At 38.4% G+C, this 72089-nt stretch overlaps 4 protein-coding genes and 1 pseudogene across 4 annotated transcripts in view; all 5 read left to right on the forward strand.

Moving 5' to 3' along the window:
* The first annotated feature begins 9435 nt into the window (after positions 1 to 9435).
* Positions 9436 to 10377, forward strand: LOC122107105 (olfactory receptor 1J4-like). Its single transcript, XM_042678703.1, has one exon. The coding sequence runs from the start codon at positions 9436 to 9438 to the stop codon at positions 10375 to 10377; it is 942 nt and encodes a 313-aa protein (XP_042534637.1).
* Positions 10378 to 23749: 13372 nt separating this feature from the next.
* Positions 23750 to 24641, forward strand: LOC122107068 (annotated as a pseudogene).
* Positions 24642 to 34898: 10257 nt separating this feature from the next.
* On the forward strand, positions 34899 to 35831 carry LOC122107090 (olfactory receptor 50-like). The gene has a single exon (XM_042678677.1). The coding sequence runs from the start codon at positions 34899 to 34901 to the stop codon at positions 35829 to 35831; it is 933 nt and encodes a 310-aa protein (XP_042534611.1).
* A 17517-nt stretch (positions 35832 to 53348) lies between these two features.
* On the forward strand, positions 53349 to 54098 carry LOC122107069 (olfactory receptor 50-like). The gene has a single exon (XM_042678655.1). The coding sequence runs from the start codon at positions 53349 to 53351 to the stop codon at positions 54096 to 54098; it is 750 nt and encodes a 249-aa protein (XP_042534589.1).
* Positions 54099 to 64272: 10174 nt separating this feature from the next.
* The window catches only part of LOC122107086 (olfactory receptor 50-like), a 9570-nt gene continuing 1753 nt past the window's right edge, over positions 64273 to 72089 (forward strand). Inside the window, exon 1 of the mRNA XM_042678673.1 lies at positions 64273 to 64793. Coding sequence (XP_042534607.1) covers positions 64273 to 64793 — 521 coding nt within the window. The remainder of the gene's footprint in view (positions 64794 to 72089) is intronic.

The raw sequence follows: 72089 nt of genomic DNA on the forward strand, positions 1-72089 counted from the left end.
TCAAATAATTATCATTTATTTGAAGCAAGGATATTTACAACATTTGTCTTTCAGGTATTTTGGAATATAGAATGTATGATTATTAAGTAGATCATGTCTTTCTACAACTATGTACCCTTTGACTAACATCTCCCCTTTCCCTGCCCTTTTCCTTCATTTCCAGCCCCAGCCTCTGGTATCCATTATTGTACTCTGTAGCTCTGAGGGAGTAGCAGTGAATATTGTGCTATCATTCATCTTGCCAGGTGCCCCAGTTTAGGCTGGCTGAAGCTGTTTGTACATGTGCCTCTTCTATGTGAGCCTGCAGCACAACCAGCCATTGACGTTTAAAGATATCAGATGCTGTTAATATCATCACAGCACTTGTTCCTTCCTTGGTAGGCCTATGTGTTCCTTCTCTAAGTTACTGGCAAGTAAGATGCTGAGTCAGTTTAGTAGAGTGTATAATCTACCCAAATACTGTTTCATCATATTTCTGGGACAAGTGCCAAGTTCAGATAGTTTGCTGAAAGAGAACTCCCCCTAATGACCATTTAGATCCCAAGGGTGAGTCTCTGGGAACCACAATCGTGTTCCCAACCCCCGTGTTAGTACAATGGACTGATGCTGAATTTGGGATTATGAGTTTTGCTTGGTATGCGATTTGTGGCACAAATCTGATTCAAGTGAATTATGTGCACCATAAATGGACTGTGTTCCTTAAGAGACTATAAAGAGAAGCATATTCAGTTCCCCAGCATCATTTGGTCAAGTATCCTAAAGGCTTCCCATGACGAAAATTTTGAAGCTCTAGAGGGAGTGATCACCGACCTGTCACAACCATGTCATGGCAACGCTTCATTTTTTGACATCATTGTGATTCTTCTGAACACTGGTCTATCATTTTCTAATCCTAAGTGATATCTACTATAGTTAAAACTAAATTCTAATACCTTTCCCCTCAAACCTCTAAATTCCCAGGAAGACAACAGGTACCAGCTTTGATATCAGCTAGAAGCTGATGTATCTTTTTTCCTTTCCTCTTCCCTTTTTTTTTCTCCCATTTGCCCCCCCCTCTCAGCCCTCCTTTTCTCTCTTCTCTTTCTCCTTCCCTCCTTTAAAGTCTTCCTTCCTCCTCCTTCCTTCCTTCCTTCTTCTCTTCCTCCCTTCCTCTCTCTCTTCCTTCCTTCCTTCTTTCTTTCTCTCTTTCTTTCTCTCTCTTTCTTTCTCTCTCTTTCTTTCTCTCTCTTTCTTTCTTTCTTTCTCTCTCTCTCTCTTTCTTTCTTTTTTCCCTACCCTCCTTCCTCCTTTATTTACTTATTTATTGATTTATTTGTTATTATAAAGGTGATGTACAGAACAATTACAATTACATAAGTCAGATAAAGAGTACATTTCTTTTTGGACAATGTCATCCCTCCCCTCCTTCTCTCCACTTTCCCTCCTGTCCCTACTCACAAGGTCTATAGTTCATTTTCAAGTGTCTAGTAATTACCACTGCTGCATCTGTTCACCCTTTTCCCCTTACTTTCTGTGCTCCTCTTACCCTCCCAAAGATAGATAAATGAACAAATAAGATGAAAAGAAAAGAAAACAAAAACAACAAAAAGGAATAAAATCTGTTTCTGTTTCTTGGAATTCATTTTGATAAACATTATTTCATATGATCAGAAGCTTATAGTCGTTGGTTCTTTTTTTTTGTTGAGAGAAGGTTATGAACTCCATGTCAGCTTTGAATTCAATACATAGTTCAGGTTTGTCTGGAACTCATTCTGTAGTCCAGGCTGTCCTCAAACTCATGGTTTCCCTGTCTCTGCCTCCCAAGTGCTGTGATTACAGACATGCACCACCATGCCTGGTCAGGAATTCAGTACTACAGAGAATCAGCATGATAAACACAACATCAGAATGTGACTAAAACAATAATCTCAATCTACTTCACTTTTACAATTCATCCAGAAACTCTGATAACCTTCTCTCCAAGTCTCATGTAATTATAGTGTAGTTTCAGTCTAATTCTCTCCTCAGGAAAAGAATACTGAAATATCTTCTTATATTACCTATGACTCAATACCATACATGAGACAAATAGCCAAGAATGTTATTCTTTTGCTCTTGCTTTAAAGTTTGCCTCAACTGCCCCACCTTTCCTACTTATTATCTGTCCTAATCCAGGCTGCATATCTCTGTGTAAACATCATTTGTTCATTTTATTGTCTCCCTGGAGAACTATGGGCAGGTGGTAAGATTAGGCTTTCCAGAACCAAAGTATAGCATGAAAAAGACAATGGCTAATAGGATTTTCTCTATATGTGAGAGCAAAGTTCCACCTATGATCAATCATAATTTAGTCTTTCAAAGTGAGGTCATTATTCAGTTCATTATTCATTAAACACACACACACACACCATTGCTGGGCACTGGTAGCTCATGCTTATAATCCTAGATACTCAGGAGGCTGAGATCTGAGGATCAGGGTTTGAAGCCAGTCTGGACAGGAAAGTTCATAAGACTCTTATCTCCAATTAATCACCAGAAAGCTGAAAGTGGAGGTGTGACTCAACTGGTAGAGTGTCATCCTTGAACAAGAAAGCGAAGGGATAACACTCAGACCCTGAGTTCCTGACCCAGGATTGGCACACATGTAGATGCATGTGCATGTACATGTGTACACAGACATACACACACATACACATGATAATAGCAAGTATGATCAATGAAATTAAAGAATATATGAAAAATACAAGTGAATAGCTGAATAAAATAGACAATGCAATATATGAAAGAGGAATTAAGTAAATGACATTGAAATCCTGAAAAAGCACAAATGGGATTCTGAAAATAAAAAAACTTACTAACTAAAATAAAAGCACCAGTTTAAAGCCTCCTCAATGGACTAGGTCAAGCTAAGAGAAGGCTTACAGATAAGGATCAAAATAAAGGGATGGGGATAAGGTATTCCCCATCTGAACTGGAGCATTCAGATAAATATGCAGAAAGAAATAAGAAAGCAGTCATGGAAATGTACAATTTGTGGGGGGGGGGGAAGGGAAAAAAACAAATCGTTTAAATAGGGATACAGGTGGGCCCATTGCAACAATGAGATGTACAAGACGTTATATGGAAAAACGAACTTTACAACTTTTCCAGAGAGGGGAGAAGAGGGGGAGGTGGGGAGGGGGCGGGAATGGGAGGGCAAGGATGGTAAGGGGAAACAAAGGAGGAGGCTTGATAAGAAATGTACTCATTACCTTGCTCATGTAATTGTTACCCCTCTGTACGGTATTTTCACAATAAAGAAATTAATTAAAAAAAGTGAATAGGCTGAAACAAAGATACAGGTTGAGCCATTGTAAAAATGAGATGTACAAGACAGTACGTTGAAAATGAACTTTATAACTTGGGGGAAAGGGAGTTAGGAAGATGGGGAGGGAAGGGATGGTAGGGGGAAAACGAAGGAGGAGGTAACAATGCTCAATAGGAAATGTACTCATTACCTAACTCATGTAACTGTAACCCCTCTGTACAGTATTTTTACAATTAAAAATAAATATAATAGGAAAAAAACCTTTTTGGATATCTTAAAAGACCAAACTTTCAAAATATGGGCATAAATGAAGAGAAAAAGTTGCTAGCTAATGTATTAGAAAACATAATCAATAAAATAACAGTAAAATTCCCAAATCTTGAGGAACAGATGGTTATTTAGGCAGAGGGGTCTTTTAGGACACAAAGCATGCAAGACAAGGGAAAAAACTCCTAACAGTGTATTATACTGAAAACACTGAGCACCCAGAAAAAAGAAAGAAGGCGGAATGCTACAGGAGAGAAAGAAGCACCAAGTAACCTATAAAGGCAAACCACAGAATGACAACAAATTCCTTGAGCATTTAATAATGTATTCCAAGTCAAAAGGAAATAACTATCAACCTAGATTGTTACATTATAATTAGTAAAATTGGCAATAAGTTAAGGGACAGAATGATAGATGGAAATGAAATCTTGAGTATCATTATAGAATATTTTAGCTACTGATTTTTGTTGTTGACATTGTATTTTGCTACTTTGCCAAAAGTGCTTATTAGATCTAAGTATAGGGTTTTTTTTGGTAGTGTCTTTATGGTCTTGAATAACATTTATATCATTGGCAAATAGGGATGACTTGACTTTTTCCTTTCCAAGTTGAATCACTATTATTCCTGGGTTGTTTGCCTTATTCTGTGGCTAAGAATTCTAGTATATGTCTGGATGTAGTATGAAGAGTTGAAATGCCAACTAGTACACCTAATAATGTTACGCCTGATGTACACCTAATAATGTTTAAAAAAGAGAATTTAGGATACTTATAGGATAAACTAGGAGTTTAAAACTGTTAAAACTAAGATACTAACAACTAAGCAATAATAAGAAGGTGTGGGAAAAGGGAAAAAGTAGAAGCAAGATAAGAAAGAGAAGAAACATATGAAATGAAGGAATAATGATGAAAACATGTCAAATATTACACAAAAAAACCACCACCAACAAAACCCTCCACAATCCGCTTGTAAATATTTATGCTCCATTTTGTTCTCCTGGCTGGTCAGGTGGGGTTCCCTGTCTACACTTCTCAAACCATGTGGTGCTAGGTGAATTCAGCTTTGAAACATAGGTTTTGTTATTGGATAATGTGGCAGCTATCACTTGTAGTCTCATAGATCTACAGACTGGGCTCTCTGATCAAGCTTGCTCTTGAGCAGGTCTTGTGGTTGGACAGAGTCAATGATTGTGTTGCTTGTTTTGTCACTTCACTGGATTTTCTCTGTTAGAAAGAAAAGAAAGAAAGAAATGTATGTTCTGCAGAAATGGGTCATGGATTTTCCCTGTTCATAGGGAGGGGCCTAAGTCTGGCTACTGAGTCTACAAAAGGTTGTTGTTTGTGCTTCCTGGTCAGGTAGACGCTACGCTTCATAAGAGTACATGGTCTGCCTTTCAGTGTATAGGCCTGGGTTCTGAGACTGTGAAGGCTCCCAGATCAGGCAGAGCCACTATCTGTGCCCTGAAGGTATGTGTGGTCTTTGGAGAAACCTCAGGCTGGGTGGAGCAACTGTTTAGGAACTCCACCCAAGCAGCATTGCACCTGTGCTATGCAAAGTGACCAGCACAGTTTGACACTGGGCAATGCTCTTGACCCTTCTGTGGTCAGGTATTGCTGCTGGCAGGAACACAGGGCTACTGCCTAGAACCAAGCTTTGACCACTGGGAACTCCTGTTCCCCTTCTTTGTTCTTAGATACCCCCAAGTCATTTAGCCCTAAAGATTTCCCTTGTATTATCTGTGTGGCAAAACAGCAGTGGATTCTGTGGGATGTGCTTGTGAGGGTTGAGGAAACAGCCTATCTATCTCAGGCCCTCTTCTCCCCACTAGGTGAAAGGGAATCTTCTTGGTATAGCACTATGCTGGATTGTTCAATGCTATTAAGTGTTGGGTTGGTGTGCTACATGATAATAGTACTTAGAAAAGTAATTAAGAACTGGGCACCAGTGGCTCATGCCTATAATACTCAGGAGGCTGAGATCTGAGATTGGATGTTCAAAGCTATCCTGAACAGGAATTAACCACTCAAAAAAAAACACACACTACCAAAATCATAAAAACCAGAAGTGACTCTATGGCTCAAAGTAGTAGAGCACTAGCCTTGAGCAAAAAGCTCAGGGACAGCACCCAGGCTCTGAGTTCAAGCCCCACAATGAACAAAAAAGCAGAAAGAAAAGAAAAGAGAAATAACTAAGGTGAATACTTCATTTGATAAGTTGGTTATGTTGAGAGTCTCCTCATAGTGTGCATTGTTTTTTCTAACTGTCCAAATTTAGTGGTTAAAACAAATTCCCTTTAATTCCCACAACAACTTCATGAGCAAGGCACTATTACCCACAATGCAGCAGAGGTGACAGAACCTCACAGACCTTCAGCCCTCATTTAGGGCACTCAATCAAGAGCACAGCAGACCTCAAGTCAGTCTGTGTTTAAGGACTTTGGGTTCACTTTTACCCATCTGCCAGCTCCTAAATAAGCTCCAGCAGAACATCTCAGAGGAATGGGGAGACTTGAAAACTCTCAGATGGAGATGGTCTATGTGGTCAGATCAGTGGTGTGGGAGTCTACAGGGCCAGGCCTCACTCTGGGCCGGTGGGTGATTTGGAGGGGTCAATCCCATGCTGTCCTGACTTCAGAAGACCAGGTGACTATGGCCAATGATGCTTTTCGTGACCTCAACATCAAGGTCAAGCACTCCTCACTTTTGCATCTCTGGTAGCTTTGCCACCTCGTCCCTTCACAACTCCCTTCCCCAAGGGAGGGCAGGAAATCAGGCAATTAGCCCATCCTGGCTCCTCTAAACCAGAAGCTTGGGATTATTTTCCTTTGGGACTTCATCCTGTTGGTGGATGCTGACCTTCTTGCCCATTTTTCTCTGCTGCTTGAAAACTAACATGCAGCATTCAAAAAAAATCCTCGGGGCTGGGGAATGTCTTGTTTTTTGGATACTGGTTTTCATGAACAGAAAGTGAGGGCTCAGGAAACAGTCTTGATCAGAAGGGATCTGATTCACCAAGAATTGTCACAGGTCAGAGAAAGAGGGGACTCAGCACCTGTACTATCTGTGTGCATGACTATGTAAGAATATGTATGTATATGGGAATATTATGTGTTGTTTCTTTTATACGGTATGCTGAGTAGATAATGGACTGAGTTATTTACCTATTGTCTTCATATTAAGATGGCATGCATAGATTATAGATGGCTGAAGACTATCTCTTCTAGGTCAAGAGTGTGGGTATGTGAATGTGTATGTGCCATTTTATATTTGACTATGTGGCTGCGTGTGTAATGCAGTGTGCTTTTATTTTGTGTGTGGATGACTGTGTTTACTGTTGATACGCTGTAATGTATATGAGTGTTTTATTTATCAATTGTGTGTAGCTATGAAAGTGACACAACCCCTTCTTTTCCTTATAGGTTTATAGAGGGAGGTTTATAGGCCAAAGATTGATCTTGAGTTGTGTGCATGCATCTGTGACTTCACATACCTGTTTGTATGTAACACAGTCATATTAGACTTAATCTAGCATGGGTGTAGGAGAGGGGCAATGGAAGTTATGGCAATGTGGTGTATGTGTGTGTGTCTGTGTATTGAATAAACAGATCCATAGTCATAATCTCTACTTGTGTCTTAGTTGAGACACAACAGGCAGTTCCCAGCAGGATCCTCCACATCTCAGCTGGAAGCTATATGCTCATGAAACTTGAACATCCCAAATGCTATGTGGGTACTTTTCATCACTGGCTTTCAACAACACCATGTTTCTACTCTTAGGAAGAGAGATTAGGCTCTGTTGCTACCTATGTCTCAACTCAAGTCTCTTAACTCTTCATAGATTTATGACCTTGGGTTTGCAGTCTATGAAGTTTAGTAGCCTAAAGTGTACCATGGGTTGAGAATCAGGATTTAACTAATATGGGATGTATTAAAAACATCCAGTAAATGTGAACTTGAGATTTTCAGTTTGTTTGTCAGTTCTTGGCTGCCTGAGGAGTCATATTTAGGCAGGAAAGAAGAACAGGCTTATTCAAAGAGCTTTTGCCAAACTTACTGCCTAGCTTCTCTTCATTCTTTTGTTTTATTTTTATTTTATAGTGGTACTTAGGGCTTTGTACTTGCCAGACAGGTATTCTTCTGCTGAGCCCGAATTCTAGCTTTATCTTTCACTATTTTTTTTTTTTATTGTGAAAATACCGTACGGAGGGGTTACAATTACATGGGCAAGGTAGTGAGTACATTTCTTATTAAGCATTGTTGCCTTCTCCTTTGTTTCCCCTTCCCATCCCTTCCCATTTTCCCCACCCCCCGCCAAAGTTATAAAGTTTGTTTTTCGACATGTCTTGTATATCTCATTGTTGCAATGGGTCCACCTGTATCCCTATTTAAATGACTTGTTTTTTTCCCTTCCTCTCCACAAATTATACCAACACCAAATACAGTGAAAGCAGGGGTTATACCGTGGGGGAGGGACATACAAAGCAACAAAGAAATCATCTTATAAATATGTTAGAAACAATCACAAGAAAGCAAAAACATTTGAGTCCTTATCTTGGGATTCGTTTCACCTTCACTATTTTTTTTTAAGATAAAGCCTTGCTTCCTGCCTACATGTGTTCCTTGATCTTAGTCTGCCTATTTTAAGTTTCTGGTCATTTCTAGAACGAAAGACACGTGTCAGCTTCCTTTCACTGAGATGGAGACTCACAGGCTTTTCTGCCTGGGCTGGCATGGAGCCTTGATGCCGCTAATCTGGGCCTCCCCCATAATTTAGGATGACAGGCATGTGCCGCCGTCCCCACCTATGGGTTGTTAAAGTGTTTCACACACTTTTTGTCCAGGCTGGCCTGGAGCTACGCTCCACTATGATCCCTGCTTCCTAAGTAGGATTACAGGCATGTGCTACTGGTGCCTGGCCCTTTTTTATTCTTAAGTGTGTGTCTAGTTGTGTTTCTCTCTTAGACAGTGGCTTGAATCAAGGTCATCTTTTTATTTATCCAGCTCTTCAGTGTGAGGATTTATTTGTTATATAGTTCTTCCAGAGGTGTTTGAGTTATAAGAAGTTTGAATCAGGAAACACGATTTAAGTCATACTCTACCTCCTTTTCTTCCCCCTTGATCAAGATGACCTGCTTGCCTGAGCTTCTCTCTGCTCTTTGAAGAGATTCTTCTACCAGGAACCTGTGCCTTAGACTGATAATGTCTTCCTGGATTCCTTTCCCAGGGCTGCCGTATGTGATCACTAAAACTGATTTAACTGTCAGTGGAAGTATTGCAAAGACACTTAGAAGTCTGATGTGGAGGGTCAGGAGCCACTATTTCAGCAGGTGGCTTCATACCTCTGTGTTCACACTTGGTACCTGAAATAACTTACTGGAATGCTTAATAATATTCAAGGAATGCTCAATATTTCCATAACTGGCTAATAATAGTCACCCCTTTGCAGAAGAGGGAACTTAGGCATGCATAAAGGAAGTTTGCCAAGGCTGGTTGGGTAGTAACTATGGAGGTAGCATCCAGGTCAAGCTTTTGGTAAATCACAGCTCTTGCTCAGTTCTTTATCAGGTGCTTGTAGAATGTGGGCCCAAAAGGGAAAAGACTTGGGAATTTTATTGTCTGCTGTATTACCAGTGTCCAAACAGTGTCTGCGACATGGCTGGACAAGTGAATAAATTTACAGACTCCAGTGAAGGAAATCTTGTTTAAACTGGAAATATTCGGCTTTTGGCATCTCAAATGAGAACAGGTGTAGAGTCAGATAGAAAAAAATACGCCGTCCTCCAGAGAAATGCATGTACGTATGGTGTGGATCTGCTGGGGATGATTACAACTTACCAGTCTCTTTGATTTCCTACTCCACCTCCAGCAGTAAGAAGAGGAACATGAGGAGAGAGAACGGAAGCAGTGCATCCGAGTTTCTCCTCCTGGGACTCCCCATCCAGCCAGAGCAACAGGGCTTTTTCTTCTTCTTGTTCCTGGCCATGTACCTGACCACTGTGCTGGGGAACCTGCTCATCATCCTGCTTATCAGTCTGGACCACCGCCTCCACACCCCCATGTACTTCTTCCTCAGCCACTTGGCATTTTCTGATGTTTCCTTATCATCTGTCACCGTTCCAAAGATGCTCAGAAATATGCACACTCAGCGTTTAGCCATCTCCTATGAAGGGTGCATTTCTCAGATGTATTTTTTCTTACTTTTTGTATGTGTTGACAATTTCCTGCTTGCAGTAATGGCCTATGACAGGTACGTAGCCATTTGCCACCCACTCCACTACACCATCATTATGAGGGGGGAGCTGTGTGTCATATTGGTGGCTTGTTCCTGGTTCTTCTCTGGTGTGCACGCTCTCCTGCACACCCTCCTTCTGTCTTGTTTGTCTTTCTGTGCTGACCACACCATCCCTCATTTCTTCTGTGATCTCAATGAGCTCCTAAGGCTGACCTGTTCAGATACTTCTCTCAATGAGCTAGTTATCTTCACTGAGGGGGGTGTGTTAACACTCCTGCCACTGAGTGCTATTCTGGGATCCTACGTATGTATTGGGGCAACCGTCCTAAAGGTCCCCTCCATGAAGAAGATTGGCAAGGTTCTCTCCACCTGTGGTTCCCACCTCTTCTTAGTGTTTCTGTACTACGGGACTCTTGCCATCATTTATTTCTTTCCTTCCTCAGGCAATTCCACAGTGAAGGATGCAATTGCTTCAGTGATGTATGTGGTAGTGACCCCCATGTTGAACCCTTTTATTTATAGTCTGAGGAACAGAGACATGCAGCTGGCTCTGCAGGTACTGTGTAGAAAAGTGATGATATTTGCGGAGTGAGAGTGTTTTACTTACAGTGACAATTTTCCTAGTAATGCTCCCAGAGATACTTGCTTGAAAAGTGGTGCAGGTGGCCAGAGAAGATTGCAAAAATGATCACATATTTGGCATTCTTTCATTTCCATGGTGGAATTTACTGTTCTTTCCCTTGAATCTGGACAGATATTTCCCCTACCCCCTTGTACACCCAGTACTCATATTTTCACACTTGGTAGGCAGGTGCTTTATCACTGATAAATAACGTTTCCAGTGCTTTTTTTTTTTGCTCAGTTTTTTTTTTGTTTATTTTGTTTTGAGATAAGGTCTTACTACCTGCCCAGGTGTGCACTGAGAACACAATCTGCCAAGTTTAGGCTTCTCATCATTACAGGGATGACGGTCACATGCTACTCTATCTAGCTTCCCCTCACTGAGATGGAGTCCTACAGACTTTTCTGAAGATCAGACTGGGGCTGGGAAGGTGGCTCAGTGGTAGAGTGCTTGCCTTGCATGCATGAGGCCCTGGGTTCAATTCCTCAGCACCACATAAGCAAAAAGAAAAAAGCTGGAAGTGGCGCTGTGGCTCAAGTGGTAGAGCACTAGTCTTGAGCTGAAGAGCTGAGGGACAGGGTCCAGACCCAGAGTTCACAACCAGACCAAAAAAAGAGAAGATCAGACTGTTCTAGAGCCATCCTCTCTGTCTCAGCCTCCCATGTGGCTTAGGACAGTAGTTGTACACCACTGCATTCAGCCATGGGTTAAGAAAGATTCTCATTAACTTCCCTACCTGGGCTGGCCTCCAACCATGAACCATTCATTCTCAACTTCCCATTGTGACTTGTTTTGATCAGTGGGTTTGGTGGAATTGATATTGTAAGAGCTCTAAGCCTATGCAAGCTCTGTGTTTACTGTACTTAGAAGTATTCAATAATCATGGAAGTAAGTCTAGGATAGGCTGCCCAAAGACAGAAGGGTACAAAGATACTCTGGTTAACTTCTAGCCAGTGTCCAGTAAGGGGTTATGGAGACACAAATGAGTTCAGTCCAACCCTCAGCCAAATTGCCAGTCTATAGAATTATCATGAAAAATGTTTTTCTTTTGGGTTTTTGTGCAGCAATAGTTACTTGATGTGACTGCTTTTATTACTGGGATGTTCCAGACTTTCCTTAATTTCAACAGTCCTTCTCTTTTCCTTAATTTCTCGATTGAACTGACTTCTTTCCCCATTTCCCAGATCTCATGAACCTCAAAACTTGAAGGTTCATAGACACTCCAGGATGATCTCTATAATCTTAGTTTTGCCATTACCTTAGTTTTTTTGTCAAGCATAAAAACAATATTTATAGATATACTGCTTTGTCTGTCTGAAGATATTTGAATATCTTGTTATGATATCCAAAGGCATAAACCTATTGCTGGAGAGGTATTAGATTAGCAATGCATTAAAATAGATTAGAATTAGATATTGGATATTAGATTAGAAATTATGATCATGAGTAAGATTAGAGATATTAGATTAGAAATATTAGGGCATGCTTTCCTTTTTAAGAAAAAAAGCACTTGGACTAAGGCTAAAGAGCTAGAATAATATTGCATTTTGTGTAAGTTTGTTCTTCTTATGGTAGGTGCTAATATTAATTGAAAAAATAAAATTCTCAATTGTGATAAAACAGTTGTCCTTATTTACAATAAAATTCAGATCTAGAACCTTATACTTGGGCTATTATCAAGGTTTGTAGAATGAGATATTGTTTTAGATAAAGAAAAGGCATTTGCCAGTTGCTGATGGCTCACACCTATAATCCTAACTACCCAGGAGGCTGAGATCTGAGGATTACAGTTTGAATCTAACCCCGGGCAGAAGAGTCAGCCTTGAAAAAGAAGCTCAGGGACAGTGTCCAGGCTGTGAGTTCAAGCTCCAGGACTGGCAGAAAAGAAAAGAAATGAGTATTATGAAATTTAATGATAATTTACAGTTAGAATTTATTATTTGGCCTTCTAGTTTCTCCATCTTTTTGTCTGTGATTTCCAACATTCTAGAAGTAGATGTTGCTTTAAAGTAATGAAGTTGAGATTACTTACATGTTTTTCTACATTTTTTGGCCAGTTACAAGGTTTGAAAACAGGATTTTCAAAGCTTGCTTGCTTGGCTGGTGTCCTATCCTTGAACCAAACCTCTAGCTTGGCTTTTTGCTTACCAATTGGACATGGAGTCTCATGGTCTTCTCTGCTTGGGCTGGCTTATAACTATGATTCTCTAGATTTCAGCCTCTTGAGTAGTTAATATAACAGTTTGCAGCCAGTGCTGTTTCTTTTTTATTAGCATCAGTTAGTTGTACATGTTCATATATGCATATGATACACCTTGATCAGACCGACTCATATCACTTTTTCTTCCATATCCCTTGGGGTCTTATACCTGTATAGGTACCACTGTCCTGAAGGTTCTCTCCACTAAGAAATTCTTTCTTTTTTTTCCTTTGGTCGGTCGTGGGGCTTGAACTCTGGGCTTGGGCGCTGTCCCTCAGCTCATCAGCTCAAGGTGAGTGCTCTACCACTTGAGCCCCAGCACCACTTCTGGTTTTCTAGTGGTTTATTAGAGATAAGAGTCTCATGGACTTTCCTGCCCAGGCTGGCTTTGAACCATGATCCTCAGATCTCAGCCTTCTGAGTAGCTAGGATTACAAGTGTGAGCCACCAGCACCCGGCTCACTAAGAAATTCTTGAAAACATTTTCTACCTGTGGCTACCATCTTTTTGTTGTGTCTTTATACTATGGGACACTTGTAGGGGATTACCTTTACTCTTCATCATGGAACTCCCATGACAAGGGCATAACTGCTTCTGTCATTTATCCTGTAGTTACCCCCATGCTGAACCCTTTCATCTATAGTCTGAGGAACAGACTTTAGACAAGCTTTATACAAACTTGTCAATAGAGCTAACTTCTTTATGTGATAGTCATTATATCCACTTATTTCAGTCATTTACACAGTCAGGCACATTTCCTGAAATTATTGTTTATTTGACAATTCTTGACCTATTTCTGATTGATTCCACTTGTAGTTTTTATATTTAATGTAATGGTGGCAACACATTTGAAATTTTATTTTCTTTAAATAATTATTATTGTAATTTTGAATTGATATACATTTGTATATGAGGGGTTTGTATGCCACTTCTATACATGCACACAGTGCATTTTGAACAAATTCACCTCTTCCACCACTGACTTTACATTTTATGTATTACTATTTTCTAATTAAGATATTTGTATGCTTTTTTCTGATATTTTGATTAGCATATATTTTTGTTCACCATGCTGCTGCTCATCATACATTATATGTATGTTTAGAAATACATGCATATAATGTACTTTGATCACATTTACCCTTTGTATTACTCTCCTCATTTTCCCTCCTTTTTTATTGCTGGTTGTGGGCCTGAACTCTGGGTCTGGGCTCTGTCCCTCAGTTCTTCAGCTCAAGGCTAGCGCTCTACCACTTGAGCCACAGCGCCACTTCTGGCTTTTTCTGCTTTGTGGTGCTAGAGGAATTGAACCCAGGGCCTCAGGCATGCAAGGTAAGCACTCTACCACTGAGCCACCTTCCCAGCCCATCATTTCCCCTCTTTTCTACAACTTTTCCTTATTTCCCTCTTCTTTATACAACTTTTAATGGGATTATTATACTATTTTCATATATTTTGATCTTATCTACTGTCCCCATAACTCTTTCTTTTGTCTTCTGTACAGCTGGTTTAGCCAAATTGTCCCTTTTTACATTTGCTTTTTCTCTGTCTCTCTCTATTACATACAAACCAAATGCACCCCATATCTAGAATTTTCATGTGAAAGGAAACATCAGATATTAATCTTTTTAATGTCTTCCAGAGCTATCAATTTTTCTGAAAATGACATAATTTCATGTTTCTTTGTGGCTTAATAATAGTCCATTGTGTATATGCGCCATATTTTCTTTATCCAATCATTATTTGATGAGTAGCTAGGCTGGTACAGATACTTAACTATTGTAAGTAGCTCTTCAATAAGCATGAAAGAATCTCTATTGTATGTTGACAACATCCATTTTGAACTATGCCCAGAAGTGGTAAAGCAGGATGGAATAGAAGTGCTACTTGTAGTTTTTTGAGGAACCTCCATACTGATTTCCATAGTGGTTAGACTGATTTACACTTCCACCAAAACTTCATATTCCTTGAAACATTATCTGTTATTTGTTTTCTTGATGACAGCCATTGTGAGAGAAGATAGAATCTCAGTGTCATTTTGATATGTACCTTTTGATTTGCCATTTGTACTTTATCCCAGAATTCTGAGTTCATTGATTGTGACCTTTGAAAATATTAGTAAAATTAAGTTCATGAGTGACTAAAATAATTTAGATAATGAACTTCTAAGGACAGAAACCATTTTATGTTGCTGGAAATTATTGAAGGCATAAATACTATGTGTAAAATGATATTTTTGAAAATAAAATACTCAGTAATAATATAGGATTCTTACATCTGCCTATGTTCAGCTGTTAATTCTGTCTGCCAAAAAAGTACAAAGAATATACAACCTTATATACATTGAGACCCCCCCAGGAGACATCAAGACACAGTCAAATTCTTTTTTTTTTTTTGCCAATCCTGGGCCTTCAACTCTGGGCCTGGGCACTGTCCCTAAGATACTTTTGCTCAAGGCTAGCACTCTACCATCTGAGGCTACAGTACCACTTCAGGCTTATTCTGTGGTTAATTGGAGATAAGAGTTTCATGGACTTTCTTGTCTGAGATGGCTTCAAACCATGATCCTCAGATCTCAGCCTCTTGAGTAGCGGGATTACTGATGTGAACCACCAGTGCCCAGCTTACAGTTGTAATAATATAGAGAACCATCAATTCAATTCAATTGCCTTTTTAGCAATTGAATTACATATTTTGATTTTTAATTTTTGAGTTCTTTATATATTTAGATACTAGTCCATTAAAAGGTGAACATATGGCAAAGATTATTTTCAATTCCATGGACTATCTTTTCTTTCTGTTAAATGTTTCCTTTGCCAGTTTTTGCACTTGTCTCCTGAGCAATTGGAGTCCTAGTTAGAAGTTGTTGCTTATATCTTTTTTCTTTAAAATTATTTTTGATTATTATATACATATTAACTGTATTCTCATTAAACTTCTTAAACTTGAATTAATTTATTTAAATTTAAACAAGATGATAATGCTTGAACCTATCACCTATTTTAAGAAACACATTAAAATTATGAAAAATGGAGAAAGTATGGATAAGAAAGAATAATAAAGGGAATAAATCTGGTCAAAGTACATTATATGCATGTATGGAGATATAATTAGACCTGCTATGCAATTAAAAAATAAAATACAGTATTGTGTTTCTTACGTGGTTTTCATTTATTTCCTCTAGTAATTCCAAAGCTGTTATGAGACTTTGGAAGAATCATATAGTACCTTCTTCTTTCATGTTATCTGTGTTCCTGAAAATGATAAAACTTTGAAGAAGACACCAGGAGTTAGAAAAATTTCTCATGTTCATAGATTGCCAGAATTGATGTCATGAAAATGGCCATACTGCCAAGGCAATCTATAAATCCAATGCAATACCAATCAGAATCTCAATGTCATTCTTTTCAGAGATAGAGAAAAGCATCCCCCAAATTCATATGAAGCTCTCAAAGGCCCTAAACAGGCAAAGCAATCCTAAGTAAAAACAGCAGTGCTAGAGATATCACAATTCCAGATTTTAAGCTACTACAGAGTCATAATAATAAACAACTTTGTTCTCGCACATACACTATCCAGTAGACCAATGGAACAGATCAGAAAACTCAGAAGGAAACACACATACCTAGAGCTATCTTAGTTTTGACAAAGTAGCCAAAATATATGTTGGAAAAAGACTATCTCTTGAAATAGTGTTGGGGAAACCAGATGCCTACATGCAAAAGACTGGAGTTGGATTCCAGTTACCTTGTACTATCAGTTCAAGGTAGAACAAAGCCCTCAATGTAAGACATAGGCAGGAAGTTGCTGAGTAGAATTCCAGAGGCTCAGAAAATAGGTGTACAAATGTACAAATATACAAATGGATTGCATCAAGCTCACAAGGTGGTTTTATTTTTGCCAGTTTTGGGGTTTGGACTCAGGGCCTGGGTACTGTCCCTGAGCTTCTTTTGCTCAAGTTTAGGACTCTATCACTTAAGCAACAGCACCACTTTTGGCATTTTCTGATTACATGGTACTGAGAAATTGAACCCAGAGCTTCATGCATGCTAGACAAGCACATTACCACTAAGCCACATTCACAGCTCTAAAAAGGCTTTGTATACTGAAAGATAGTAACTATAATAAAGTCACTTGCACATTCATATTCATTGCTGCACTTTTTACTGTAGTCAATTTATGGAAACAGCCTAGATTTCCTGCAAACCATAAAAAGATAGCCCAGGGGAGATTTTTTTTGAATCTGTATGCAAGGGTCTAATAACCAGAATACACAGTTCCCCAAAGACTCAGTTAATAATTAATAAATGAACAAAGGAACTAAATAGACATGCCTGAAAAGAACAAGTAAAAATAGATAATAAATAAATGAAGAAATCTTCACCATCAATGGACATAAAGGAAATGTAAATCAAACCAGCATTGAGATTTCATTCCACTCCAGTCAGAATGGCCATTATGAAGAATATGAACAAGAACGGTTGGGAGGAGCCAGGATTCAGTGGCTCATGCCTGTAACCCTAGCTACTCAGGAGGCTGAGATCTAAGGATAGCAATTTGAAGCCAGCCCCAGCAGAAAAGTCCAGGTAAGACTTTTATCTCCAATTAACTACTCAAAAATCGGAAGTAGAGCTGTGGCTCTAAGTTGTAGCCTGCTAACCTTGAGCAAAGGAGCTCAGGAGCAGCAACCAGGCCCTAGATTTAAGCCCCACAGCCGACAAAAAAGAAAGAAATGGTGGGGAGGATGTGGAGAAAAAGAAATCCTATTTCATGGGAAGGGATGGGAAGGGGAAACAAAGGAGGAGGCAACAATTCTTTTTTTTTTTTTTTAAGTTTTTTTTAAATTTAATTAATTAATTTATTTGTTTAGGGTCCGGTCGTGGGGCCTGAACTCTGGGCCTGGGCGCTCTCCCTCAGCTCTTCAGCTCAAGGCCAGCGCTCTACCACTTGAGCCACAGCGCCACTTCCGGCTTTTTTCTTTTTTTTGCTTATGTGGTGCTGAGGAATTGAACCCAGGGCCTCAGGCATGCAAGGCAAGCATTCTACCACTGAGCCACCTTCCCAGCCCAACAATTCTTGATAAGAAATGTACTCATTATCTTGCGCATGTAATTGTAACCCCTCTGTACGGTATTTTCACAATAAAAAAAAAAGAAACTCTATTACACTGTTGGTGGGAATGTAAATTAGCATAACCATTATGGAAGGCACTATGGAGATTCCTCAAAACTATTAATAGAATCACTCTCTGGGCTGGGAATGTGGCTTAGTGGTAGAATGTTTGCCTAGCATGCATGAAACCCTGGGTTTGATTCCTCAGTACCACATAAACAGTAAAAGCCAGAAGTAGCACTGTGGCTCAAGTGGTAGAGTGCTAGCCCTGGGCAAAAAAAGCTTAGGGTGAGTGCCCAGGCTCTGAGTTCAAGCCCCAGGACTGGCAAAAAATAGAATTACTCTCTGATCCAGTGATACTGTTGTTGGGCATTTATCAAAAAAACCCCATAAATCAGAATATAATAAAGTTACTTGCGTATTCATAGCCATTGCTTCACTCTTCACCTTAGCCAAGTCATAGAAACAGCCTAAATTTCCATGCAAACCATGAGAGAAATGTGTGTGTGTGTGTGTGTGTGTCTGAGTCTGTGTGTGTATGTGTATGTATAATGGAATTGTATTCATTCATCAGGAAGAATAATATTATGATATTTGCAGGGAAATGGATAGACCTTGAAAAAATTATGGTCACTGAAGTAAGTTAGGCTCAGAGAGATAAAGGATACATGTTTTCTTTCATATGTGGAAATGACATAAAAATGTAAACATATATGCATATGTGCATGATCAAACTGCCTACAGTATGGTATACATAGGAATGGATTTCCATGGTGTAATCCCTTTACACTTAATAGTAGTTTAACAAAATAAATACCAGCATGCTGAAATATGTCTTGTCTGAGAGGGTAGGTATTAAGGGGAATGGGATGGACAAATTGAGAGAGGAATAGTGGTGAATGCAGCCATAATACTCAATATACATATGTGAAACTGGAACTCAAGGGCAGGTTGGGTTGGGATAAATAGGGTGGAGAATGATGAATGACCAAGATACATTGTCCACATGAATTGACATGTTGAATGGAAACCCCTTCATACAACTACTTAGATCAAGTGATTAGAAAGGGCAATAATCCTAGTAGAGCAGGGTCCCATTTTATGTTAATTAATCCATGAATGTTGCAGCCTCCCAATGCAGTCATTATTGTGGGTTATGGCTTCAACCTATAAATTTTCTTTAGGAGATGGGAGAGAACAGAAACATTCAGGCCATAAAAATGCATATACATGTAAATCCCAGCTAATATTTATTCTTTTAAATTCTATTATGTTGGCATGTGAGTATTGTTTACTAATAAATTATTACAGAGGAAAGTATAAATAAGAGGCAGAACTATAGGATACATTTAGTTTACAAGAGGGATATATGAAGGATCTAACAGGTATGCAGGACCTGGAGAAATAGTAATGTAATCTGTTAATGTAAAAGAGACCTTCCCTGATATTGTTAAATCTAATGGAAGTCATGCAGAGTCAATTGTAGAGTTGTCTTAAGAACAGCTAACCAGTCCTGTTCTATAGAATTTAGAAACTATTTCTTAAGTCTAAGTATATTACAAGATTTCCTTAGTCAAGTATCAAATACACTTTTTAATCATAAATGGAACCATTTAATAACATAAATAACCACACATCTCCAACTTAATCTATGACTATATATTTATTTTCTCGTAGGCATCAAAGAACAGGAGATGATGTAATGAGTGGATTCAGGGGTAATTTTCTAGTGGATTAATTAGAAAATGTGCATTACATTGTTAATTTTTCTGTAGCACTGTGGGATTCTTAACGCCAGTAGAATATTGTATCTGCTGGTTTGGGGAGAGAGATTAAGATTTACAGAAGCCATGCTTCATTTCCTAGAGTCCAGTGGACACCAGGAGATAGAACTTCTCTTACTCTTTTGGTGAGAAAATAAAAATGTTAGAATATTTCTAGTGTTTTCAAAATAATACAGGGTTCAGAAGTAAGAGACTTGTTTATCAGACTCAATCTCTAGTTTGATTTCATCATGTGCTCCTTATTTAACCTTATTTAACCCCAAAAGACAAGGAATTTATGAACTACCAAGCTCCTAATGACTACCCTGTGGGTTTGTTTTCTTTAATCATCATTCCTCCAAGCGTAAACTCTCTTTCAACTTGGTGAACCCTTAGTTCTTCCCTTGTGAATAGCTAGTTCTTCCCCAAGGAAGTCAAAGATAATGAAGCAATTATACCATGTGTCTCTGATTTCAAATTGGAGATGGTAGAATTGTCCCATGGGTCTTCTCCCATCATTTTTCCAATTACAGTTCACTTGATTTATTGGGGACGGTGAAGAAGAGTGTGTTGATACATGTATATTGCTTGACCTAATGACTCTTCTGTCTGTTGCAGTGGAACTTTGAGCTCCATCTGTGCCATTATATTCATTGTCTTCTAGAAAGAAATAGAACAATCTCCCCACGCCATGTCCCTAAAGGTATCTGGGCCCATCTTCTGTGGTTCTATCAGAGCAGGAATATAATTTATATTAAGTAGCATGATTTTATTTCCGTGGGTATGTGTCATTGTTCAGTCTATGCTATTAATTCCTAGACTATAATAAAAACACAGACTGATAGTTTCTTGCAAAGTAGTTTATCTTGAATTGTTTATATACAGTTTTTGAAAGAGTAAGATCCAACAAAAAGATAGAATTTTGTACCTAAACTACTGCAGCCATCTATTTGGATCCTAGCTGGTTCTCTTGACTTGTTTCAATGTGATCTCTACCCAGTAGACAACAGATATTTGATATGTTTAATTACTTCATTTAAATCTTCACTGTACTTCTACAATCAAACTAAATAAAACCTTTTATTATAACAGATATTATAATATTTAATATAATGTTATAGTTTATAATAGTTTCCTAACACCATATATTTCCCAGACTAACCACTCTCTTAATTTTTTCCTATTTCTCAATTTTCTTCTCTACATACTTATTTAGAATGCCTATTTTTGAAAACATAATATGACAAGCTCTTTTTTTATTGTGAAAATACCGTACAGAGGGGTTACAATTACAAGAGTAAGATAATGAGTACATTTCTTATCAAGCATTGTTGCCTCCTCCTTTGTTTCCCCTTCCCCTTTGTTTCCCATCCACCCCTGCCGTCCCCCCATCCTTCTCCCCCCCCCCACCAAAGTTGTGAAGTTCGTTTTCGACATAACAACTTGTACATCTCATTGTTGCAATGGGTCCACCTGTATCCCTATTTAAACAATTTGTTTTTTCCCTTCCCCTCCACAAATTATACCAACATCAAATACAGTGAAAGCAGGGGTTATACCGTGGGGGAGGGACATAAAAAGCAACAAAGAAATAATCTTATAAATGTGTTAGAAACAATCCCATGAAAGAAAAAAGACATTTGAATACATATCTTAGGGTTCATTTCCCTAACATCAACTTATCTGACCTTTTCTGCTTTACTCAGAAACACATTAGTTACTGCAAATAAGGGAAACCATGGGACCTGTGTTTCTTTGGGCCTGGGTTACTTCACTTAATATAATTTTTTTCCAAGTCTTTCCATTTCCTAACAAATGGGGCAATGTCATTCTTTCTGATGGAGGCATAGAATTCCATTGTGTATATATACCACATTTTCTTGATCCATTCATCTACTGAGGGGCATCCGGGTTGGTTTCATATCTTAGCTATGGTAAATAAGGCTGCAATAAACATAGTTGTGCTGGTAGCTTTGGTGTGGTCTTGTTTGTGAACATTTGGGTAAATGCCCAAAAGTGGGACTGCTGGGTCATAGGGGAGCTCTATGTGGAGTCTTTTGAGGAACCTCCATACTACTTTCCAAAGTGATTGAACAAGTTTACACTCCCACCAACAATGCAGTAAGGTTCCCTTCTGTCCACATCCCCTCCAGCATCTGTTGTTATTACAGTTCTTGATTATAGCCATTCTAACTGGGGTGAGGTGATATCTCAATGTTGTTTTGATTTGCATTTCCTTATGGCTAGAGAGGTTGAGCATTTCTTCATGTGTCTATTGGCCATCCTTCTTTCCTCTTCAGAGAAGTTTCTCTTTAAGTCTTTAGCCCACTTATTTATTGGGCAGTTGTTTCTTTGAGGATTTGTTGTTGGGGGATTTAATTTTTTGAGTTCCAGGTATATTTTAGATATGAGACCCTTGTCCATTGTATGGCTAGTGAAGATCTTCTCCCAATCCGTGGGCTTTCTATTGATCTTGCTAGCTATGTCCTTTGCCATGCAGAAGCTCTGCAACTTCATGCAATCCCTTTCTTTGATTTGTTGTGTTTCGGGGTCTCTATTCAGAAAATTTCGACCTGCGCCAAGGAGACCTAGGGTTTCTCCTATTCCATCCTGTAATGTTTTCAGAGTGTCTGCTTTGACTTCGAGGTCTTTGATCCATTTGGAGTTGATTCTGGTGCAGGGTGTTATATAAGGATCTAGCTTTAGTTTTCTACAAGTAGTTAACCAATTTTGCCAGCACCATTTACTGAGAGGCTATCTTTCTTCCATTCTATTTTTTTTAGCTCTCTTATCGAAGATTAGATGGTTATAGGTCTGTTGGTTCATTTCTGGGTTTTTCAATTCTATTCCATTGGTCCTGAGGTCTGTTCTTGTGTCAGTACCAAACTGTTTTGATTACTATGGCTTTGTAGTAGAGTTTGAAATTTGGTATTGATATTCCTCCAGTACTGTTCTTTCTTTTTTTATTTTATCTATTTTTTTATTGTGAAAATACTGTACAGATTACATGGGCAAGACAATGAGTACATTTCTCATCAAGCATTGTAGCCTCCTCCTTTGTTTCCCCTTCCCATCCCATCCTCCCCCCACTCCCCCACTCAACCCTCCCCCCACCACCAAAGTTGTAAAGTTCGTTTTCGACATACAACTTGTACATCTCATTGTTGCAATGGGTCCACCTGTATCCCTATTTAAACGATTTGTTTTTTCCCTTCACCTCTACAAATTATAACCACATCAAATACAGTGAAAACAGTGGTTATACCGTGGGGGAGGGACATACAAAGCAACAAAGAAATAATCTTATAATTGTGTTAGAAACAATCCCATGAAGAAAAAACATTTGAATACATCATTTTTGGTATTCGGTGTCTTTTATTGTTCCATATGAATTTTTGGTTTACCTCTTCTATTTCTTTGAAGAATGAGGTTGGAATATTGATAGGTATCACATTGAATTTATAGATAGCCTTGGGAAGTATTGCCATTTTCATGATGTTGATCTTTCCAATCCAGGAGCATGGGAGTTTTTGCCACTTTCTAAGTTCTGTTTTGATTTCCTTTTTCAAGTTTCTAAACTTTTCCTCAGAGAGGTCCTTCAAGGTCCTTCACTTCTTTGGTTAAGTTAATTCTTAGGTATTTTATTTTTTGTGGGGCTATTACGAATGGAGTTGCTTTTCTAATTTCAGCCACACTTTTCTCATTGTTGGCATACAGAAAAGCCATTGATTTTTGAGGGTTAATTTTATACCTTGCTACTTTGGCAAAGTTTTGAATCAGCTTGAGTAATTTGGGATTCTTTAGATATGGGATTCTTTAGATCCAAGATCATATGACAAGCTCTTATACTCAGGTTTTTTTAAAAACCCACTTAGAAAACTGCTTCCTCGTCGCTTTACACTCTTATCAAATATCAGTGTATTAAAATGATGAGCACACATTTCCTATCTCCCAAATATCCAATGTTCATCGTCAATTCCTAGTCTCTGAAAGATTGAACTCTTTCTGCTCTGATTGTCATGCAGAGGGTCCATGGTTTCTCCAAAAGATGTTTGCGTGTGTTTCTCACATGGATGAATGGCATTCTTTGTCAGGCCACTGCTAAACCATTAGTGTAGGCAAAAAGCTTGAGCTGTTCAAGGCAAATGCACAAAGTGACTAATTCAATGCCATGGTTTTACAAGGTACTAATCACAGCAGTACTCCATCCCCCACCCCACACGTCTATCTCTTTTATCATCCTCAGCAGCGGCAAAAGAAGAGGAGCATGGGGTGGGACAATCACAGCAGTGAGTCAGAATTCATCCTCCTGGGGCTCCCTATCCAGCCAGAAGAACAAGGCCTGTACTATGCCCTGTTCCTGACCACCGTGCTGGGGAGCCTGCTCATCATCCTGCTCATCAGGCTGGACTCCCGCCTCCCCTCCCCCATGTACTTCTTGCGATGTCTCATTGTCATCTGTCACTGTACCAAAAATGCTCACAAGTATGCAGACACAAGCCAATCCATCTCATATACTGGGTGTATTATTCAGGATTTTTTTCTTGATATTTGGGGGGCTCGACAGCTTCCTTCTGACCTCCATGGCCTATGACAGGTATGTGGCCATCTGTCACCCCCTGCACTACACCGCCATCATGAGTCAGAGCCTGTGTTTTCCGCTAGTGATTGTGTCCTGGACTTTATCCATTGTGATTGCTCTTGTGCGCACCTTTCTCTTAGTCCGTCTCTCATTCCTTAGAGACAACACTCTGCCCCATTTCTTCTGTGACCTCTCTGCCTTACTTAAGTTGTCCAGCTCAGACACCACAGTCAATGAGCTGGTTATCCTCACGGTGGGAACAGTGGGCATTACCGTGCCATTCCTATGCATTCTGGTCTCTTATGGCCGCATTGGGGCCACCATCCTGAGAGCTCCCTCCTTGAAGGGAATCTGCAAAGCCCCGTTCACATGTGGCTCTCACCTCTCTGTGGTTTCTCTGTACTATGGCGCGATTATTGGGCTCTACTTTTTCTCCTCACCCAGTAACACTAATGGCAAGGATGTCATTGTGGCAGTGCTGTACAGTCTGGTGATACCCATGCTAAATCCCTTTATCTACAGCCTGAGGAAAGGGGCTCTGGGAAACATCCTAGGTGGAAGAATCTTTTCATTATGATGTGTGTTGTGTTTCCTATAAAAGGAGTACAAGACCTCTGCACTCTCCACACATATTCATTGTTTGAATTGCTGCTTCTTAGTGCATACTGGCATGCCAGTGTTAGATTGATAGTATCTAGACATACACCTTATTTATTCCCTCATAAATGGAGTAATCTGGGTTGCAAATTAAAATGTCTTGGTTTTTCTATAAATGAACAGGACAATGCATGCAGATCCACATTGAGGACAGAAAAATTGGTGGATACCCTCTGTGTCCTAGAAAGATCAAGTGTGTGTAAGATATACCATCAGGGTAGACATTCTAAAATGATCTTCCAGGTGCTGTGCGATCACATACTTGCAGTCCATTCTGAATACAAGATTCAGCCTCCACTGGACTGGATTGGAGAATAACTAGGTAGGGAGTCAAGAGGTTAACCTGGACAGAGTTCAAGCAGGACTTCACCATGGTTTCATCCAACTAAATTTTATTTTAAAATAAAAAAGTGGATCTCTCTCCCAAATGCACAAATCAACTGTGCATGTTTCCCTCTGAAATGGCAAAGTTCTTATTTTCAGTCCTTGAAAAAAATGGCTTCAGCTCAAGGCAAAGATGGTGAGTTTCCTTCTACATGCTCATTAGGGTGGTAGGCATTCCCATCCCGTTGCCTCATGGTATGCTAGTAATTGGTATGAAGAAAGAAATTCAAATTAAGAGGACTGGGTAATTACTCCTGTGTTGCTGACCTAGCGATATTTAGTAAAAATAGTTTTTCAGGCGATTGTTTTTGTGAGGTCAAGTCCTGTGACCTATAAGTCACTTGGACTTTTCTAATCTGAATGAGCATATTTTAGTTGCACCAAGAAGATGAAATGTATTTTAATCTCTTTCACGTCTCCTTTAATTCACTATCATCTTCCCTTCTTTAAAATATAATTTTAATGGACTTCATTCTGCTATTTTCACATATGTATCTGATGAGATTCCATCACATGCACCCTCATTACTTTCTCCTTTCCCCCTTCTCCTCCTGCCTGTTCCATCCTTTTAGATATAGACCTGAAGTCTGCCTCAGAGAAGAAGTATGTAATGTTTGTTTATATGTATCTGGGTTAACATGAATATCTCTAGTTGCATCCACATTCCTACCAATTTATAATTCTATTCTTCTTTACAACTAAGTAATAGCTACTCTGTATGTTGATATATAGATATCTGTACCTACATGTATAAAGAAAATATGAGATATCTATATATCCACACACTTATATCTTACATTTTCTTTTTCTATTCATTGGTTGACTGGTACCAAAACTCATTCCATCGTCTATTGTTAATAGTGCTTTAACAAGCATGTGTATGCAGGTATTTTACTACAGGTTGACGATGTTCCTCAGATACATGTCCTAGGAATGGTGTAGAAAGACCCTATGGTAGCTCTACTGTTAGTATTTTGAGAACCTCTGGGCTGGTTTCCACAGCATTTGCATGGTTTTACGTTCTCACCTATAGTGTATAAGGGTTCCTTTTTCTTTTGTGTGTTCTTTTTTCTTGTTCCTTTTGTGAAAGAACAGGATTATAGGCATTTTTATGTTCCCCAAACAAAAATTCAGGCCAGTCAAAAACATATTGTTATCTCAAGAAGTGATAACATTTTCATTATCCTGTGTTCTTCATTACTGAGCCCAACCCCTTTTTAAATATCCTTAGTTTTTGAATAGGGTTTTGCTTTTTGTCTCTGCCAGACTGGATCCCTATCATCCAATTTATGCTTTACATATAACTGGAAGGACAGGCACAAACCACTATATCCAGTGTTTTGTTTTATTTTCATTTACAAAATTAGTATATAGCTGGGTACTGGTGGCTCACGCCTATAATCCTAGTTACTCAGGAGGCTGAGAGCTAAGGATCATGATTCAAAGCCAGCCTAGGAAGGAAAGTCCAGGAGATTTATCTCCTGGAAACTAGAAGTAAGCACTGTGGTTCAAAGTAGTAGAGTGCTGGCCTTGAGCAAAAAAGCTTAGGTACAGTCTCCAGGCCCTGAGTTAAAGCCCCGCAATCAACCAAAAAAATTAGGATATATTAGTTATATAGAAGAGTTTCATTGTGATATATTCATACATGGATACAATGTACCCTCTCTAATTTACTCCCCTATCGATCTTTTTTTATCCCAATTTCTCCTTCTTAAAATGATTTTGACAGGTTTTATTGCTCTGTTTTATAGATGTACACAAATTACTTGACCCAATTCATACTACCCCCATACTCTCTCCCGTTTTCCCTCTCTCTTTGTACTGGAACCTACTCTCCAGAACCTGCTTTATATTCCTATCATTCATGTTTTATTTATATATTGTGTACAAAGGGTACTAAAATGATATATATTTCAATGTCAGTCATTATTTTGTGTACACCAATGAAGAATTTCAAAAAGATAGATTTAAACTTATGTGCAAAAGCATTCATAACTTTCCCTGAATAAAAATAATCAAGAAATCTGCCATCAAGTTATAAGCCTATATTTAAGAGGCTTTCCAGGAAGGAAGCAGAATGCATTTTAAAATTTGTTTGGATAATAAGTGATATCAGGCTAGAGGAGATTAAGTTTGACCTCTACACTGTTAGGGGTATTTGGCTAGTCTGAGAATCACACTGACAGGAGACAGATCAAACTGTATAGACCAAGTGGGCTTAGCAAACATGAACACAACATTCTACTCAATAAATAAGGTACATTTTTCTTTCACCAACACATGAAATAAACTCCAGAATGGACCATGGTAGTGTATACAACAAATCTTTACAAATCTAAAGAAAATGTAGTAACAATGAGAAGAGCTAGAAACAATTACACAAACAAATGGAAATTAAACAACATTCTCTGAGATGCCCAATGGGTCAAAGATAGTGAGTAATCTCAAAGCTATAGGATGAGTTACCAATCAGTTCTCAAAAGATAAAAAGAATAGACTGTATTTATTGCTTCATCCCTCCAATATTAATAAAGTACTCTACTGCTTAATTGTATTCTGCAAGGAACAGGCAGACCCAATCCTCCTTTGTTTACACAGAGCTTATGTTCGGAAGAAGAGGGACCAAGAGGAAACAAGAACTCACATCAATATTACCCAAGTAAAGACAACAGAGATACTTTGCCAGTCCATCTCAGTGGCAAGGAGAACCAGCATCAGGGCAATCGTAAGTGGTAGAACAGCAAAGCAAGTCTCTGGATGAGCTCAGGGAGGCACAGTGGCCCAGGGCTCAGTAGAGGTGTTTATAGCAATACCTGGCCCCTAAAGCTGTTGCTCTTTGGGTTCTTCTAGTGGTGTTGTCTCTCCTCCATCCTGGGCACCTTGTTAGATTAGCCGCCAGAGGATTTCTATGAGTTCATAATAGAAGACATGAGCCCTGTCATGTCTTCGTGTCTCTTAACTGCTGGTGGTCTCTTTGCTCATTTGATGAATATAATGGTACTTTGTAATATTAGACATTATCTTCGATGAATTATAGAAGGAGGATTCATTCTGAACATGTCCACGTATGTATGCAGTGCATCATCCTCCTCTTCTGACAATACGTTTACATTAACTTTCCCTGTTTCACTTTTTATACATGCATTGAGTACATTTACCCTACTTCCCTCTCTTCACCTGTCTCTTCCCCTCACTAGTACTTACTCCAGTCAAATACGGTACTTTCAAGTTATAGGAAAGCTTCAGCCACAGTTCAGCTTACAGGGTCTTAGAAGGGTTGACAGTTAGCAACCTATCTCTGAACTGGGCCAAAGGCTTTCTATCTCAAGTTCTTTCCTGAGTCCATGTGCTCATGGGGACATCTGGTTAGCTATCACCTCTTCGGGGTAAGCATAGAGACTCTTCACACAGTCACTGAATTTTTGTTTCTGGAGTTTTAAGGTAGAGTCCATTGGTCTGAGAAGGCAGAAGCCTTGGAGCATGAAGCAGACGATGGGAAAGTGGCAGCAGTGTTTTCCCTCTGCTCTTTGCTATTCTAAAGCACTCATTCACAGAAGAACTAAGAGTATGGTGCTTGGCTGTCTTGGATCAGAGAGGAAACAAGTCCAGGAGCATGAAGCAGAATAAGGAAAGATCTGCCGCAGCCCTAACCCATTTTCTGATAGGTAGAACGCATTCCCCCACTGCACTACAAAGTACTCAGCAAATGAGGGATTTGGTTTATTTTAAGCATATGATTTAGCTCTTCCCTAGGAGCCCTGAATTTAGGGAGTTTAGGTCTTTTTTATTTGCTGGAGTGTTGTAGCATTCATAGTGGTTTCTGCCACAGCTCCTATTTTGGTTGTGTCCTTGTAGTTCTGCCAGTATTTTATGGCTGAGTGTGAGACAAAGCATCACTGGTTCTAAAAACAAACAAACAAACAATCAAAAAACAAAAGGAAAAGGAAGAAAAAGGAAAGAAGGCAACTTCCATGTCTACTATGAATAACTTTCCTTGCTGGAATCTCCTTCTGGATGAAGATTCTTCTCTTCTTTCTCTTAGAGATTTTAATATTTTCTATTTTTGATTTCCAATAGTGTCTAGCTCTGTCTGCTTATACTTTTTCTGATGACTTCACCTAAGCTATCCTTTGTCTTAAGCCATATACTTGCTGCTAATCCAAGGGACAATAGAAAGGTACCTGGAGTTAGAGATCTTCATATAATGTAAAACAACCCAACTGAAAAAGTCAAATATCACATTTTCTTTCATTTCCTTCCTTCCTTCCTTCCTTCCTTCCTTCCTTCCTTCCTTCCTTCCTTCCTTCCTTCCTTCCTTCCTTCCTTCCCTCCCTCCCTCCCCCTCTCTTTCTTTCTCTCTCTCTCTTTCTTTCTTTCCTTCTTTCTCTTTATCTTTTTCCCTCTCTCTCTCTCTCTCTTTCTTTCTTTCATTCTTTCCTTCTTTCTTTCTTTTTCCTTTGTAAGGCTTGAACTCAGGGCCTGGGCACTATCCTTAAGCTCTTTCACTCAAGATTAGTGCTCTACCACTTTGAGCCACAGCTCCACTTTCAGTTTTCTGATGATTACTTGGAGAGTAATCATCAAGAGTCTCACAGGATTTCCTGCCTGGGCTGGGTTTTATGATCATCAGATCTCAGCCTCCTGAGTAGCTAGGATTATAGCCACTGGTGCCTGCCACATATTCTTTCTTACATGTATAATCTATATCTAAAAAAATGGTCATGAACAGAAAAGGGGTACTATTTTGTGGGGAGATCAGTTGGAGATGAAAAGAGAAAATGAAATGGTGGGTGGGTATGGGAATACTTTGATGGAAATACATTGTATGCATATATGAAATGGCCAAAATTAAATCTTTTGAAAAAATTGTAGCAAATTTTAAGAAGTGGTTTAGGTGATAAGAAAAAGTAATGTAAAGGCAAATAACATTGAAATATACTATATATAGGTATATAGATTTCTATGAACACATTATTTTTATATCATTAAAATATACTAATAAAAAATTGAAAATGGATTAAATGAATATTCCTTATTTAATTATAAAATCACACATTGAAAGATAATTCAAAATTCACACGAAAATAAAATTTGTCATTGAACTTTGTTTTTGCTATTATGAACAGTGCTGTTATTAACTATATTATCTTTTCCCAATTGTACAATATATCATTGGGATACAAATCTGACATTTTAATGTGTGGTCAGTTTAAATCATTAAGGCAAAATGAAAAGAGTAGATCTTTTTGTGGGAGATGATACACAGTGGAATTTCCCAGGAAAGGTATTGGGTCTTAAAAAGCAATAATGTTAATTGTCAATAGAAAGAGGCATCTTTTTCTCAAACTAACTAAATGAGAAATCTTGCTGAACCAAAAACTAGTTTTAAATGTCCACAAGTGGAGAAAAATATATGTGTGAATGATGCTACTATAATCTTAGGAGGAAAGAAACTTTGACAAACTCATGGAACAGGAAGGTCAATTAACATCTTACTTCACAGAATAGATCATCAGCCATGACCTACATGACTCAGAGACCATGACTGAAATACAAACTTGTGTCGGTTTCTTCATTCAAATAGCAGTTCTAAGTACAATTGAGTTTAATGTAAGCAGCACCTAAAGTTAGCCTTTGTAAGTTATTATAGTATCACTTTGGAAGATGATCAGACAGTATTTATTTTCTACCAGGCTTCGAATAATGAACATTGAGATAGATTCAGGATCAATTTTGTAACAAACTGAAAAGATATATTATAAGATCATGTTATGGTATTGTGAGAAACTTACAGACAGGCAGGAGCCTGGAATTTAGGGACATATATTCCAGTCCTCCAGTTCAGGGCTGATGAGTTATGCATGCTCACACTTTTGTTTATGGTGCTCATGAAACAGCATGGGATCAGTAGAAAGAGTCTTGGGTTATCACACTGAGTCTCCAGCTTGGTTTTGGTGGAGTCACCTTTCCCTAGTGTAAGGTGAGAAGAATGGAAATGTTTTGAACTACCAAGTTCCTAATGGCTGCCTTGTGGTTATTATAATTCCTCAAAGGGTCAACTCAAATGCCTTTTTCAACAAGTCTTTTTCCCCCCCAGAGGAACATAAGACAATGAAGCAATTATATCCTGTTTGTCTCCAATTTGGAACTGGGAATGAGGCCCTGCCTTTCAGATACTCTCCATGGTTTGTAAAAGTAGGACTCACAGAGATTGCCCAGAGATTGTGAATAACTCCATGTTGCTATATCTGTCTTCTTTGGTTCTAGACTCTTCTTTTTGTTGACATTAGAAGATTGGGCCACTTAGAGATTTAATTGGTTTGGCTGTATTTTGTGACTTCTAAGTGAAATAGAAGAACTTTCCCACATCTTACAGTTAAAGGTATTTGTGCTTATCATCTAAGAGGTTCTATTAGGATAGAGTAAATATTAAGTAGTATGGTAGTACTCATGTGTGTGTTTCCAGCATGTTACTGATTTCTAGGTCTCACCCCTTTTCACATCATAGCAAGTGCCATTAATTTTATGTCTCATTCTCAGCAGATTCAGGTACTATTTGTACCTAAAAGGATACAACAACCCACCCATTCTCATCTAATATCTATCTAGCTGCCAGCAAGACATTTGCTATTTTATGTGTGTGTGTGTGTGTGTGTGTGTGTACCAGTACTGGGGTTTGAACTGAGGGTCTCACACTCATGCTCAGCTTCTTCACTCAAGCCTGGTGCTTTACTACTTGATAGGTCATGGGGCTTTGAACTCTGGGCCTGGGCGCTGTCCCTGAACTCTTCAGCTTAAGGCAAATGCTCTACCACTTGAGCCACAGCACCACTTGTACTCTGCCACTTGAGAACCTTACTTTGAGTTCTGGATTTTTGAAAGTTAATTGGAGATAAGACTCTCTTGGATTTGTCTTCCCAGGTTGACTTTGAACTGGAATCTTCAGATCTCAGATTTTTGAGGAGCTAGGATTATAGGTGTGAGCTTCTGGCATATAGCTCACTTGATATTTTTTAATCACTACTTTTTCTTGAGTTTACTATTTTTCTAGAATAGATGAAAACTTCCAATTTTGGCAGACAATATGCTTCTTGCATATTCTTCAACCTATTGTTTCCCTAACATGATTCTCTTGAAATTTTCTCACCCCCCTCCTTGCTCTGTCCTCTCCCCCTAAGAATCACAAGCATGTTTATATTTTTGGGGGGGTGTCCAGTTGTGGGGCCTGAACTCTGGGCCTGGGCACTGTCCCTCAGCTCTTCAGCTCAAGGCTAGTGCTCTACCAGTTGAGCCATAGCACCACTTCTGGCTTTTTTTCCCTGCTTATGTGGTGCTGAGGAATCGAACCCAGGGCCTCATGCATGCAAGCCAAGCGCTCTACCACTGAGCCACCTTCCCAGCCCAAGCATGTCTATTTTTGCAGGACTTTGCTGCAGATTCATTTATGGATTTATGGAACACCTAAGAATTGTCTTTTTCATTACCTCAGCTCTTGTGATTAAAAAAAAATCACAATCATGAAGAAAAATTCTCAATTGTTCTACTTTTGAAAATTTATTTCATAGGTATATATACATATATTATCCTACAGAAATATATAATCTATACTAAAAATTAATTTAAAACAATGATTATTGAAATACTGCTGGAAATAGTAAAAATATTAGGAACAATTATTGTGCCCAGAGGTAATTATCACCACTTTCTTTGTGATAAATCAATTTTCAAGTCAATGATTGAGTAACATAATTGCATTATGATCAATCTTAGGAAAAAATTTATACTAACAAGATTTTTAATGCGGTGTCTCAAAAATGGGGACATTTTCTTGATAATTTTGATTACTTTGGGTGATTTTGAACATTAAAATAAGCTTCAGTTAACTACCAAATGACTGGCATACTAGATAATGATACCTCTCAGCTGAAAAATAAACCCCAACAGCAACCCATAGTTTAAACAAATCTTGTTATTAACATGCATTAGTTGTGCAAAGTATTTCATTAAAAAATTTCCATACATGCATGTATTATATTACTATTTCTTATTCCTCTCCCATTTTGAAACAGTTTTAATGAGTTTCATGATTCTGTTTTTTTATAGATGTGTTTGAAGTCCTTAGATATTATAGCTCTCTTCATCTTTCCCTACTGATTACCACCTACCCAAAGTCCCCATTTTATGCTCATATCATTAAATTTTTACTCAATACTATATGAGACAGAATATATGACATTTGTCTTTCTCAGTCTGTCTTATTTAGTTTAATGCGAAGATCTTCCATACTAACACATTTCATGGAAAAAAGCTACTATACAGAAAATGTTTTTAATCTTTTGGGGAGATAGATAATCATTTTCTCATTCTTTAATAATCATTTCCATGGATAGAATTCTTTTAACAGACCTGAAGGGGAATAGAGAGGAATTATGGTGTAGCAGTGTAGAAGGAATAGTAGAAATACATAAAAAAGTCAATGAACAGCTTTTGCATAAGACCTCATTGAGGAATTACAGAAGAGAAGATTTCATTTGTTATGGCTAGCCAGACAGAACGAAGTTTGATGGCATGTATAAGCTGGGTCTAGAAAAGACATATCTCTAATGTTCTAATAATGAATAAAAGGATTTTGTTTGAATTGAGAGAGCAATGTGTTAGTGTGAAAAGGAAGATATTTGATAAATATTTCATGATCATTCCTTTAGAAAGAGTTTTGACAAACCCAAAATATTATATGGAAATGATTTTAATTTATTTTATTAATTTAAAAATTACCTTTAGTTACACAAACGAGTTGCCATTTAACAAAGAAGATTATGAATACAATACAATATATCTTGATCAATGGTACCCCTTTCATTGGATAGATTTTTTTTTCCAGTCCTGGGGCTTGAACCCTGGGCTTGGGCGCTGTCGTTGAGCTCTTGTGCTCAAGGCTAACGCTCTACCACCTGAGCCACAGCTCCACTTTGGGCTTTTTGTGGTAAATCGAAGATAAGAGTCTCATGGACTTTCTTGACCATGCTGGCTTCAAGCTGTGATCCTCAGATCCTTAGCCCCCTGAATAGCTAGGTTTAAAGGCATGATCCACTGGTACCAGGAAAGATTTTAAAAAAGGAAAAACCGATGCGTATATTACAATATCGGCCATTAGATTCTGTTGTTATTAATCATGATGCCTTAAAAATGTGCCCTGATATGATAGCTATGAAATATATACCAAGTATCCAGTTCCTGATAATTTTCACCAATTCCAAAGCAACTCACTCAGTTCTCATCTTGATTCAATCCATGGAAGTAAAGCACTAAACAAAGTGTGTTCAAGAGACACTGGAAATTTAAGAGGTCCACAAACCACAGAGATGACCTGCTTTTCTGTTAGCAAGTTACTCACCTGTCCTTGCACAATAATTCCCTAATTTCAAATTCCACCAAGAATTCATGGACACCATAAGCTGGAACCTAGCATGACTTGATTAATCACATTGGTGTTTCAGAGTTTCTCCAGTTTTTTTCTAGGTGTGCAAACTTCATCTTTTTCCACCACAGCACAGCCTATTACAATGTCAGAAGAGGTTAATTCAGGTTAAATTGCACAAATGTTTCTTTTTCTGCTGTGCTTTCCATCCCTCTCTCTCTCCCTCATATCTTCCTTTGCTATCTCTTCCCCCACCTCTCTTGTTGAACATGGGGATTGATAAAAATGATACTTAAAAAAAAAAGTAGCAACCATAAAGACTTTTTACTTTTACACTTTGATTTGCATTTTAATTTGCAACAAGAGAAGAAACACATGAGGAAAGAAAATCAGAGCAGTGCATCAGAGTTCATCCTCCTGGGGCTCCCCATCAGGCCAGAGGAGCAAGGCCAGTTCTATGCCCTTTTCCTGGCCATCTACCTGACCACCGTGCTGGGGAACCTGCTCATCATCCTGCTCATCAGGCTGGACTCCCGCCTCCACACCCCCATGTACTTCTTCCTCAGCCACTTGGCTTTCACTGACGTCTCTTTCTCCTCCGTCATAGCCCCGAAGATGCTCACGAACATGCTGACACAGAGCCGGTCCATCCCCTATGCTGGATACATTTCCCAGGTGTATTTTTTCTTATTTTTTGCAGTTCTTGACAGCTTCCTCCTCACCTCCATGGCTTATGACAGATATGTGGCCATCTGTCACCCCCTGCACTACACCGCCATCATGAGTCAGAGGCTGTGTTTCCTGCTGGTTATTGTGTCCTGGGCCTTGTCCTCTGCAGTTGCTCTTGTGCACACTCTCCTCCTAGCTCGTCTCTCTTTCTATGGAGACAATACTCTGCCCCATTTCTTCTGTGACCTCTCTGCCTTACTTAAGCTGTCCAGCTCAGACACCACAGTCAATGAGCTGGTTATCCTCACGGTGGGAACAGTGGTCATTACCGTGCCATTCCTATGCATTCTGGTCTCTTATGGCCGCATTGGGGCCACCATCCTGAGAGCTCCCTCCTTGAAGGGAATCTGCAAAGCCCTGTCCACATGTGGCTCTCACCTCACTGTGGTTTCTCTGTACTATGGGCCAATTATTGGAATCTACTTTGTGAGCTCATCCACTGACACCAATGACAAGGACGTCATCGTGGCTGTCTTGTACACGCTGCTCACACCCATGTTAAATCCCTTTATCTACAGTCTGAGGAATCGAGATATGAAAGGAGCTCTGAAAAAGTTGTTCAGTAGAGGAAACTTCTGAGTGTGATCTGCATTGTATTTTGTATTTTCTGTTAACTGGATATGAGATTCTCTGTATGCCACCTCTTCCCTCTGACTTGTAGTTTCTTTTTTTTTTTTGGGTCCGGTTGTGGGGCCTGAACTCTGGGCCTGGGTGCTGTCCCTCAGCTCTTCAGCTCAAGGCTAGCGCTCTACCACTTGAGCCACAGCGCCACTTCTGGCTTTTTTTTTTTCTGCTTATGTGGTGCTGAGGAATCGTACTCAGGGCCTCAGGCATGCAAGGCAAGCTCTCTACCACTGAGCCACCTTCCCAGCCCTTGTAGTTTCTTTTGAAACTTGATACAGCATACTTTTTGGTCTTTATATCTCCTGTAATGAATTCGGTATATGTTTTAGCTATCTTCTTACTCTTGAGAGTTTTGGAAATGGATTTGAAAAAACATAAACACATTGCTATTTTCCTCTTTGCATACTGTCTTTATCCCTCATCGCTTTTAATATTTATATAAACACAGCTTTTCATCTTTAAAAAAATTAGCTCTGGACTCTGGTTGGAATGTTTTCCCTATCTCAATGTAGTAATAATTTTCTTGGTGTGTTCACTAGTGTTTCCATATTTAATTGTATAATATACTTCAAATATTTAATGGAATATTTGTTAGACATTGAGTTTTAGGTATTAAAATTATTTTTTTATTATTTATATTTATGTTGATATATAAAATGATAGATTTTATGAAGTACCTTTTGATGTTCCTGTATATGTGTATGGTGTACAATGTTAAAGTAAAAAAAATCTATTTTTTTCAAATATTTATTGCTTATTTCTGATCAAATATTCAGAACACTTTCTTTGTATTATTTCTGAAAGATACAGTATTTGTCACTTTCTGCAGACATGCTACTGTGCAGGTAAACCCTAGAACTGCTTTCTCCCTTTTAAGTGTGAACCCAAGATGAGCCCATCTTCTTGTGTCTTTGCCTCTATATTCTACTCAATTGTGTAATTTCTTTTGCATTGTCCAAAAATGTTTTAATTTTCTTTCAAAAAGATGGTCATTAGCATATGAAGACATGATTAATATCTCTGGCTATAAAGAAATTGCAAATCAAAACAACTAGATTCCACTAGGAAGGTGGCTCAGTGGTAGAGTGCTTGCCTTGCATGCATGAGGCCCTGGGTTTGATTCCTCAGCATCACATAAGCAGAAAAAGCCAGAAGTGGTACAGCGCTAGCCTTGAGCTGAATTGCTGAGGGACAGAGCCCAAGCCCAGAGTTCAGGCCCCACAACCCACAAAAAACAAAACAAAACAAAACCAAAACCAAAAACAACTAGATTCCATCGTTCTCCAGTTAGAATGGCCATCATAAGAATAACAACAATTACTAGCCCTGATGTAGGTGAAACTAATACACTGTTGATGGGAATGTAAACTTGTTCAGCCACTCTGGAAAGCAATTTGGAGTTTTCTTAAAAAGCTTAACATTGATCTACCCTATGATCAGCAATCCCAGTCTTGGACATTTATGCAAGAGATTATGAATAATACACTGTAAAGCCACTTGCACAACCATGATTTATTACTGTATAATTCACCATAGAAAAGGTATGGAAACAGTTCAGATGACACTCAATGGATGAGTGGATCAAGAAAACAGGGTATATGTTACACAATGGAATCTTATCCATTAGAAAGAAGCATAGTACATCATTTGGAAAAAAACGGATGAACTTGGAAAAATTTATGTTAAACCAAGGCCTAGAGAGACAAAGGGCACATATTCTCTCTTATATATGGAAGCCAGAACTAATGTATAAATGTATTAACTAATAAATTTATTAATCAAAGTATAGTATCTGCAGGGTATTTTTCAAACAGTGTAATTCCTTAGAAGAACTGGCAGCTTAATAAAATGAATACCAGGAAACTGGCACTTGAAAGGTATAGGGGGCCAGGCACCAGTGGCTCATGCCTATAATCCCAGCTACTCAGGAGGCTGAGATCTGAGGATCATGGTTCAAAGCCAGCCTGGGCAAGGAAAGTCCATGAGACTCTTATCTCCAATTAACCACCAGAAAACTGGAAGTGGCCCTGTGGCTCAAGTTGTAGAGCACTCGATTTAAGCTGAAGAGCTGAGGGATAGACCCCAGGCCCAGAGTTCAAGTCTCATGACCAGCAAAACAAAAAAATCCAGAGGAAAAAATTAATAAGGAACAGAATGCCATGAAATAGAAAGAAGGGAGATGCTCCATGAGACCAAAAGTTACTTCTTGAGAAAAAAGTTAGCAAATTGAGATACATAGAGCTACAAGAATGCAAATAACTTAAATGAATCTCTAATGATGAATGAGGTTGAAACAACAATAAAGGGTCACATATATTTAAAAGGGGGCAGGTGAAGTAGCTCACACCTATAATGTAAGTTAATTGTGAAGTAGAGATTGAGAGGATCACAGTTCAAGGGCAGCCTGGGGAAAAAAGTTAGTTAAAGTCCCATCTCAACCAAATCTGGGAATGCTAGCATATGCCTGTCATTCCAGGTATGCAGAAAACTTATATAGGAAGATCATAGTCCAGGGCAGCCCAGGCAAAATATGTAAGATCCTACCTAAAAACAGACTGAAGCACAAGGGCTGAGCACATGGCATGAATGGTAGAGTGCCTTTCTAGCAAATACAAGGTCCTGAGTTCAAACCAGGCATTTATTTATTTTTTATATTAATGATCTCTAAGTAGTTGTACAAAGGAGTTGCCACTTAACAAAGCAGTTTATGGAAGCAGTGCACTTTGATCTGTGTCACCCCTTTCAACCTTCTCATTCTCCCATTCATCCCTTCTCTGACTACATTCTTCCCTTCCTTCTGCTCTTTTCCTCTTTGATCCCTCTTCCCTGGGCCCCACCTTCCCCTCCGGCAAGTACCTGGGGCTTACTTTGTTGGGCGTTGACTTTGCCTTTCTAAGGAATTACACTATTTGAATTCTCCCTTGAATCTACCATATTTCAGTTTGTACATTTGCAATCAGTCGCCTATCACCTAGCGTGTTTACTTACAGGTTTATAGGCAAATTCTAGCTTCCATGAGGGAAAACATGTAACCATTCTCTCTCTGGGTCTGACATACTTCACTTAATATGGTTTTTTTCCCCCAAGTCTTTCCATTTCTCCACAATGGATACAATATTGTTATTTCTAATGGATGAGTAAAATTCTATTGTGTATATATGCCACATTTTCTTTTTTTCCCCATCACTGTTAATATTCTTTTTTTTTTAAATTGTGAAAATGCCGTACAGAGGGGTTACAATTACATGAGCAAAGTAATGAGTACATTTCTTATCAAGCATTGTTGCCTCCTCCTTTGTTTCCTCTTCCCATCCCTTCCCATCTCCCCCCTCCTACCTCTACCCCGCCCCTCGTGGCTCCCCCCCTGCCAAAGTTTAAAGTTCGTTTACATCTCATTGTTTCAATGGGTCCACCTGTATCCCTATTTTTTTATTTTATTTTATTTTTTTATGGTAAAGATACTATACAGAGGGTTACAGTTACATGAGTAAGGTAATGAGTACACTTCCTATTGAGCATTGTTACCCCCTCCATTGTTTTCCCCCTACCAGCCCTTCCCTCCCTACCTTCCCCGAGGTTCTTTTTTTTTTTTTTTGATTGTGATTAAGTGATTACATAATTTCCCAAATTTCACAGTATTGTGGAATAATGATGCTCATTTAAAGTCAGAAGTTCATTCTAATTTTCCTGGAGCAAATTGTCTATCACAGTCTGTAACATATAACGGTGTTCACATGTTATACACCATACATGTGATCAGCAGCATGGGGATATTTAGTAGTGGTTTGACCAGATGAGTGGGAGTTCTTTGTTTCTTAAGTCCTGTTAGTTTTGTCATATCACCTAACATTTTGGATTTAGCATCCACTTATCAGGGAGACCATGTACCGTTTGTCTCTTTGCTCTTGGCTTACCTCGCTCAACATGATTCCTTCTAGCTCCATCCATTTCCCTGCAAATGCCATTATTTTGTCATTTCTAATGGCTGCATAATATTCCATTGTGTATAGATACCACAATTTTTGGATCCATTCATCTATGGTGGGGCATCTGGGTTGTTTCCATAACCTACCTATTGTGAACAGTGCTGCAATAAACATGGAGGTGCACATGTCCTTGTATATTGGTTCCTGTTGTTCAGGGTAGATGCCTAGAAGTGGTATGACTGGGTCGTAAGGGAGGTCAATCTTTAGCTTTCTAAGGACCCTCCAGACTGCTTTCCAAAGTGGTTGTATAAGTGTACATTCCTACCAGCAGTGTAATAGGGTTCCTCTTTCTCCACATCCCCTCCAGCATTTGTCATTGGCTGACTTGAGGATGTGGGACATTTTGAGTGGGGTAAGGTGGTATCTCAAGGGTTGTCTTTATTTGCATTTCCTTCACCACCAGGGATGATGAACATTTCCTCATGTGTTTCTTTGCCATTTTTATTTCTTCATTTGAGAAGTCCCTCTTTAGTTCCCTTGCCCATTTAGTAATTTGTTTGTTAGGTTTGGGAGGAATTAGTTTCTTGAGTTCCCTGTATATACGGGATGTTAACCCCTTGTCTGATATATTGCTGGTAAATATTTTTTCCCAATTAGTTGGTTGTCTTTCTAGCTTGGTTGCAATAGATTTAGCTGTGCAGAAGCTTTTTATTTTAAGGTAGTCCCATTTGTCGAGTCTCTCTCCAACTTGTTGTGACCCTGGGACTCTGTTCAGGAAGTTCCTTCCTGTGCCTATTAGTTCAAGTGTCTCTCCTACTCTGTCCTGCAGTAGTTTCAGAGATTCAGGTTTAATGTTAAGGTCTTTAATCCATTTTGAGTTGATATTGGTGCATGGTGACAGGCTGGGGTCCACTTTTAGTTTTCCGCATGTGGCTGCCCAGTTTTCCCAGCACCAGTGGTTGAAGAGGCTGTGTTTCTTCCATTGTTTGTCTTTGGCTCCTTTGTCGAATATCAGCTGGCTGTAGGCCTGTGGATTTATTTCTGGATCTTTTATTCTGTTCCATTGGTCTTCGGGTCTGTTTTTGTGCCAGTACCATGCTGTCTTTGTTATTATAGCTCTGTAGTAGAGTTTGAAGTTCGGCATGGATAGCCCTCCCATATTGTCTTTATCCCCTAGAATTGTTTTGGCTATTCTAGGTCTTTTGTTGTTCCATATGAATTTTTGGACTGTTTTCTGTATTTCAGTGATGTACGTCATTGGGATTTTAATAAGAATTGCATTGAATTTGTACATTAATTTTGGAAGTATTACCATCTTTACTATATTAAGTCGGCCTATCCAAGAGCATGGGAGGTCTTTCCATTTCCTAGTGTCTTCTGCAATTTCTTTCTTTAACTTTTTATAGTTTTCATTAAATAGTTCTTTAACATCTTTGGTTAGGTTAATTCCTAAATATTTTATTTTTTGGGAGGCTATTGAGAATGGGGTTGCTCCCTTTATTTCCCTCTCTTCTTGTACATTGTCAGTGTACAGGAAGGCAACTGATTTTTGTGGGTTTATTTTGTATCCTGCTACTTTGCTGAAGTGATTTATGATTTCTAAGAGTTTGGGGATGGAGTTTTTGGGATCATGAAAGTATAGTATCAACTTTAATGTCTTTTTTTGCCTTATTGCCCTGGCTAAGGGTTCCAAGACTATATTGAAGAGGAGTGGAGACAGTGGGCATCCTTGCTTTGTTCCTGATTTTAGGAGAATTGGTTGTAGCTTTTCCCCATTAAGTACAATATTGGCTATTGGTCTGTCATAAATGGCTTTTATTGTTTTTAGAAATGTTCCTTCTATTCCTATTTTCTCCAGAGCTTTTAGCATGAATGAATGTTGAATTTTATCAAAGGCCTTTTCTTCATCTGTGGCGATAACCATGTGATTCTTGACCTTGGCTCTGTTGATGTGTTGGATTACATTTATTGACTTACGTATGTTAAACCATCCCTGCGTCTCTGGGATGAAGCCTACCTGGTTATAGTGTATTTTTTTTTTTTAAATGTGTTTCTGGATTCTGTTAGCTAGAATCTTGTTAAGGATCTTTGCATCTGTGTTCATCAAGGAAATTGGCCTGTAATTCTCCTTTTTGGTTGGGTCTTTGCCTGGTTTGGGGATGAGTGTGATATTGGCTTCGTAGAATGAGTTTGGGATAGCTCCCTCCTTCTCTGTTTCTCTGAAGAGCTTGAGGAGTATGGGTATTAGCTCTTCTTTAAAGGTCTTATAGAATTCTGCTGTGAATCCATCTGGTCCTGGGCTTTTTTTTGTTGGAAGACTTTTGATAGCTTCCTGTATCTCATTGTAGGATATTGGCTTATTTAATTGGTTTACTTCTTCTTTGCTCAGTTTGAGCAACTAGTATTTCTCTAAAAATGCATCCATTTCTGCCAGATTTTCTTCCTTTAGAGAGTATAACTTTTGAAAGTAGTCCGTTAGAATTGTTTGGATATCTTGGGTATGTGTTGTGATTTTTCCTGTGGCATCCCTAATCCTGTTAATATGGGTTTCCTCTCTTCTTTTTTAAATTAATCTTGCCAACGGGCCATCAATTTTGTTTATTTTTTTCAAAGAATCAGCTTTTGTTTGGTTTATTTTGGCTATAATTTTCTGATTTTCTAATTGGTTAATCTCTGCTCTTAATTTGGTTATCTGGCTTCGTCTAGTAACTTCAGGTTCCATTTTTCCTTGTTTTTCTAGCTGGTTTAATTGCAACATGAGATTATTTACTTGGTCAGTCTCCATTCTCTTGATGTGGGCACTGAGGGCAATAAATTTAACCTTCAGGACTGCTTTTGCTGTGTCCCACAAGTTTCTTTGTGAGGTGTTTTCATTTTCATTGAGTTGTAGGAAATGTTTTATTTCTTCTCTGATCTCTTTCATTACCCAGGCATTGCTAAGGAGTGTGCTGTTCAATTTCCATGTATTAGAGAAATTTATGCGGTATGCTTTGTTATTGAGAGCTAGCTTGATTCCACTGTGGTCAGATAGGATATAGGGGATTATGTCGATCTCTTTGTATTTGCTTAAGTTCCTTGCATGAACTATGATATGGTCTATTTTGGAGAAAGTTCCATGAACTGCTGAGAAGAATGTGTACTGTGTTATTTTAGGGTGAAATACTCAGTAGATGTCAGTTAATTCTGCTTGAAGTATGGCCTCACTTAATTCGGTAGCTTCTTTGCCAATCCTCTGGTTGGTAGACCTGTCCTTTGGTGAGAGTTGTGTGTTAAAGTCTCCTAGTATTATCGTATTGGGATCTATTTTATTCTGTAAGTTTGAGAGCATTTGTTTAACATATCTGGGTGCACCAATATTTAAGCATATAAGTTGATGATGGTAATATCCTCCTCTTGGATTGTTCTCTGTATTAATATGTAGTGTCCGTCCTTGTCTTTCTGTACTGATTTTAATGAAAAGTTTATTTTGTCAGATATCAGGATAGCTACACCTGCTTTCTTACTGGGGGCATTTGATTGGTAGATCCTTTTCCAACCCTTTACTCTGAATTTGTTTGTATGTTTGGCTGAGAGGTGGGTCTCCTGAAGGCAACAGATGGATGGGTCTTGTTTTCTGATCCAGTCTGCAGTTTGTTTTCTTTTGATTGGCGAATTAAGCCCATTAATATTAAGAGAAAGTATAGAGAGATGCATTGTTGTCCCTGTCATTCTGTTTTCCTAAGTTTTTCTTCTTTCCTTTCCTCCTGTGCTTGCTCAGTTAGACTTTGAGTAATGCCTGTCTGGGGCAGGTCCCAGTTCCTGGTTGCTTTCTTCAGGTTGTGTCCCCCCTCTTAGAATTCTTTGTAATGCTGGCTTAATATTTATGTATTCATTTAGTTTTTCCTTGCTATTAAAAATTTTCAGTTCTCCATCGAATGTGAATGCTAGCTTTGCCAGGTATATCAGTCTGGGTTGGCAGTTATTGGCTCTCAGGGCTCGTATGGTGCTTTCCCAGGCCTTTCTTGCATTCATTGTTTGTGTGGAGAGATCTGCAGTGATTCTAATTTTTTCCCATTGTAGTATAGCTCTTTCTTCATTTTTGCTGCATGCAAGATTGTTTCCTTATTATTCAGATCTATCATTTTTATTATAATGTGTCTAGAAGTGTTTCTCTTGGGATCTTGCTTGTTGGGTGTTCTATATGCTTCTGTTATGTAGGTAAGATGTTCTTTTTTCAGGTGGGGAAAATTTTCACCGATTATCTTGTTGAATAGGTGTTGCATTCCCTTGCTCTGAAATTTCTCACCTTCGTCCACTCCAATTATACAAAGGTTAAATTTCTTGGCATTATCTGCTTGCTCTTGAATTTCCCTTTGGTTTAATTTGAATGTTTTTTCCATATCTGTCACTTTTTGGTCCAGTTGGTGTATTCTGTCTTCTGTATCTGACATTCTACCTTCCATTTCATTCACTCTGTTGACCATGGCTTCTATTGTGGTTTGCATGGAGGAAATGGATTCCTTTATGGATACGATGTTGGTTCTCAAAGTACTGATCTCACCTCATTAATCTCACCTCTTAATGAGATGAGATCAGTATGCATTATCTCTAATTTGACATTTATCTCACTTCTTACTGAGGTTTGTGCCGCTTCTATTTTTGCATGCATCTCTTGTTTGATATCCTGTATCTCTTTTGATAGTTCATCCTTGTGCTCTTTCAATTTCTGATCTATTTCTCGCTTATTTCTTGAGTCATTGCCTCCAGCAACCCTTGGATGTAGCTTTTGTCTTCCATTCCTGCTTTGCTCCCACTGGGGTTCTCCCCTGCGTGGCTGCTGGCTATTGAGGATAGCTTGCTATCCTGGGTGTTGATAAATCTTGTAATTTTTCTCTGTGATTTTCGCATGGGGGTTCAGGAGACTAATCTGCAATTTTGTTTTGGTGTGTCTGTCTTTGCTTGCTTGCTGATTCTATATTGGTAGAGAGAGTCGGTGCCTGATCTGGGTTCTGTTGGGAGCCTCCTTCCAGCTGCTAGTCTGACCTACTTAGGATTCTCGGCTCTCTGCTGTAGATCGCTGTCAATTCCAGCCTTTGGAAGGGTTGACAGCCTAGACTGCTTGTGTTTGCTCCTACGGGTGCTCTTGGCAAGATCAGATGCTCTGGATGCACTCCCAGATGCTGGAGTCTGCTATGGGCTCCTGATGTTTTTTTTTTGTTTGTTTGTTTGTTTTGGGCTGGTTGTGGGCTTGAACTCTAGGTTTGGGTGCTGTCTCTCAGCTCTTCAGCTCAAGGCTGGCACCCTACCATTTGAGCCACAGCACCACTTCTGACCCTTTTTGCTTTTGTGACGCTGAGGAATCAGATCCAGGACCTCATGCATCCAAGACTATCACACTACTGCTGAGCCGCCTTATCAGCCTGAGCTCCTGCTTACTATCAGGTGCTGGCAGCCTGTGTTGCCCAATTCCCAGCCTAGAGTATATGGGTGGAGTTTTGGTGGGGTTTGGGCTTCTCTTGTCCTGAGCCTCTACGTATTTTATTGTCACAGGTGTGCTTCCCAGGTGGTGCAGTTCCCTGTTTTTCTCCCCTCTGTTGATGCGTATGTTCAGCTTTTGACTTCAGTTGGGAGGAGTTGGTTGTGTTGTTCAGGCACCAGATCCCCAGGCCTGGTTCTGGCCTCTGCCTGGAGCTTGCTCGTTGGGCCTGTGCTGCTGTGTATACCACCTAGGTTATGCAGCCTGGGGTACACAGTTCAAATTTCTTCTACTGTTGATTGTCTTGACCCAGGGGTGCTGTTCCTGGCTTGGGCGTTTAAGTTCCCTTCCAGGGGCGCTCTTGCTCTAGCCTGGCCAGTGGAGTGTGCTCCATGGGCTGGTGGAGCTCTCAAACAGTTCCCAGTTTTAGTGGGTCCTGTGGTCCGGGTGTTGGGGTAGGGAGTCTGGGTCAGGGTCTGGGGATTCCCTCCAGCTCTGGTCTCCCTTGAGGGATACACTGTCCCCTGTGGGGTACTCACCCTAGAGCTAGTTGTTTCTGTGTGGTATAGGTCGTCAGTTACTGTTGCAATCTGAGTTCAGTTGGAGTGGTTGCGGGCTGGGCTGGGCGGTGGTGGCTCTGTGTGATTCTTTTCTGTCTCTGCCTCTGTTGAAGCTGTTGGGTCCACAGTGTCCACGCTCAGGCGGCTTCTGCGCGGGTGATTTGCAGGCAGCCCCCTGTGCTACTGGGATCCCGGCGGCCCCCGCTGGGTCGTCGCAATCAGCGGGTCTGACACTGGTAGCTCAGGCGGCTTCTGCGAGGGTTGTCTGCAGACAGCTCCCTTTGTCGCGCTGCCGGTGCCTGGCGGCTTTGGCAGGATGGAGCCTCTCTGCTCGGATGGAGAGTGAAGGGTGGGGAGGGGATCCTCTTGGAGACTCCCGGCTGGTAGATTTCTCTGTTTGTGGCCATCAGCTGGTCTGCAAACTGGTACCTCAGGAGGCTTCTGTGCGGGTGATCTGCAGGCGGCCCCCTGTGTCTCTGGGACTCCGGCAGCCCCCCGCCGGGCCGGCTGGCCATGGCTTGGTGCATTGCCGCGCAGCCAGTGAAGATTGGGGGCGGGGTCTTCGCTCTTCTCTGTTCTGAAATTCTTCTTTTCCTCTCTTTCTTTTTTATTTTCCACCTCCTGTTTTTCTCTGAGTGTTTGTCTTTTTGTTGTTGTCGGTCTCTTGGGGAGATTAAGTGTTGGAACTCGAACTCTCCTTTTGGTTGTGGAGAGCTGTGGCGTTTCCCTACTGCCCCGTCGCCATCTTGGTCCCCCCTCCCCTGTATCTCTATTTAAACAATTTGTTTTTTCCTTCCCCTCCACAAATTATACCAACATCAAATACAGTGAAAGCAGGGTTATACTTTGGGGGAGGGACATACAAAGCAACAAAAAAAAAATCATCTTATAAATATGTTAGAGACAAGCACAAAAAAGAAAAAAAACATTTGAATATTTATCTTGGAGCTTATTTTGGCTAATATCAACTTATCTGACCATTTCTGCTTGCCTCAGACAAATACTGGTTATTGCAAAGAAGGGAAACCATGGGACCTATGTTTCTTTGGGCCTGGTTTACTTCACTTAATATAATTTTTTTTCCAAGTCTTTCCATTTCCTAACAAATGGGGCAATGTCATTCTTTCTGATGGAGGCATAGAATTTCATTGTGTATATATACCACATTTTCTTGATCCACTCATCTACTGAGGGGCATCTGGGTTGGTTCCATATCTTAGCTATGGTATATAATACTGCAATAAACATAGTTGTGCTGGTAGCTTTAGTATGGTCTGTTTGTGATCATTTGGGTAAATGCCCAAAAATGGGATTGCTGGGTCATAGGGGAGCTGTATATGGAGTCTTTTGAGGAACTTCCATACTCCTTTCCAAAGTGGTTGAACAAGTTTACACTCCCACCAACAATGAAGTAAGGTTCCCTTCTGTCCACATCCCATCCAGCATCTGTTGTTATTAGAGGTCTTGATTATAGCCATTCTAACTGGGGTAAGGTGGTATCTCAATGTTGTTTTGATTTGCATTTCTTTTATGGCTAAGGATGTTGAACATTTCTTCATGTGTCTATTGGCCATCCTTCTTTCTTCTTCAGAGAAGTTTCTCTTTGAGGATTTGTTGTTGGGGGATTTAAGTTTTTGAGTTCCAGGTATATTTTAGATATGAGACACTTGTCCATTGTATGGCTAGTAAAGATCTTCTCCCAATCTATGCCACATTTTCTTGATCCATTCATCCATTGAAGGTCATTTGGGCTGATTTCATACCTTGTTTATGATGAATAGTGCTTCAGTGAACATGATTGTGCTGGTGGCTTAACTGTAGCCTAGTTTCTGATCTTTTGGATAAGTGCCCAGGAATGAAATAGGTTAGAGGTATATTTAGTTATTCAAGGAACCTCTACCCTGCTTTCCAGAGTGTTTGAACAAGCTTACATACCCACCAATGGTGTAATAGAGTTTCTTTTTAGCTGCATCCTTGCCAGCATCTGTTATAGTTTTCTTGATAATGGCCATCTTAACTGGGATGGGTTGGAATCTCAGTGTTGTTTTGATTTGCATTTCCTTTACGGCCAAAGATTCTGAGCATTTTTAGTGTGGCTATTGGCCATTTTCACTTCTTCTGAGAAGACTTTCTTTAAGTCATTAGTCCATTTACTAATTAGGTTGTTGATTCTTTGATGGTTCAAATTTTAGAGTTCTGTGTGGATTCTGGATATTAGATGCGGAGCTGGCAAAAGTCTTCCCCCATTCTATAGGCTTTCTTTTTAGCTTATTGGCTATGTCATTTGCCATAAAGAAACAAGTTCAAAACAAATCCATTTATCAAGTCTTGGATTTGTGGTGCTTTTGGATCTTTACTTAGAAAGTTTCTTTCTGTGCCAGTGAACCCTAGTATTTTCTCTACTCCTTCTTGTAATAGTTTCATGGTTTCAGGTCTCACACTGAGGTCTTTGATCAATCCAGTTATTTCTAATAAATAAAAATATTTAAAAATACTCTCTGGACAGATTCACTGTTGAATTCTTCTGTAGGACTTATAAGAAATAACCAACACCAATGCTCCCCAAGCTGTCTTCTAAAATAGAAATGGAAAAAGCATGACCAAATTGATTCTGTGATACTGGTATCAAACAGATGCCAAAAACATAAGAAGACAATAAAAAGAGAAAGAAAATTGTAAGCCAATTTCCATGATGAATTAATGCTTTTCAACATAAAGTTTACAACTAGAAACTAGCAAAACAGAAGCATCAAACTAGCAAAACAAGTTAAACTATACTAAAGGCTAGATTTACCAGACGACAGCAAAATATTCAGAGAGAGAGAGAGAGAGAGGGAGGGAGAGAGAGAGAGAGAGAGAGAGAGAGAGAGAGAGAGAGAGAGAGAGAGAGAGAGAGAGGGAGGACATTCTGGAACTTTCTTTAGAAGGGAACATATTGGCTGGGTTGGAGGGATGAGACAAGATCCTGGATGTATTGAGCAGGTACAGGAGTCCAGCATCAAGAATAGGAGAGCAATGGAGAAGGAAATTCCAGGCCTATGACTGTGCAGGCCTCCTCATTATCTCTGGTACTCTCTGGAATCAACCAGACATACAAAGGATTTCTGCACACCTCAGAACTTTGCTGCCTTCAAGCAGATAGCGTTCTACATGCAGCTCAGTTTTCCTATTTCTGACCTTCTGCATCATGTTCATCTTCTCTGGCTCACCTGGAGCCCACTTAAACAAAGCCAGATGCTGAGGAGGACTGAGCTTGTGACTGTGGATATGTATGGAGAGAACAGGCTGGGTGGTTGTAGGAAGAGGTTGCCTGAGACCAGTCACTAGTGAGATGGACTTCTTGACTGGTAGTTCTTCAAAATGCAGCACAGTGTACATTGTTCACTCTGCAGCCAGCTCCATACGTAATATTGCTCCAGTTAGAGCTCTAAGACAAGCAGCCTTGCCACAGGCCCCTCCAGAGCTAGGACCAGGTCTAGTTTAGTTCTTTCACCGCCTCCCCCAGCTAAATCTAGATATAGTGCTGCTAGCTGTAGTGTCATCTGTATTTGGAGCTCTTTCTCATTTCTAGAAGAGCCAATCTCAACACCATACCTAGCACTAGCTTTGGTGATAATATCTGGTCCATTACAAGTTCCAACACCTGGCCAGAACTCTACCCTTCTCCAGAACTGAAAGAATATATTGCTAAGGCAAAAGATGAATGGTTTCTTCTGAACAATACCATCAATAAAATCATGCTTGAAACTCTCTGAGTTGTTAGCCTCTCCTCTCTCTCTCTCTCTCTCTCTCTCTCTCTCTCTGTGCCCCCGCACCCCTCCCTGTGTGTGTATACTGGTCCTGAACTTAGGGACTGAGCACTGTCCCTGAAGTTTTGCTCAAGGCTAACACTCTACCACTTGAGCCACAGCTTCACTTCTGGCTTTTTTTGGGGGAGGTTAATTGGAGATCAGAGTCTTAGAGACTCTCCTACCTGGGCTGCCTTTGACCCATGATCCTCAGATCTTAGACTTCTGAGTAGCCAGGATACAAGCATGAGATTTAGGGAAATATATTCCAGTCCCCCAATTTAGTAGTGGTGTTGAGGTTTGCATGCTCACACTTTTGTTTAGAGAGTGAGGTTCTTGTGTTTATGGTGCTCATGAAAGAGCATGGGAACAGAAGAAGGGTCTTTGGTTATCACACTTGATCTCTAGCTTGGTTTTTGGTGGATCCTGAATCACCGTTCCCTCGTGTAAAGTCTGAGGAAGGGAAGATTTTTGAACTACCAACTTCTTTTTTTTTTTTTTTTTGGTCCGGTCATGGAGCCTGAACTCTGGGCCTGGGCGCTGTCCCTCAGCTGTTTAGCTCAAGGCTAGTGCTCTACCACTTGAGCCATAGCGCCACTTCCGGCTTTTTTCTTTTTTCTTATGGGGTGCTGAGGAATCGAACCCAGAGCCTCATGCATGCAAGGCAAGCGCTCTACCACTGAGCCACCTTCCCAGCTCCTGAACTACCAACTTCTTAATGGTTGTTTTTGAGATTAATTCCTCCCAGGGTAAATCCTTATGCCTTGTTCAAGAAGCCACTTTTTCCCCAAAGGAACATAAGACAATGAAGTAATTATATCCTGTTTGTCTCCAACTTAGAACTGAGGATGAGGAATTGCTTTTCAGATACTGTCCATGATTTGTAAAAGTAGGACTCAAAAAGCTGCTCAGGAGATGTGAATAAGCTTGCATTGTTCTATCTAAATTGTTTGATTCTAGACTGATTACTCTTCTGCTAATTGGCATGGAAGATTGGGCACCCCAGAAATCTGTCAGTTTCTCTATTTTCTGACGTGGACAGAAAAAATTATTGACAGACTTTCATCTTTCTTGTCTGCTGAAGGTACTTGGTGCTTATTGTCAGATATAGACAGAATGAACAATTGGTAGCGTGATGGTATATGTGTGTGTGTGTGTGTGTGTGTGTGTGTGTGTGTGTGTGTGTGTCTGTGTTACTAATGTTTGGATCCTACATAGCATATTTCCTATATTGTACTTTGTCTTGAAGTTAGTATCTATCCACATTTTGAGATGATAATACAGAAAAAGAGAATCATTTATCTCAAAGTAATTCTTTATCTAATTTTTGAAAGAAAGAAAATTATACCTTTCATTGATTGTCTTTTAGCCATTGAATGTATATCCCAATAATTTCCAATTCCAGCAGAGTTAGGTATTAGTTTATACCTAAAATAATACAATGACCACCTATTCTCATTATTACTGGTATACTCATATTACTTGGTATAATCGGATCTCTACCTTGTAGCCAAAAGGGAATTTAATATTTTGGTTCCTATTTTTTGTGGTATACTATTTTTCTAGAAAAGATCAAAACTTCCCACTATAGTGGACGAGTCCTTGTGTTGTCTTGCTCAAACATTTCTTCCAATACTTCTCTAATATTTCTCAAAGTGATCCTTCTCCTGAATTTTCATTTCCACAAGTTCTCTAGTCCTGTTCTCTACAAACAAATAACAATGTGTCCATTTTTTCATACTCTTCAGTGAATAACTTATGGAACATCTAATAATTTTCTTCTTTATATCTCAGCTCTTTTGATTTCAAAATCGTAATCACCAAGGGAAATTCTCAGTAGTTCTATTTCTTTTTTTGTCTAGCCTACTACATATATTTTACTTCTTGATTATAAGTAAAGGATTTGCAAACATATGCTACTTTTCATAGTTCCAACAACTCTTAAAATCTCTTATAAAGCATCCTAGAAAATTACAACGTTTAGGGGCTGGGAAGGTGGCTTAGTGGTAGATGCTTGCATTGCATGCCTGAGACCCTGGGTTCGATTCCTCAGCACCACATAAGCAAAAAGAAAAAAAAGCTTAAAGTGGTGCTGTGTCTCAAGTGGCAGAGCGCTAGCCTTGAGCTGAAGAGCTGAGGGACAGCACCCAGGCCCAGAGTTCAGGCCCCATGACTGGACCGCCCCCCTCCCCCCAAAAAAAGAAATTACAACGTTTAATAATCAGAGTAAATTCCAATCATTTAGTAGTTTGATTTCTAAGAATCTATTCTATAGATTCATTCTGAATTCATACTGCACATATACTATATGTGCACATATAGTATATAGTATACTATAGTAATAGATCATATATACATATGTATGAAAAATGAGATAAGAGAAATATCCATTATTGAAATGTTGTTAAAAGTAGCAAAATGTTAGAAACAAGCACATATCCATAAGGTAACATCACCATTTTCCATGTGATAAACTAATTGTTAAAATAAAGACAGTAATAGAACTGTATTCTAATCAGTATCAGGAAGTAACACTGTAGTAACAAGATTTATAATGCAGTCTTTAAAGAATGGGGAAATTATAAAGATAGTTTCAATTAAAATAGGAGTATTGAGATATTTAAAAAGTTTAGTTAACTATCAAAAGGCTGATAAATTAGGTAATAAGACACTCATCTCACAAGAGGAAAACCATCTTTAACAATTCTTTTTTTGAAAATTTTATTATTATATTACTATTTTAATTTTTACTTTTATTATTTTATTAATTTAATGTTAGCCTTTCAAATATGACTACTTTTATTATCATCATTAATTGTATCAAAGCGTTTACTTAGATATTTCCTTATCTCTTCTCCCTTTTTAAAGCAATTTAATTGGTTTCATTATTCTATTTTCATACAATTGTCTGTCCAAATACTTTGATCATGTGACCTTCTTCTTTCTTTTAACTATCTCCCTTCCACTGGCTCCCACCTGCCAAAATCTTCATTTTATGCTCATTGATTCAGTATTTATGTCTAAATCCTACAGATGAGACAGAGTACATAATTTTTTTCTCAATCTGGCTTAATTTGATTACCATAAAGATCAATTTTCATGTAAATAAATCTCTATATCAAAAATTATTTATGAGATAGATGATCAGGCTCAGTTTTTTTATTTTTAACGATCATTTCCATTAATAGAACGATATTAACAGAATGACCTAAAGGAGAAGAGAGAGGAATTAGACTTTATCAATGTAAAAGGAAGCCTAGAAATATGTCAAAAATACCTAGTGGCATAAGAAGTGAGTAATCAGAACAGAACTAATTTGTTATTGCTAATGAGACAGAATAAGTTTTTTTCACATTTTCAAGATAGGACTTGAGAAGACAAAATATCCCAAGTGTTCTAATAACTTGAAAGGTGTCTTTGAATCAAGAGACTATGTAACCTGTTAGTGTGCAGGGTAGCTATTCAATGAATGTTTCACGACTATTCCTCTGGAAAGCGTTAGGCTAGACTTAAGATGTCTGGGAAAATTTTTTTACAAAGAAAAAATGGATGGATGTGTGACAATGTAGAGCACTAGATTATTTTTTGTTACTGGCATAGAATAATGACCTTGAAAGTTTCTTTCTCTCAACTTAAGGATTCAAAAAATGTGTTATTCTTTTTAATGTAGTCATCATAATGAGTTCTCATTTCTTTCTTCACAATTTGATCTGTCTTGTCATCTTCACAAAAAGAAGAAACATATGACAAATCAGAACAATGTGTCTGAGTTCATCCTCCTTGGGCTCCCCATCGAACCGGAGGAGCAAGGCCTGTTCTATGCCTTGTTCCTGGCCATGTACCTGACCACCGTGCTGGGGAACCTGCTCATCATCCTGCTCATCAGGCTGGACTCCCGCCTCCACACCCCCATGTACTTCTTCCTCAGCCACTTGGCGTTCACTGACGTCTCTTTCTCCTCCGTCATAGCCCTGAAGATGCTCATGAACATGCTGACACAGAGCCGGTCCATCCCCTATGCTGGATGCATTTCCCAGGTGTACTTTTTCTTGTTTTTTGGGGATCTCGACAGCTTCCTTCTCACCTCCATGGCCTATGACAGATATGTGGCCATCTGTCACCTCCTGCACTACACCGCCATCATGAGTCAGAGGCTGTGTTTCCTGCTAGTTATTGTATCCTGGGTCTTATCTTGTATCAGTGCCCTTGTGCACACTCTCCTCCTAGCTCGTCTCTCTTTCTATGGAGACAACACTCTGCCCCATTTCTTCTGTGACCTCTCTGCCTTACTTAAGCTGTCCAGCTCAGACACCACAGTCAATGAGCTGGTTATTCTCATTCTAGGAACAGTGGGCATTACTGTGCCATTCCTATGCATTCTGGTCTCTTATGGCCGAATTGGGGCCACCATCCTGAGAGCTCCCTCCTTGAAGGGAATCTGCAAAGCCCTGTCCACATGTGGCTCTCACCTCACTGTGGTTTCTCTGTACTAGGGGCCAATTATTGGAATCTACTTTTTGAGCTCATCCAATGATACCAATGACAAGGACGTCATTGTGGCTGTCTTGTACACGCTGCTCACACCCATGTTAAATCCCTTTATCTACAGTCTGAGGAATCGAGATATGAAAGGAGCTCTGAAAAAGTTGTTCAGTAGAGGAAACTTCTGAGTGTGATCTGCATTGTGTTTTGCATTTTCTGTTAACTGAATATGAGATTCTCTGTATGCCACCTCTTCCCTCTAGCTTGTGGCTTCTCTTGTACCTTGATGTGGCACACTTTTCAACCTGTACATTTCCTGTAATGAATATTGTGTGTGTTTTAATTCTCTTGAGCATTTCTGGAGTGAATTTTACTTTTTTATTATTATTTTTAAAATTTAAAACCATAAATACATGGCCACTTTCCTCTTGCTTACTTTCCTTTTTAAATTTTTATATTAACACAAAATTTCATCTTTTTTATTAGCTATAGTCTTTGGTTAGAGTATTTTCCCTCTATGACTGGTTTTATTTAGTACTGTGTAATGTAGCAGTAATTTTTCTTGGTAAGGTTTTGAGAGTTTTTATGTTTAAATTTGTGGTACACTTAAAACATTTTTTGAAATGTTTATTAGACATTGAGAGGTATTAAAATTATGTTTATTTATGTTTTCATTCTGCATTTATAGTTTTCTTGATATATAACACATCAGATATTTATGAAATATCATTTGATGTTTCTATGTTTGTCACAATGTTATTGAAAACATCCCTTTTTCCTTAAATTTTCATTGCTTCTTTGTGATGTAAATATTCAGGATTCTTCTTTGTGTTGTTTCTGAAATATATAACATTTTTCATTTCTATAAATGTATTACTATGCAGTTGAACATGAGAAAAATTTTCTTCTTTTTTACTTTGAACCTATAAACCAGCCTTTCTTCCTTTCTAGCAAATTGTGTGTAATTTCTTCTGCATTGTTCAAAACATTTTTAGCTTTGTCCTTTAAAACACGTTCACTAGACATAACAATTTTACTGCAAATCAAGTGGATTTGGCTACAAATTTAAAGGAAGACAGTTTTCTGTATAGTTTCATAGCGATCCTATATCATGAGTCAAAACTAGTTTGGTGCCTTCTAGGTCACCAGAAATTCAAGTAGGCTTGATACACAGCTGTGAGAGTAGAGATTTTTTTGATTGTGATGGCATTGTGCTAGGAAGTTGACAAGAAGACTAGTTAATCTGTGCAGAATTTATACAGAACATAGGTGTAGTTAATCTAAGAACTTATTATTTAAAAATGAACAAAGTTACTTTTCTTCCTAAGTACATTAAATTATTATAAAAAAAGCTTTGCCTCAAGCCAAAGTTAGTTAACTCCATTGCTACAAGTCAATCAGTGTGATAAACATTCCTCTATACCTGATTTTACTTAGTACTATAATTAGTATGAAGGAGAAGATTCAAATTAGCAAAGTTTAGGTTACTGTTCCTTTACTGCTAAGCTACCAATATTTAGTAGAAAGTATTCACAACTACTTTCTGGGTGGAAGATGTTATCCAAAAAGCAATAAATATAAATTGCACATAGTTTAAGTATGTTTATATAAACATTATATTACATCAGAACGTATATATATATATATATATATATATATATATGCTTACATACCTGTGATATATGTAAACATTTTAAGAGAGAATATAAAAAGAATTACCTAACCATCTTGATTTAACTGATTGAAAAATTAACAATATAGTTGAAACTACTTTAGTTCCTTCTCAAATGTCTTGTTTCCCTTTGAACATACCCTGTATCATGCATGACTATTTTCTTTACTTTTAAATTCTTTATTTTTCCTTTGATATATCTACACTGGATCTTCAGTTTTTACTGTCTGGATTTTATTTAAATAAACAAAAATTGTTTATGACTTTAGCCCACTTTTTTCTTATTTACTATTGCCTTTTGAAATCCAGATATTTTCATATTCCATCATGAGACTATGACTCACTTATGTGCTTTATTTCTATGGCCATTTTTTCATTGAATATGTTGTTATCATGAAAAGTTTCACATCTTGTGTATGCATCTGCTATTTACATGAAAGTGAATCTGACAATTTTCTACCCAGAAAACTACCAAATGTATATTTGATTTTATGATTACTGCTAAACCCTTCCATAAAAATAGTTGGACTACATAGAAAACCAGTGTGAAATGGCTACATCTTATATTATTCCAACTCCATGACAGCCTAGAAACTGTAAATCTATAAAGATAATAAAGTGATCGGTGGCTGCTATGGGTTTGGAGTATAGGGGAGAGGAAGAATGAATTAGACATGGCCTCTCAGCCTTTGGCTAAGATCAAATGATACAAAGAATCAATGACACGTATAGCAGGATCTCAGAAACATAAGAAGTACTGATAAACTTCTAGAGAATTGAGAATAAGAAGACTCAATTAAAAATTAGAGTTAAATAAAAATAGATATGAAACAGTTATCAGAGAAATCAAAGGGATCATTAGGTAACATTTGGAAAAAAAACTCAATTAAAGCAGAAAGTTTAGAAGAAACATATAGATATCTAGACACATATGACCAAAAGTGAACGCAAATAATTTAAAACAGATCTGTAATGAGAAAAGGAGTTGAGGCAGTATTAAAGAATTGCATACATAAAGGCCATAAGTGGCAACTCATGTTGGTAATGCAAGTTACCTGTGAGGTAGAAATTGAGAGGTTCACATTTTGGGGTCATCTTGGGGAAAAAGTTAGCAAGATCCTCATTTCAACAAAATCTGGGCATGCTGGCATAGGCCTGTCATCCCAGATCTTCAGGAAATGTTATTTGGAGGATTATAGTCCAGTCTGGCCCAGGTAAAATATGTTATACTGTACCTGAAAGATAACTAAAGCAAAAGGGCTAGAGGAATGTCCTAAATGGTAAGAGTGCCTATCTAGCAACCCCAGGGCCCTGAGTTCACACCAGTTATTTCCAGTAAGCAGAAATAGTTTCAAAAAGAGTTTCTTCAAAAGAAAAGCCCAGAACTGGACATATACCTTGCTGAATTCTATAATACTTACAAAATAAAGACTAGGACTGATGCTCCTGAAACTATTTTATAAGAGACATGGAAATAGCATATCCAAACTCCTTCTAGGAGACCAGAAGTACATATAATAAGACACTAAAAAGTAAATTATAAACCAATTTTCATAATGAATTAAAATGCTAGTGACACATTTAAAAAACATAAATCATAACCAGTTTGGCTTCATTTCAGTAATGAAAGAATAGTTTCACATATAAAAACCAATGAATATAATACAGAACATTAAATAGAACTAAGGAGAAATGATCATCTTAGATGTAGAAAAAAACTGTTGACAAAATTCAGCATTTCTTATGATAAGAGCCCTGGAAAGAATAGGTATAGAAAGAACACAGTTTAAATTAAAAAGATTACATAGATTTATAGCCAACATTGTTCTTAATGAGGGCAAATAAGCCAGGAATGTCTGGTCTTTACACTTTTATTCAATATTCCAGCTTGAATTTCTAGCCATAGCAATAAGACAAGAGAAAGAAATGAAAGCACAGTTAAGGAGGAATAAAAATATCTCAACTTGCAAATATTATGATTCTGTACTTAAAATACCCCAAGGATTACAATAAACTTTGGACCAGAAAAATACTTACAGCCAATGATCAGAATATAAAAGCAACATGCAGATATCAGTAGTTTTTCTGTACAACAGCAGTAAACATACAGAGAAAAAAATCAAATAAACAATCTTGTTCATAATACTCTTTAAAATAAAGTATCTAGGAATAAACCTAACCAAGGATGTGGAAGAGCTATAGAATGAGAGCTATTAATATATCAATTTCAATTGGATCAAAGATTTTAATATAAGACTAAAAACTGAAACTAGCTAGAGAAAAACATAGGGAAAACCTTTGAAGATATAGGCAATACGTAGTAATTTTTTTCTGAATAGAACTTTAATTGCTCAGAAATAAAAACAAGAATTGAAAAATGGACTGGGCTCTGGTGGCTCATCCCTGTAATTCTAGCTACAAAGGAGGCTGAGATTTGAGGAGCACAGTCTTTTTCTTTTTAATTGTAAAAATACTGTACAGAGGGGTTACAATTACATGGGCAAGATAATGAGTACATTTCTTATCAAGCATTGTAGCCTCCTCCTTTGTTTCTCCTTCCCATCCCTTCCCATCCTCCCCTCGACCCCCCCAATCCTCTCCGCTCCCCCCTCCCCTACCAAAGTTGTAAAGTTCGTTTTCGACATCATGACTTGTACATCTCATTGTTGCAATGGGTCCATCTGTATCCTTATTTAAACGATTTGTTTTTCCCCTTCCCCTCCACAAATTATACCGACATTAAATACAGTGAAAGCAGGGGTTATACTGTGGGGGAGGGACATAAAAAGCAACAAAGAAATAATCTTATAAATGTGTTAGAAACAATCCCATGAAAGAAAAAAGACATTTGAATACATATCTTAGGGTTCATTTCCCTAACATCACCTTATCTGACCTTTTCTGCTTTACTCAGACATATACTAGATATTGCAAATAAGGGAAACCATGAGACCTTTGTTTCTTTGGGCCTGGCTTACTTCACTTAATATATTTTTTCCCAAGCCTTTCCATTTCCTAACAAATGGGGCAATGTCATTCTTTCTGATGGAGGCATAGAATTCCATTGTGTATACATACCACATTTTCTTGATCCATTCATCTACTGAGGGGCATCTGGGTTGGTTCCATATCTTAGCTATAGTAAATAGTGCTGCAATAAACATAGTCGTGCTGGAAGCTTTAGTATGGTCTTGTTTGTGAACATTTGGGTAAATGCCCAAAAGTGGGATTGCTGGGTCATAGGGGAGCTCTATGTGGAGTCTTTTGAGGAACCTCCATACTACTTTCCAAAGTGGTTGAACAAGTTTACACTCCCACCAACAATGCAGTAAGGTTCCTTCTGTCCACATCCCCTCCAGCATCTGTTGTTATTAGAGTTCTTGATTTTAGCCATTCTAACTGGGATGAGGTGGTATCTCAATGTTGTTTTGATTTGCATTTCTTTTATGGCTAGGGAGGTTGAGCATTTCTTCATGTGTCTATTGGCCATCCTTCTTTCTTCTTCAGAGAAGTTTCTCTTTAAGTCTTTAGCCCACTTATTTATTGGGCAGTTGTTTCTTTGAGGATTTGTTGTTGGGGGATTTTTTTTGAGTTCCAAGTATATTTTAGATATGAGACCCTTTTCCATTGTATGGCTAGTGAAGATCTCTCAATCCGTAGGCTTTCTATTGATCTTGCTAGCTATGTCCTTTGCCATGCAAAAGCTCTGCAACTTCATGCAATCCCATTTGTCCAACCTTTCTTTGATTTGTTGTGTTTCTGGGTCTCTATTAAGAAAATTTTGGCCTTTGCCAAGGAGACCTAGGGTTTCTCCTATTCCATGAGGATCACAGTCTTAAGCCAGCTCAGGCAGGACTATGTCCATGATACTCTTGCTTCCAATTAACCATCAAATAGCTATAAATGAAGCTGTGCCTCATGTGGTATTGCTAAACTTGAGCAAAAAAGCTAAAGCATATTGCCCAGACTCTGAGTTCAAGCTGTATGACCAGCACAAAAAGAAATGGATAAAAGGGATTGAATCAAATTAAAATCTCTGCACAGCAAAATAAACAATGATTCACATAGAAAACCTATAAAATGGAGGAAAATCTGCCAGTTATTCATTGGATAAAGAACAAATATGCAGAGTATATAAAGAACTCCAAAATTTAAACTCCAAAATATTAAACACCCAGAGAATAACTAATAAATGGGCAAATAAATTGAGCAGTTTTCAAAAGAAGTACAAATGGCTAAGATATGCACAAGGAATGCTCAACATCCATTAAAATTACATTTCATTCCTAAGTCAGAATGGCTATCATCAAGAAAAGAAACAACAAATGTTGAAGAGGATGCAACAGAAAAAGAAGCCTTGTTTAGTATTGGTGAGAATGCAAATCACCCCAGATACTGTAGAAATCAGTGTGGAGGGTTTTTGTTTTTGTTTTTATTGTTGTTGGTCACAGGTCTTGAACTCTAGGCCTGGGCACTGTCCCTCAGCTCTTCACCTAAAGGCTAGTGCACTACCACTTAAGCCACTTTCATTTTTTTTTAAACTTTAAAGATAGAATTACAACATGCTCTTGTTATTTTACTTGTGGGTTTATTCAAAGAAATGCAAATCAACATAGAGAAATCTGAAGTCAGTCTTGGTACCTACCCATCCATGGATGTATAAAGAAAGTGTGTTAGCTGTATACAATCAAGTATTATTCAGAAAAATAAAATGGAGCCGGAGATCCATGCAATATTTCTGGGATAAGTTTCATAAGGAGTTTACTGCTAAACATTTATTGAATGATGATACTACTGTGTTGTTGGATTTTCTCCAGAATGGGATTAATTAATTCCATTCCTAATTTTTGGGCAGAGAAAGAGTAACAGTAACTATAACCATTTCCAAATGGTGTAGTGGTGGTAGTGAGATAAAATTTCTCCGAGAATGAAGGCATCTGGTGTTTTATTTTTTATTTGTTTTTCCCTGTCATGGGGCTTGAACTCAGGGCCTAGGCACTGTCTCTGAGCGTCTTTGGTTGAAGGCTAGTGCTCTACCACTTGAGCCACAGCACCACTTCAGGCTTTTTTTTTTTGTTTATGTGGTACTGAGGAATCAAACACGGGGCTTAATGCATGCAAGGCAAGCACTCCACCACTAAGCTACATTCCCAGCCTAGCATCTGGTGTTTTGAAATAATGAGATTATTGATTATCACACTCAACCTTCACCTTGGACTTTGTATTGCATTTTCTCCAAGGTAAACTGAGGGGGCAAAAGGCTTTGTGAATCATCCAGTTCCTAGAACTGTTACTTTGTTATGATCATGATGCTCCCAGGTAAACACTCCTATGCCTGCTTCATCAAGGAGTTCTTCCCCCAAAGGAGTTAAAAGGAACAAGCCAATTATATTCTGTATGTCTCTAATTTGCAGCTGGGAATAAAGGGTCATCCCCAAGTCCTCTCCATGGTTTGTAAATGTATTTTTTTCTCTTAGGTCTCAGGGGATGTCAACAAATGTGTATTGCTATATTTATGTGGTTTCATACTGTATTAACAATTCCACCAATTGCAAAGGAAATTTGAGGCTCTTTGAGATTGACCTGTCTTCTGTGCCTTGTAGAAAGACATAGGAGAACTTACCATGATGTGTATCTGAAGGTACTTCTGCCTTGCAGCATTTCAGACAGAGCAGGAGTAGACTTTACATTCAGCATTGCTGGTGTGTGTGTGTGTGTGTGTGTGTGTGTGTGTGTGTGTGTGTGTGTGTGTGTGTGTGTGTGTGCATGTCCAGTATGTGCTACTGCTCTCTTGATCACATGACAGGACAGAAAGTTGTATCTTGAGATGAATATCTATGCATATTTTGAATTGAAGTGGCCAGATAACTCTCCAAATAGAATAATTTACCCGAAACTGATTGAACTTATATCTAGTTTTGGAGAAAACATTGAAAAAGTATTTCTTTGAGTATCTTATTTTTCATTGAATTTTTTATTATTATAAAGGTGATGTACAGAGGTGTTACAGTTGCATTAGTCAAGTAAAGAGTACATTTATAGGGGCTGGGAAGGTGGCTCAGTGGTAGAGTGCTTGCCTTGCATGCATGAGGCCCTGGGTTTGGTTCCCCAGCACCACATAAGCAAAAAGAAAAAAAGCCGGAAGTGGTGCTGTGGCTCAAGTGGTAGAGCGTTAGCCTTGAGCTGAAGAGCTGAGGAACAGCGCCCAGGCCCAGAGTTCAGGCCCCACGACCGGACCCAAAAAACAAACAAACAAAAAAAGAGTACATTTATATTTGGAAAATGTCACCCCTTCCTTCATCTCTCCTTGTTTTTCCCTCCCAACCCCACCTACGAGTTGCATAGTTCATTTTCAACATTGTGTCTGGTGAGTACCATTGCTGCATTTGTTCATCCTTTGTCCCTCCATTTCTGTGCCCCTCCTCGTTATTGTAGCTGTAGTTTGGCTTTCTTCTAAACTTAATACCAAATCCCTGCCATTGTCTTCATCTCTTTGGCTATGATGTAGACATAAGCAAGTATTATTTGTATTTAAATTATTCCAATAACTTCCCATTCAGATTCCTGTGAACACTCATGTTTTATTATAATTTGATTTATATAATGTACTGCATATTAAAATCTTTAGTACACTTTTCTAAAACTTTTTCTTCAAAGTACAGTTGACCTGAAATAAAACTGAATTTTATAATTTAAAGACACTATATATTCTGGCTGCTTGATAATTCTGTTCTATTTTCTTTTTATGAATACCACAGTCTTGAGATTTTCTGTTCCTCAAATAGCTATCTCCATTTTCTCCAAGCACTTAAGAGAGTTAAGAGAGTTCAGAGTTCAGAGCCAAATTTTAGATTATTCAGGTAACAAGTTTGTCTATTAAAGAATAATTTAAAGAACAAATAACATTGATTTCCCCTGCCATTTTAGCTTCTTGTAATTTAATGAACTATCAAAACCATAAATATACCTTTCTTCTGATTCAATTTCTAGCAAGTTATCCTATAGGTATACATGCTAAAGTACAGAATTGCATATGAGTAATGTTATTTAGTATATGTAAACAGTCCATGTAAAAATACATGTAAACAGTACAGTATTAGAAACAATATACATGCTCTACACATAGCTAATTACCATTTTTATGTGGTAAGCTACATACCAGCTACATAATAATCTGTCTGAGATAATAACATAACATAAACAAGATGATTTCATGTAGTGGACTGAAAGAAGTATTCTAAAGATAATTTTAGTCAGTTGAGGAAATTTGTATATTAATATAAACTATAGTTAGTCTTCTGAATGAATGATGAGGTTGATTCCTCATCCTCAAATATAAGTATGTAGAATATGAGTTCTAATTTTGAGTAGACAGATCATCAAATTCTTTCTTCTTTTGTTATTGTTCACCTATTTATAAGTGAACAATATCGACTGTCTTGAGAAAAAGGCATGAATGACTAGTGAAATAAAACATACTAAAATTATGAAAAAAAATCAGTTAAGAATCTTTGACATAAAACCTTGATTAGATACCATAAATGAGAAAGAGGTTATTTGTTTATGTAAGTGGCAATTTGTAAAAAGCTTTTTTGAGGACTTGAATAAGAATGGCCTGATTTGAGCTAAGGAAATACTACACAGGATAGGTCTGAAAGAGGAACAGATCTTTCCTCCTCTATATTCCATGAAAATTTCTATAGAAAGTGTGATGGAAGACAGAAAATAATGAGTGAGAAAGAATATTCTTGTTTCTTTGTTCTCGATTAGAGTAAACTATTAGTCAAAACTTCGGTTGTGATGGAATCTAATATAACTGCATAATCAAGGTCAGTAATAAAAAGTTTTATTTTTCACAATACTGTAGTATAGAGGAGAGAAATGGACACTAGCACCACTTCCTCTATGTTCTGCCCTCTACTGGAGAAATTATTTTCCTAAAGGAAGGACAGAGATGTACAACAAGGGATCTTACTAGCTGCTTTATGTTATTGACATACACTCATTTCCTCAAAGCCCTACTTGACCGGCAGCATGTGATGTATCTACCTCTCCAGATGCTGACTTTCAGTCACAAAGCAGCTCACTGGGGATTCTTTCATTTTATCTGATCTCTGAAAATAAAGTATTGTTAAAATAAGTTTCAGAGGCATAGGCAGTATAAGAGAAGCCAACAAACTATTAGAACCATCTGCTATTTTTTTTTCTGCAAATTGGCTACCGAATGTACTTCATAGTCACTTAATATCAGATTTCCATAAATAGACTAATAGGAATATCAAGTTTGAGCCTAGTGTGATATGATACAATGATTATTCAGATCTTGCTTATTAACCTGGTTTCTAGCTAGATAAGTAAGGTTTTTCTTTTGTTCACTCCAACACCAGTCTTTTAAGGGGCAAAATCACGAGATCTTCAGGTTTAAAATATATGTAGTTTAATGCTTGGATTTTGACAAAATACTTTTCTCTCACATTTCTATCTCTTTCTCATTGCCCACAAAAGAGAAGAACATGAGAAAGGATAATCGAAGTTGTGTGTCTGAATTCATTCTCCTGGGACTTCCCATCCAGCAGGAAGAACAAGGCTTGTACTATGCACTGTTCCTGGCCATGTATCTCATTATGGTGCTGGGGAACCTGCTCATCATCCTGCTCATCAGGCTGGACTCCCGCCTCCACACTCCCATGTACTTCTTCCTCAGCCACTTGGCTTTCACGGACATCTCCTTCTCCTCTGTCACAGCACCAAAGATGCTCATGAGCATGCTGACACAGAGCGGATCCATCCCCTATGCTGGGTGCATTGCCCAGGAATTCTTTTTCTTATTATTTGGGGGTATTGACAGCTTCCTCCTCACCTCAATGGCCTACGACAGATATGTGGCCATTTGTCACCCACTTCACTACAACACCATCATGAGTCACGGCCTTTGTTGCTTGCTGGTAATTTTGTCATGGGTTTTGTCCTCTGCCAGTGCCCTGGTACACACCCTACTCCTCTCTGATCTCTCTTTCTGTAGAGACAACACTCTGTCACACTTCTTCTGTGACCTCTCTGCCTTACTGAAGCTGTCCAGCTCTGATACCACCATCAATGAGCTAGTTATTCTCCCCGTAGGAACAGTGGTCATTACTATACCATTCCTATGCATTCTGGTCTCTTATGGTCAAATTGGTGCCACCATCTTGAAAACTCCCTCCCTGAAGGGAATCTGCAAAGCTTTGTCCACATGTGGCTCTCACCTCTCTGTGGTTTCTCTCTATTATGGAGCAATTATTGGGCTCTACTTGGTCCCCTCATCCAACAACACTAGTGACAATGAAGTCATTGTAGCTGTGCTGTACACTCTGGTGACACCCATGCTAAACCCCTTCATCTACAGTCTGAGGAATCGAGATATGAAAGGAGCTCTGAGGAATATACTCAGCAGAACATTTTCATTGTGATTAGCCATTATGTTTACTGTTATTTAATGTAAACCCTCTTCTATCCTATACACACGTTCTTTCCTGAATTCTTACTAAATCTTGAGGTGGCATTCTTTTTGTTTTAGCTATGTGACTCTTGGGTGCAATTTTTCCCTCTCTTACCTTTCCCTCCCTTTCTCTCCCTTCTGTTTTCCTTCTGTTGTCTCTCCTCTCCTCCCTCTGTGCTGGTATTGGGACTTGAACTCACAGCTTTGGTGCTGTTCCTTAGCTTTTTCACTCAAGTCTAGTTCTCTACCACTTGAGCCATAGCTCTACTTCTGGCTCTCTCTCTCTTTTTTTTTTTTACTAGTTAATTGGAAATAAGAGTCTCACAGAATTTCCTGAGCTGGCTCCAAATGTGATCCTCAGAACTCAGCCTTCAGAGTAACCAGCATGTGTCATGGGCACAAAGGCTCTCACTCTCCTCATTCTCTTACCTTCTCATTTGTTTTTCCTCTTTATTTCCTCTCTTCTCCTTTTCTCCTTTTGACTTTATTGATCTTAAGAATTTCTAGGAAGTTGTTTACAAGCATTTGTACAGGTTTCTTTTCCTAAATTTCTCTTTTGTAATATATTCTTGTACTAAAATCATTTGCATTTTATGTAGTTCCATCACTTAGTTGTATTTTAAAATAGATATAGACTCATTTTCAGCAATGCTTTCAATTTCTTTCTTTTTTTTAAGTTCATGATTTTCTTTTTTTTTTTAAATTGTGAAAATACCGTACAGAGGGGTTACAATTACATGAGCAATGTAATGAGTACATTTCTTATCAAGCATTGTTGCCTCTTCCTTTGTTTCCCCTTCCTATCCCTTCCCTTCCCCCCTCCTCCCCCTCCTCCCCCCCCCCCACCAAAGTTGTAAAATTCGTTTTTCAACATAACAAATTGTACATCTCATTGTTGCAATGGGTCCAGCTGTATCCTTATTTAAACAATTTGTTTTTCCCTTCCCCTCTACAAATTATACCAACATCAAATACAATGAAAGCAGGGATTATACCATGGGGGAGGGACATACAAATCAACAAAGAAATCATCTTATAAATATGTTAGAAACAATCGCAAGAAAGAAAAAAAATTTGAGTACTTATCTTGGTGTTCATTTCACCTAACATCAACTTATCTGACCTTTCAATTTCTTTCTTTCTTTTTTTTAGGTTCATGATTTGTTTTGAGGTACTGGGCTGTGAATCATGGTCTTGTACTTGCTAGGCAAGTTATCTACTATTTGAGCTTCAGATTTTATTGTTTTAACTTTGTAATGTATTTGGATCTATTTGGCTAGTAATCTTAGTAAAAAAGTTAGTTTTATCATTCTTTATAGTTTATTTAATTTGGGAGGGGAAAAAGTGTGAGAAAATGAGGGAAGGAGTAAGACTGTCCAAAAAGGTATGTATGTGTGTGTATGTGCGTGTGTGCAGGTGTGTGAGTGTGTTTGTAGTCATTATTTCTAGTCAACCTACTGGGCATTAGAATACCAGATCTGATTTTCCTACATGATTTATTTATTTAGCTTAATTTTTGTGCTAGTTCTAGGGTTGAAGTAGGGCCTAAGCCCTGTCCCTGATCCTTGCTCAAGAATATTACTTAACCACTTGAACCACAGCTCCACTTCTGGATTTTTGGTGATTAATTGGAGATAAGAGTCTCACAGACTTTCCTGCATGAGTTGGCTTCAAATTATGATCCTTAGATCTTAGCCTCCTGAAGAGCTACAATTACAGGCAGGAGCCACCAGCACCCAGCCCATCTTACCTATTTTAATACCAGTTGACAAATTCCTCTGTACCTATCTTTCTCCCAGTTTTCCAACATGAATATAAAAGAAAGGCTGCTAGGGAGGGGCAGTGGGAGATTGTATGGTGAAAAGAAAGGAAGGCGATTATAATCAAATTTCATTGTGCATATATATGAAAAGGACATAATGAAACTCCTTGAAAATAATGTAAGAAAGTTAAAGTGTGGGAGGGAATTGAGTGCAGAGGAAATACGAGAGTAATAGAGGAATTGCATGTACCCAAAGTTCATTCTATGCAGGTATGGAATGGCATAATAAAACCCTCTCACATTGTATAATGCATTTACAACATTCATTTACAATAAATAAGGATACAGGTGGATCCATTACAACAATGAGATGTACAAGTCGTTATGTCGTAAACGATTTTTACAACTTTGGTGCGGGGGGAGGGGGGGAGGGGGAGAGCGGGGAGGGATGGGTGGGGGGGGGCAGGGGGAGGATGGGAAGAGGAAACAAAGGAGGAGGCTACAATGCTTGATAAGAAATGTACTCATAATCTTGCCCATGTAATTGTAACCCCTCTGTACAGTATTTTCACAATTAAAAAAAATAAAAAAATAAAATAATGCAAAGCAAAAAAAATCTAAAAAATGACAATAGCCTTAGACCAGTCATTTAAATGGATATTGCATAGGGAGAATTTTTGAAGGTGTGTTATCGAAAGATTGTTATACAAAGTGGAATATAAGAATCTACTGCCAGTTTAACAGACAGTTCCCAAGGCAGAATAATTAGTGCCAGCTCCAACACTGATAACAGAATCAGTGTCAGCTCCAAAGCTGAAGCCAGCATTGGCTCTCCCAACAGCTCCTTCTGGAGAACCAGATCTAGCATTGACGGCTATAATGCCACTTGACCTTTAAGCAAATACTAGTTTAACCAGAACCAGCACCAACATCAAGTGTAACAATAGGATTAGGATTTAAAACCAGCTTCAGCATAATTTATAGCTCTAGTGATAGAGTTAGAGGTATTGCCATAAGTTTAGTAACCTATTGTTAAAATAAAAAGATTAATGTTTGCTTCTGGATTCTATGGTCTGGAAAGCAGGCCAAGGAAACTCTCTGGAGTTATGCCAATGTTTTGTTTACTGATATACATTTGTCAAAACTGATCACTGAATACTACCTGAGCATATGAATGGAAACTTGATTTAATAGCATATTAAAAAAATACCCCACAATCAAGTTTATATAGGTAACAGAAATGCAAGGATGGTTCAATAAACAAATCATTAAATGTATCACAACATATAGATATAATCCAAGACAAAAATTAAGAAATCATTTAAGATCATGCAGAAAAAAATCTTTGAGAAAATTTAACATGCTTTAATGATGAAAAAAACCAAACCTCTGAATGATCTAGCAATGGAAGCATCAAATCTGAACATACGAAGGGTTATAACAATAATCCTGTAGTTAAGGTAATACTGAATGGGCACAGACTGAAAGCATTTCCTCTAAGACAAGTAACTTATTTAATATATTGTTTAAGAAATATATTGTTTAAATTTTGACATGATCAACAAGAAAGGGGGAAGGGAATGAAAATAATTCAAATGGGAAAGAAAGATGTTCAAATAGCATTATTTACAGACCATGTTATCTAATCTTAAGAACACTATAAGAACTGCACCAGAAATCTCTTTGGATTGTTAAAACACTTTTAGCAAAGTAACAAGAAGCAAAACAAACATGCTAATATAACTTGTCTGTATGCTAATAACAGAATGACTATCATCACAAAATATGGACAAATGCTTGCAAGAATACAAGGAAAAAAGGGCCCTTTGTTCGCTGTCAGTGAGAATGTAAATTAATGCAACTCTATGGAAATAAGGAACCATTTCCTTCAAAAACTAAAAGTAGAACTAATCTATGGCTCTGTTATACCAATTTTGGGCATATATCTGAAACTACAGTAAAAACAGTTGAATATCTGCATGGCCACTATTTTTTTTAAGTAGGAAGGAAACTCGTTTATTAACAGAGAGCAGTCCTTTTTAAAGCCAAAAGGAGCGGGTGGCATGGCAGGGGAGGAAGAGGAACCAATCACTGTCAAGGTCATACCCTATCATGCACCTAAGATTTCACGGGCTGGTTATGCACTGAATGTAAGGCAAATTGGGCTCAGCCCACTCTACTCCCTCTCAGCGCCATCTTTGCTGCCCATGTGCTCTACAGTAAATCAGGCTCTGTCCACTCAACTCCCTCTCAGCGCCTGCATGGCCACTTTTTAAAGCAATACCATTCAAAATAGCCAAGATATGGAAGCAGCCCATCAAGCAATGGACTGGATAAGGAAAATGTGGTATGTATACACTATATGGTGTTGTACAGTAGTAAAGAAAATGAAATTATATCTTGGAAGAAAAGTGGATAGGACTAGATATCATGTTAAATGGAATAAACTGGACTAAGAAAAGACAAATATTATATGTTCTCTCTCATATACAGAATCTAGTCCTCAAAAATGAATAACAGAGCCTGGTGCCAGTGGCTCATACCTATAATCTTAGCTACTTAGGATGCTGAGATTCAGAGATTGTGGTTTGAAGCCAACCTTGGGCAGAAAAGTCTTATGAAATTCTTATCTCAGAAAAGTTGGAAGTGGTCTTGTGACCCAAGTGGTAGAGTGCTCACCTTGAGCACAAAGAGGTTCAGGGTCAGTACCAAGGCCCTGAGTTCAAGCCCCAGGAATAACAGGAATATAAAACAGGTTCTATTTATTAATGGTACAGCAAGAGATGGAAGAGGAGAAAGTATATATTTTATATGATATCAAATAAATATAAAAGATCATTGAACTGACTGAGCAATGATATATGAAACTTACATTCCAATAAACTGGATAATTGGAAGAAATAGATAAATTTCTAGACATACATGACCTATGAAAATAGAACCAAGATAATGCAAGCAATTGAAACAGGCCTTTTCTGAGCCATGAAATTAAAGCAATAAAGAGTCTCCAAACAAAACAAAGACAAGTGTAGAATAAATTTATGGCTGAATTCTATCAAATGTCAAAAAAGTAATGCACCAAGTGCTTTTCAGAGATTATAGCATAAATAAAGGAACATTACAACACATCCTATGAAGCTACTTTTTAAAGTACAGAACACAAAGAAAGAAAATGGTATAACATTATACTGGATAAACAAATTCTTGTAAAAATGAATAACTTAATGAAAACATCAACACTCTTATAAGCAGATTTAATTCCAGAGATACAAAATGGCTCAAAATATACCAATCAAAAGATGTACTGTAGAACATGAGCAGAACAAAACACAGGAATAATATGCTCTTTATTGATGTAGAAAATCCTTTGACAAAATTCAAATGCCCTAAAAAAGGTAGGAATGGAAGGAACATACTCCAGATAATAAACATTATTTGACAAACTTGTAGACAACATACTACTAGATGGGCAAAATGGAAAGCAATTCCTCTAAGTAAGAGGAATAAGACAAGGGTATCCAGTCTCTCCACTCTTGTTCAATACAGTAGTTGTATTTTTAACTAGAAAAATAAAGCAAGAAATTAAAAGAATACAAATAGGAAAGAAAAAAAGCCAAATTACTCTCAATTTGCAGCTGACACGATTGTCTTGAGAACTCCTAAATTCTTAGACCTGACAAACACTTTGAGCAAAGTAGCAGGACACAAAAATAAATGTACAAAATTCAGTAGTATTTTTATGTACCACTAGAAAAACATACTATGAAATCAGGAGAGTATGAAACTAGAACCAAGATAATGTAAGCAATTGAAACAGGCCTATTCTGAGCCATGCTAATAAATAGATGAAAAAGAAATTGCTCTCTCTCTCTCTCTCTCTCTCTCTCTCCACACACACACAACTGGAATATTATTTAACCATAGAGAATGAAATTATGCCATGTGTAGGAAAATGGCTGGAACTGGAGATCATTAGCATAAACACAACGAAGTAGACTTAGAAAGGTAAAGGCCACATTGTCTCTCAAAAGTAAAATCCATACCAAAAAATAACAGGACAAATTAAAGACACAAATGTAAAAGGAGGATTACTGAGGGGAGATGAACTAGAGGGAGTAATGGATCAAGAGAAAGTAATGAGGTGAATATGATCAAGCAAGGTATAAGTGTATAAAATATTTACTAAGTGTGTTATTTTGCATAGTTGAAAACTAGCCTGATGTTCATATACAAAGATGGTGTGGCTGGTACATCCAATCTCCATTTTGGTTTGGCAAAAAGTATTGTGACCCAAAGTTTTTAATGGCTTCCTGGTGATTATATTCCTCCAGCTGTGAACGCTCTTATGCCTTCTTCCACAAGGAGTTTTATTCCCACAAGAATCAAAGGAAATGAAGCAATTATATCAGTTAGGAAATAGCAAGACCCCCAGGGGCCAACCCATAGCTGCTGTGAGCAATGTTTTTTTTTGGGGGGGGTATATTTTGTTTTGTTCAGATCTAGTTAAGTCTTCCACCTTCCACAATGGAACTTTGTGCCCTTTAGAGGTTCTTCCTGTTTCACTGTATTCCCTGCTCTCTTGAGAGGAAAAGAAGAACCTTCCTATACTTTGTAGCTGAAGGTAGCAGCCGGGTCAGAGAAGGTATAGAAATTAAATTAACTTCAGTAGTTAAGATTGTGTGTGTTTGAGTGTATGTGACCCTCAGATTCCACTTCTCTTCAGACCACAGGATGACTGACATCTCCATGAGCAGTAGCATACGATGAACGATCTGAATTTCGAAAGGCTAGGACAAAAACAACTTTCCAGGGAGAATAGTTTATCTCAAAATGATTCTGAATCTTATTTATTAGAAGATAATAAGATCACATAGTCCCTGTTCCTTATCTTTATCCCCAATTATGTCTTGATACATCTTTTCCAAATTTTATGCCAGTCTCTACAATTGCATTATTTCCATTGTCATAATCCAGGTGTAAGTATTGATTATTTGTGTCTAATCTGTTGTAACAACCTCTGCTCAGACTCTTTATATACATAGATCTGTATCTGCTTAAAAGCAAGATGCTCAAATTTCGTATTCAATTAT

Source organism: Dipodomys spectabilis, unplaced genomic scaffold (genome assembly GCF_019054845.1).
Source record: "Dipodomys spectabilis isolate Male_0828 unplaced genomic scaffold, ASM1905484v1 ptg000046l, whole genome shotgun sequence".
NCBI lineage: Eukaryota > Metazoa > Chordata > Mammalia > Rodentia > Heteromyidae > Dipodomys > Dipodomys spectabilis.

Excerpts from the sequence above, each read along its gene's own strand:
- LOC122107105 (XM_042678703.1), top strand. The coding sequence starts at position 9,436 with ATGAGGAGAGAGAACGGAAGCAGTGCATCCGAGTTTCTCCTCCTGGGA.
- LOC122107090 (XM_042678677.1), top strand. The coding sequence starts at position 34,899 with ATGAGGAAAGAAAATCAGAGCAGTGCATCAGAGTTCATCCTCCTGGGG.
- LOC122107069 (XM_042678655.1), top strand. The coding sequence starts at position 53,349 with ATGACAAATCAGAACAATGTGTCTGAGTTCATCCTCCTTGGGCTCCCC.